We start from the raw sequence: 72,089 nt of genomic DNA, 5'->3' as shown, positions 1-72,089 counted from the left end.
GCTCTCGATAGTGCAGGAGTAGAAGTTCCGCAGTACCTTGGAGGGCAGTCTGAAGTCTCTTAGGCATCTGAGGTGGTAAAGATGCTGATGAGCCTTCTTTGCCAGGGAGTTGGTATGGCGGGACCAGGACATGTCCTGCGAGATGTGAACACCAAGGTACCTGAAACTATCTACTCTCTCCACCGTGGTTCCACTGATCCTCACAGGTTGGTAGTGCCGCTCCTGCTTCTTGCTGCAATCCACGATCAGCTCCTTTGTCTTACTGACGTTTAGGAGGAGATTATTTTCCTGGCACCAGTTTTCCAGGTGTTTAATCTCCTCCAGGTAGGCCCTCTCGTCGTTGTCCGAGATCAGACCCATGACAACGGTGTCGTCAGCAAACTTGACAATGATGGTGGAGCTGGAAGTGGCTGTGCAGTCGTAGGTGGACAGTGAGTAGAGCAGGGGACTATAATTCATTGGCATTTATTTTATTAGGCTTTTGTACAAGCAGCCCAGTGTGCTAAACAAGTAAGTACATATTAAATAGTGTAACGGGGGGTCGGCCTCTCCGCAGGGGAATCACACCCACTCGCCGTGGGTTCCACGGTAAACACCTACCTCGTTCCCAATCACCAGCCTACTAACCCGGTGCACCTGTTCCTTGTCTCTCCCGTCACCTATTTCAACCCGCAGGTCAGTAGGGAGGACGCTGCGCATTAACGGATTACTGCGTGAGGAGTTCCCATGCCAAACCAAGCCAAGCATTTGTAATTTTGTTGCCAAACATTTGGGCCTTTGCCATGTAGAATAAAGAGCACTTTCTGGCAACCTTGCCTCTTGCTCCTTCTGTGCCGCCACTGTCACAAATTGGTGTGTGTGTGTCCAACAGCAGGAAAGATCATGGTGACGCCATGGCTTGCTCCAGGGGTGTGGGAGGAAACATTTGACACAACTCTGACTGACATCATTTACAAAATGCAGAACATCACCGTGGCAACCACTGTGTTTGTTCTGGGGAATTATCACCAGCTGATGGTGTTTAAGAACCTTTTTTTGTGGGCAGTAATGTGTAACTAATTTTAATATTGCATTTTTTTAGAAAATCATCTTTTGAAACATGACAAAATAAGTTATTGGTTATTGTTACACCCGATATAAATACAATATGTCATTTTTAGTACAGTCTAGAGATATCATCAATTAAAAACAGCTCCTAAAAAAGCACAAAAATTGTCTGGCAGCGAAGCACTACCTACAGAGAAGCACTATATGCAGGGTTACCTGCATTATTATATCTTTATAGACCAGCCAGAGGTCATTCCTATGGTAACACTGGGTGCCAACCATAGTTTGACTGCACTGAAAATTCCAAGTTCAAACCACTGGCAGGAGTTCACACTACACAGGACGGAGAGGCTTGGGAAACCCAACTGACCAATGAGGTCGACTACATGTTCAGCCTTGAAGTGGATACCAAATTCTATGGTCACTGGGGGGCGGAGACTCTGGGTGATATTGTTGCCGTGATACACCCTGGTTATTACAGTAGATCATACGATGAGTTCCCATATGAGAGGAGGTCTGAGTCACAGGCCTACATTCCTCAGGGGATGGGAGATTATTACTGTGGTGTTGCGGTGATTGGTGGTCTAGTGTAAGAGGTGCACAAACCCACTAAAAACCTGCCGCATGCAGCTGGACATGGACAAGGCCAATTCTATTGAAGCAGCGTGGCAGGAGGAGTCTCACCTGAAAAAGTACTTCTGTACAACAAACCCAGCAAGGTCCTGTCACCTGAGACTTTTCACTCATTTATACACACCCTCACAAACATTTTGTCATGCAGTCCTTCACTGATTCTCCCAGTATTCACTGCTAGAAATTGGCAGTTATTCACATTTAATGCTTGGAAAATATAGATGGTCTTACAAATACAATTTTCCCAGTCAGTATGCAGCAGTTTGATTATTTGTTTCTCTTCAGAAGAAATGTCTTAATGCTTGTTATTAGCATGAGAAAAAGGTGCTTTCCATCTGAGGCACATTTGCACATTTGTGGCTGATTCAAAAGCAGACGTCAGGTATATGAAACAAGGATCTGATTCAGAAGGACTTTTATTTTACAATAAATACAACTTCTTATTTTTAATCCTGACATGATGTAAAGCTTAAGTCACTTAGTACAGACTACATACATTGTTTGGTGAAGATACATAGTGCTAGGTACATTTTTTTCTTTGCAAAGGTGGAGGTAGTACATTGATTGCCGTAGAAATACAAACAGAAAGAAGGCATGACACACCTGCAAGTTCATCGAGAGCTCCAGGTACAACTTATATAGGTTTACACACACACACCACTCACATTCTCCTAACTGCTAACTACCAGCACCTGTTCCTTGTTTGTTTTCTCCCGTTTTACAACCCACAGGACCGCTCCTCTGGCGCTGCGCATTGCTAGCCTGGGCCTCGCTATAAAGACGTCTACAACTTTGAGTCAGTCCTACGCTGTGGTCCTTTAGTTTGGTCCTGGAATGAAAAAGAAAGAGACTCCTTTTTTTTACTCACATATGGGTACATTTGCTTGAACATTGAATGATGTTTGTGTTTGTCAATTCTGACACACATGGAAAAAACTGTAAAATATTAAAGGTACAACATTTTCTTACACCACAGTCTGAAGATTGGTGCTGTTCTGATTGTAATTGTGTGTAGTGCACTCATTGAATACATTCTGAGCATCTGCTTTTTCAATGAGAAAAGTAGTTAAACGACTCATTGAATTCAAGAATAGGGTGAATCCCTAATTTTTTATTTGACCTAAAAATGTCCCATAAATCCAACTATCAAAAAAGGGAATGTTGATACCATGGCTTTCCAGAGCTTTAATTATTAGGGGCTCTAAAATAGGATGAAAACTATTTTTTCAGCTCTTGTGAATGAAAAAGTGCTAAAAATTTGAATATTCAACACAGCAGATGTAATCTTGCTGCTGGCCCGAGTGCCGATGGCCGTGGAGCAGGACGCAGACTCCCTCGATAGATACATTTATTAACACAGAACATATACTATGACAGTGGTACTCACACACAACATTAACAATGGACATGACTATAGATTTAACTGGACACAAACTACACAAACATTTAACAAACATCAGCAAACATTGACCAACACACACTAGGAGAGGTTTAAATAGACAGAGAAACACTCGATGTTAAACCCCATGCAGATGCGTGCAATCACGGAGGGTGTGGCTACAAAGGAGGGTGAACCCCTTGCATGCGGCAGGCCATACCATGTGACTCGTGGGGGCGAGCGCCCCGTGATAGCAGAGTTAATCTTTTGTGCTCTACTTTGTTCTCAGGAATTTGCCCCCTATCTTATGGACACATCTGTTTCAAAGTTCATTACTTTGATTAAATCTGAATGTGTCACAGTAGCCATACATTGTATTCAGTGATACACTCATCATCAATCCAGTAGTGTCAGTAAGAATTAACTCCACATCCAACCAGTAGCACTCCTACCAGTGTCAGTTGAGAATTCTGTAGTAATTGTAATGCTGATGTTTTTCCATTGTGCAAAACTGCAATGGTAAGCAATAAGGAGGCATACATGTGGAGAAGAGTGAGATTTATTATGGGTAAATCCAGAGTTCGTGTCATTGTAATAGTCCAGGGTCAAATTACCAACATAGAGAGTCTGAGAATAGAGGATAAACTAAAGAACAGCACAAAAAGACAAACAGGGGATGCAGGCTATAACAAAGAGCCTAGGAAACAAACAACTAGGAATAACAAACAAGGTTTGATTCACATACACAGAGGCTACTATTAACAAACAGAGGCTAGATTTACAGAACGATAACATGGAAGACACAAACAACAAACAAACAAACAAAGACACAAGACAAAACAAACCATGGAGACATGGATGCTAGGAGGGAGGCCAATCATGACCAAAACTGAAGAAACAATGAAGGTGATGAATAATCTAAACTCATCATAACAATCATAATAACATCAGGCTGAAGAACTCATCTTGGAAATTACCAATCTGTAATAGGCAAACAATACTCCAAAGAGCTTCACTTGTTACGAACCCCAGGAACAACCATCAGCCCCGCACAGCCATGCCCACTCACGCACACCCTCGATCTAACTCACCAGAATTCAAACACACCTGATTCACATTCCCCTCATTACCAACCCCTCTATAAGATTCCCTTCCCCGGGCACACGTTGCGAAGTATCGTTCCCATGTGGCGTACCAAGTGTTTCCTCATTCTGTGTGCCCTCCTGGTTATTGACTCCTGCTTGCCTTCTAGACTTCATCTCCTGCCTGACCCTCAGACACCTCCTGAACGCTACCCTGTGCATCGACCTCGGACCGACCTGACCACGCTTACCCGTTTCACAAAATATATAAGTTTGATTGCTAACATAAAACCTCAGGAACTGGATCCACTCCAACATGTGTGCATTCATTACACCACTATGCTACTTTATCTAATTATGGATCACCATCTGAAATACAGTGCATGGAATTACTAGATTCTGAACCATTTTCAAATTAATAATTTTTGAATGATAGTTGTCCACCCCCACATTTTGGTCCCATATTGAATAGGCTCTCACTCAACCATTAACAGTAGTGTAGTGTAGTATAGTGTAACGCGTGGTGGCCCGAGTGCCGCAGGGCCAGGGGCAGGACGCACAGACTTCCTCGACAGGGATGAACATTTATTAACATAAACGACAGCAGCACTCACACGTATTGCAAACGATGAACATGAAACGATTGATGTTAAACAAACACGATATACAAGAATACATCTAACATAAACACGTTACATTCCAACATTACGCCGACAATGACCAACCATGCCGCACACCCTGACGTGAGTTTAAATACATACAGACAAAACGAGGTGCAGGTGTGTGCAGGTGTGGTTACAAACGAAAGTCCTCTTACTACACGTGGCTGGCCGAACCACGTGACTCACGGGAGGCGAGCGTTCCATGACATATTGTAGTACCAGTAGTAGTACTACTAGTAGTAGTATAGTAGGTGTTTAAGGAGACAGTACCCAGATTAACTAGAGTAATTTCATTTATGACTATGATTATGATTATTGCTAAATTAAATTATTATTTGGCTAGATTAAATTATTATTTTATTTTAGTTTGCATATGACAATGTTCCAAATATAATCCCAAGTTTGAGGATATTCACATTCCCATGTAAATAATATTCTTTACAATGTGTTATGCTCCTGGACTGCTGCAGTGCACTCCTGGTCCAGTTCGGGATTTGGGTCTTAATGGCAACCTCCTTACTGTCTCCGCCCTGCTTTAAGTGCTTGCTGTGGCCTATATAAGGACCCTGCGGGGAGAAGATGTGAGTTTGCCCAAGTTAACACTAGAGTCAGTGGAACAGTGTATGAGGTGCCTTAGTTTTTTGGGGTCTTGGCTATACTTACCTTGTCTTTTGATATCCTTATTCAGTTTGTGTTTGTGGATATCTAGATCTGTATGTAAACATACACTGGGTTTTACATGTGTTGTCCTATTGTGTTCTATTCATAATTGTGATCCCTGTGTTAGAGTACATGATCTAGTGTATATTTATGTATATAGTTACTGATCGTAGGGAGTGGTGCCTGTTTGTTTGGGATTGGGGTTATTGTCTGTTTATTGTCAAGGAGTTAATGTAAGATTTTTTTTTTTTTTGTGAAGTGTAGTTAGATGTGGTGTTTCTTTTGCAATGTGGCTTTTGTTTATGTTGGCATTCAGCCACTCCTGAAGCTAATCAGTGTTTAAATATATGTGTGGTGTTGGTCTGTTTGTCAGGCTTGAAAACGTTTGCAGTAAAATTTCGTCACCAAACTAGGAGATGATTTGATCACAAACGTTTCGTCACCAAACTAGGAGATGTCTCCTATGTTTTTGTAACATTGGATGGTTAAACAGGATGCGGGGACAAGGCATGTTGAACAAAAACATATGTTTTAATTAAAATTTAACTTTCATTACTTAACACACACAAACACCCTACTTGGGTCAACCACCGACAACTTCACTGATATGACACGAGACTTATATACACGCATAACAATTACAAACAACAAGGATCAGGTGAACGACATGAGAGGGTGTGGCAATACAGACACACACATTTGAGGGGGAGGGGCCGTACCGTGACAGAGCCCCCCCCACAAGGGGCTGCGGCCCCGAGACCAACGCCAAAAGGCGAGGTTGGAGGACCGGACAACCCAACACGGGCCAGCGCGAGCAGGGCAGCAGGAGGAAGGACAGGGACCAGGACGATGACACAGGGATGCACACATTAACGGGCATGGGCGCAGACATAAAGGGGAACAAAGTGACCGGTACATTTAGTGTAATCAGGACAGGCATGGTGACGGGGACAGGCACATGAACAATGCCACACACATTAAATAGTCCGGGGAAGGGGGAAGGAACCCCAGCCAGTCCCCCGGTCGTCAGCTGGGTTGGAGACCAACCAGCCTGGCAGGGATTGTCCCTCGCCAGCTTCGGTAGCGGCGACTGTTCTGGTTTCAGCGCATGCACGTTGGGAAGCACACCAGCTGTGTTGCCTGGTTCTGGTGCTGGCACTGGTGCCGCTGCTCTTTTGCCTCCATGAGGCTTAGGCATAGGCACATGCTCTCTGGGGCTCTTCGCCTTAGGCGGAGTAGTGTCCTCTGACGACGATGTCTCCCTGCTACCCACCCGGGGCAGCCTGCTTGCTCCTGGGCGGTGTGCCCTGGCCAGTGACTTAGGTGCTGGAGGCTCATCATTCTCGGAGCTTTTGGCATCACTGTGGGAGGGAAGATCCCTATGAGGGTCCTCTTCCACCTCCATTGGAGTGTCCTCCTCATGATCGGAATCTATATCCGACCGCAGACAGATGTTGCTACACTCCCCTGTCTATCCATAATCCGTATAGCCCTGATAATTGCCCAGGCAAGGGTCGTAGGACCCAGCAGGGTCCATCTCTCAGTGCCGGTTCTCATGGTCCGGCTGGACTCCGTAGGACTCCGCAAAGTCTGATCCTGGAGCACACACAGGGCCCCCTCAAAATCGTTCAATGGGTTCCTCCTTCCTTGTGGCTCCTTGCAGCGAGGCCAGGATGAGGGAAGGTCTCTGGTGGATAGTAGGAGTCCACAGAGTCCGACTCCGAGGACTGGAAATCGTTATACCAGTCCCGGGTGCCAGACGTGGTTCCGTACGACTCCCCTGCTTCCGCACCTGGACCTGGAATCAGGAGGTGCCCAAGAACATGGGGGGCTTTGCTGCACAGGCTGTGGGACAACATTGACTTCCCTTCTTTCCCTTCTTTTTTCCTTTTCCAGGCATCCATTGTACGTCGGTGTTTCTGTAACGCTGGAGAGTTAAACAGGATGCAGGGACGACGCACGTTGAACAAAAACATATGTTTTAATTTAAATGTAACATTCATGACTCAACACACAAAAACACAATACTTGGGTCAAACACCGACAACCACCGACAAACACCGACAACAAGGATCAGGTGAACGACATGAAAGGCTGTGGCAATACAGACACACACACACAGTTGAGGGGGAGGGGCCGTACCATGACAGTTTTTAAATAAAACGTTTGCAATCAAATATCAAACTTCTCTCGCACATGAGTTCATATACCCCCACCATTCCCTGTTGTTCTCTCATGTGCTAATCTCTTGACTCCAGGTGCCAGGCATCTCAACCGTCCTTGAACATTCTTTCCTGCTAAAAAACAAGTTGTTACCCCCTGCTGCTGCACCCCTGCCCAGCAACAGCTAAGCGATAACTGTCATATTCCATCACTTCTCTATTGGCCTTTCTTGCAGACTGGTCAAGACAAGGGCAAAGGTCACATATTTCTTACTTCTTCTTTTAAGCAAGCATTAAGCATTTTCCCTCACAATATGCAAAAACACTTCTGTTTTATGGACTTCCGTTTGTCAAAATGCTTTTGACTCTGTGAAAAGTTTCCTGTGTAGTTCCCCTGTACTCCTTGCTCCAGATGTTACAAAGCCTTTTAAGCTTGACGTGGATGCTAGTGGTACTGGTGCAGGTGCGGTACTACTACAGGAGGATTCGGCTGGTACTGACCAACCTGTCTGTTACTTTTTATATATATATATATATATATATATATATATATATATATATATATATTAGGGGTGGGACTTTAACGCGTTAATTTCGATTAATTAATTACAGGGAAAATAACGAATCAAAACATTTAACGCATTTTAATCACACTTTTGCACCGTGGAACGTTTCTAAGTGCACGAGTTCCAGGCATACAGATTATATTGACGCACAATGTGATGAGCATGATGGAAATGACGGAAGAGGCTACGCTGGTGGGTGGTAAATTTAAATACAAGAAACTTCCAGATGGAAGTACAAACAAAAATGTTGTTATTTCCACTTTATGCATGAAGGAGTTTGCTTATCACAGGAGCACTTCCACCCTTCGTTATCACCTCAACGCAAAACATGTTGGGGCTAGCGCGCAGGTCAGTAATATTAACTTAGCTGCTAAATGTGATAGTATTCCTAGTACGAGCAAACAGTGTCGCCAGTCAACACTCGACCACATGTCGGGGTTCACATTCAGAAACAAAATGTCAAAGTCCACGTCAGACAAATTGACCAATTCACTGGCGAGATGAATTGCTGTGGACTGTAGACCGCTATCTGTGGTCGAAGATAAAGGGTTACAAGAGACGCTGTAAATTGCGTCAGCTGATGCAAGTTACGAACTGCCGTCCAGAAAGACGTCGAAAAAAATCCAGCAGCTGTATGATGAGGAAAGGGAAGTAAAACAGGTTATTGTGAAGATTAATTAATTACAAAGCTTCTAATTAATTAGATTCATTTTATAATCGAGTCCCACCCCTAATTATATATATAACAATTGTGCACACAGAATATATCTCTGTCTGTGTTCACAATTGTTTACTCAGTACATCCAAGTTTCACTTCATCTACTAGTCCATTGGTTAGTCATTTCACATACCATTCCACTATCAAATAAGTCTTATCACATTGCTGTTGCGACCTCACTGCCTAGACAGGGTCATAAAAAATGTAGTTAATATAATTTCCACCACCCCAAAAATATATTGATGTTTTATGTAAGAAATAAAGATTTTAGTCCCCAGTGTACAAATTTAATTAAACTTATTCTTTGTGTGGGTTCCCAGTGTGTTTGTGCGGCTGGATGTGTGACACCTCATTTACACCAGGTATTACAAGTGGTCAGTTGAAACACATCCATTTACACCTCATCTTTTCATCTGTGTTGTCTCACTTCAGATTTCATGCCAACATTTCTTCTGCTGGTAGGTAAGAGTGGTGCACATATAAATTATATCAGTACTAAAAGTGACTCTGCATTAGCCATGAAATGTTTTCAACAGGACACACTCACACTTATTGCCCCCACATGTATTAGTGTAATTTGGTTACCCACATTTGATGAATTACTCTACAGTCCTATAGGGTTACGAAATGCTATGTTCAACCCTGTAGCTGCTGGTTATGGGAAAACAGGTGTCCAGCAGATGGCGCCAAAGTAGCAATCTTCTCTTCCATCTTCTCCCTCTGACATCTAGACCCAAGAAGAACAAAATGTCTCCCTCTATGGCTGTGTACAGACTTCCTTAAAGTCAGATACACTGTTAAGGAAAACCATTCCTGAGTTAATTGGTCTGATGTGAGTCCTCCATGTTCGAGTTTCAGTCATTCTGCAACACTGATGAATATCTGCAAGGAATATAGTATATTGGCATAGGAGATTTTACATCTTATCCTGTGTGTAATTACAGTTAAGATGCTTAAACAAAATAGTGCACAAGGCTCAGGTGATTTTTGTAATGAAAGTTATTTCTGTGCACATTTTTGCATTTTGCATTGCAAATTAGGTTATATTAAGATGACTTAAAACATGAATCCATTAGGGTTCAAGCATTGTGTTCATAAGATAGTAAGCAAATTCCTGAGAACAAATTGGAAATCACCTAAGATTAAATCTGTTGTGTTGAATATTCAGTTGGTAGCACTTTTTCATTCACACATGTTACATTCTGCTGTATGTGTTGTGGACTTTATGTATGTTCTTCTTGTCCATGATTACAGCATCAGACCTGGAACTCTGTCCTCTGTCCAACCCGTGCAGTTCAGCGTTGGCATCATTGTCCTGCGTCAACATCCCACAAAATCTGGTGACTATGAAACACTAGAGCTCACTTGTGTTAACATTATTCACTTGCATTTTCACTGATTGTTACTTCGTAACAATTTGTATTTGTAACTGTTACTTTGGTGATTGTTACTTTCTGATTATCCCATTCAGTATTTTGACTGAGCTTTGCTTTGCCCTCTTGTACTTCTGCCAGAGTACATATGTACATAGATCCATGCAAATAGCTTTGTGTAGTTCCGAGCATAGCTTTTCTCTGTTATATGCATCACGCGAGGTGCAGGGTTGGAGGCTGTTTCTGTTGGGTTTTGATTGTATATGTTTTGAGGTTCGTTAGGGAGGGAGGGAGAGAGGTGACGGAGTCTTGTTGTGCCTTTTTGTGTTCCAGTTTAATGACATCTTCCCTTGTACAGTTAGTGTGGTTTTTCTTGTTTGTTTTTTATTTTTTCACCGTTGGCCATCCTGACATCTTCCTGGTTTGTGTGTTGTCCTCTGTGTTTCACACAATATAACTAACTAACTGTAAACAAGTAAAATCAATTCAGTGAGAAATCTCCATTGCCTCCATTGCAATGTGAAATGTACATTAGCACTACAATATACAGGTCTAACTGTAACGTGCAGTAATATAGTGGTGTGAGAACCACACTGGTGGTGTCAGGCATAAACACTGACAGCAGTGTAAAATACCATCAATTAATAAATGTAAAATTAACTCTGTACCTCTGTAGACACTGAGAGTTACATTAAACACTCACAGTGTTGATTCTACACTGCCAAATTTGCCAAAATTGTAATGGGATGTTACAAATTTTCTTAAATGTCTACCTGGTTCTGTATATATTCAACTGTAATATTACTGTAGGAATGTTGATATTTCTTTTAGATGTTTAGTTTCTGCATTGAAAGCAGGAGCATCTTTTGACAGCAACGCCGTTTCAAAAACGGGCTACCGTAATGAATGGTCTTTCCATGTTGGTAGCGCGCCCGAGTTTTTGGTAAGTGCATATGGTGCGACCGCGGTGGGTGAAACACTGCTCTTTAAGATCTGCTAATAAACAACAGACAGTAAGTAACGCTGCAGTTTCAAATATACTGTCAAAACATTGGACATTCCGGTTTGAATGTAGGCTAATGATTTATACCTGTTTGTGTTTTAAAGAGTATATATAGTGAAAGTTAATATAAGAATTATATAAGAATATGTTTATAAATAAAGTTTAGATAAGAATAGATTTCATATATATATATATATATATATGTATATATATATATATATATATATATATATATATATATATATATATATAGAACAGTAAAAACATTTAAATAATACAATTCATTTTAAATATTCCCTCAACAAATAGTCTTCATTCAGAACTTTAGTCCATCACCTTATAAGTATTTAGCAAATGTGACAATCCAAGCATGTTAATAAAACTCAAAGGCACAAGGGTGATTGCTTTAAAAAATCTAAAATCTAAGACAGTCAATATTTGCTTAATAAGCATAATTACATAAGTGTTATTTCATTGTTTTTGTTACATTTGCTGTTTTCCTAAAATGTAGAAAAGTAAAAATGAACAAAAAGAGTAAGTGTGTCCATAGTTTCAATTATCTTTTCAGTAATCAAAGTTTAAAAATTAGATCCACAGATGCTTGGATAATGAGAATCGTTTATGATTCAGAAAGAGCCACTGGGTGAATGTCGGTGCATAGATCAAAGTACCAACCCAGTCAATATGACATGAAGCCTCATATCATGTCTGAAACATGAACATGTGTCATTGCCATTCTGTTCACTGTGTACATCACAAAGACTAGGGTTTATTTATTTATGTCCAATTAGAATAAAATGTTATCTGTTAGTGTGCCATTACGCCCATTTGAAGACCAACGTAGGTTTTGAAAAACTCTTAAGGCGCAATACTGTCCCCCAGAATTAGGCTAATGGAAACCCAAAGGTGAAAATAATGACAAAAAGAAAAAGAATTTCTCTATTGATATGTAATGTTCCATGTAACTATTCTGGTGTGCATTTCCCAAAAGCTTCTGAAACCTAAGAACTGTTAGGGGTCCATCCCCAGAAAACAAAATCTGTTTTTGTACCTCCCACTTCATATTTATCTGTATCTTATTTGAAGATTTTCATGTCAATTGTTTGTGCTGTTATGGTTATTGAAAATGACACTTATTCACTCACTTCTACACTAGCATACCAATATTTTAAAAAATGCTATGCTATCTATCACAAGCCACGTGTAGCTAGCAGAATGATGTCATCACAGAGAACACACACACACACACACAAACACACACATACACACATACACATACACACACACACACACTGCTTTTTTTTAACCCCTTGTGGAATTGGTCCCACTCCTACAGCTTTTGGATATCTGTTCATTTATTTTTTCAGAAAATTCTCTCCTTTTTTTGAAAATGTGTTGTTTGGTTTCATAAAGATCTTCCCTTCTGAGACAAATACTTTATAATCTTATTTTATTGTTAGCCAAATTCCATATTCATAAATGCAAATATTCAAATCAAAAGCCCTCTTTGAATTTTTTGTTACCTGAAAACTGGTTCTGATAATAAACAAAACACTGAACTTATGTAAAGCCTTGGATATCTTTGTATAATAACTCTTCTTCTGTTTCAATCCTCTGGCTGGTTGGTAGTCACTCTTTTACTTCTTCTGGTTTATTTTATTTGTTGTTCCTACTCTGTTTCACTTTGCAATGCGCCCGATTTTCTTAGTGTTTTGTAAAGTGAATGCAGAGGAAAATGAAATCAAAAATTCTCTTTAGCGGTTCAGATGCAGGGAAACCCTCCATAGTAGAGTTTTGACAGGCTGGCACTTTCAAGAATTTAGCTCCCAGTCCCACCCTCATAATAAATTACAAGAGAAACATGAAAAATAACAATAATGTTTTTCACTTATGGAAGTTTGCAATTCTTTTTCTCTTTTTGCTTTTATACCACCACAGACATCCTTCAGGCATCAGACCACCACAAGAAGCATCAGACCACCACAGGCAGAATATCATCCCAGAAAACCAAATTCAAATGGGGAACTGGAAAGCTTTTCTTATGGCCTGTGTAAATGTCATTATTTTGTGGATTGTTATAAGAAGTTATTTTGGTCTGCAGCCAAACACTCATAATTACCACAATATATGCCCAGTGGATACATCTACTGAGACTCTAATTGTCATGAGGGAGGAAAAATGCTTCTTAGTTTCAGCCTACAGAGATCACAGAGAAGGAGAAGTGATACGTGTCATTAGCATCATAAACCACGATCTACAAAATCTACTCTACTGCATTTTCTGTTGTACTCAAGACACAGTGCAAGCTGTAGCAGCCAAGGTCATTTTTCATAGCATGGATTATGGGTTCCTGTACAGATCAGCTGACATCATTTGCCAAGAGCAACCATCATGCAGTGCAACCCATGTTAGTGTTATCCCATATGTGCAAGGTGGGAGTCCGGCTCTCCTCTTTTTGCCAATTCAGAACAAAGAGATTAGAGGCCTGGACTTTCCTTTTGACATTACTGTTTGTTTTTCCAATGTACTTGCTGGTGAAAATAACAATATTCTTCAGATAATCCAAAGCATAGAGATTTATAAACGTCTGGGTGTGCAGAAGATGGTCATCTACAACAATAGCTGTGGCCCTGAGATGGAGAAAGTCTTGCAGTACTACCAAAAAGAACATGCTCTAGATATTATATCATGGCCAATAGATGAGTACATTGAGAGTGACACTGAATGGTCTTTTAAGGGTCAGGTTCATAACTATGGGCAGCTAACGATCATGAACGACTGCATCTACAGAAACATGGATCTGTCCCGTTATGTTTTGCTGGCTGACATGGAGCAGATTATTGTGCCTTACAAACATGCCACCTTGCCATTGCTATTGAAAGAACTCCAGAATCAGAACTCTGATGTCACAGAATTTCTTTTTGAGACCCACATTCATCCCATATTGGTTTCAGATGATGAAGGGAGATTTGATCTTCCCAAATGGAAGTCTGTACCTGGAGTTAACATACTTAAGCATGTTTACAAAATACCTGTTGGGCCAGATGATTTCAAGTCTACCAAGATGATTGTAAACCCAAGAGCAATTAAGCAGAGTGCTGTGTTTTATACCTTACACAAGTATGGTGAAGTTTTGGATGTTCCTAATGACATGGCCAGAGTGTTGCAGTTCAGTGATGTGGAACTTGGAGGCTTAGTCAAGGAGAACCTTATGATTGATTACAAGGTTTGGGATTTTGGGAACCAGTTGGTGCCAAAAATCAATGACGTTCTGGGTAAATCAGGTGTGAATAATATATCTAACTAATATATCTGTTTGTGTGTTAGTGGATCTGTTAGTGGATTCTGATTGTTATACTTTGGCTGTTTTTTGTTTCTCATATGACTTTGCTTCCCAGCTGGACACTGAGCTTGCATTTCTCTTGCACCTCTGGCTGTTGTTGTACATTTGTATATAGTGTTGTTTTGTTTTGGTGTACTGGTAGGACGGAGTGGCTGCTGTTTTTGTTGGCTTTGGTGTGTTGTCACTGTTGTCCATTAGGGAGTTAGTGTAGTCCTGTTTTAATTCTTTCTCTGGAAAGTCTTAGTCAGTGTGTTTTTGTTTCTAGTGTCTGTCTGTTTTTTAATTTTTCCTGGGTCATAGCTGAACACAACTACACAAGTTGTGTATATATTTGTATATTTTGTGTATAATACACCAGCAGTATTTGAACTACTGTAACGGCCCGTGTACCGAAGGGTGATGGGCAGGACGCACAGGCTCCAGTGACGTGGATGAACATTTATTCCCATACAAGCACAACGGCACTCACACTTATTACAAACAAGGAACATGATACGGTTAACGTTAAACAGACACGATAAACAAGAATACATCTTACATTAACATGTTACATTCACACATTACACCAACAATAACCCACAACACTGCACACAATGACGAGTTTAAATACACATAAGAATAACACAATACAGGTGTGTGTAGGTGTGGCTACGAACATGACCCTTCCACTGCACACAGAGGGCCAAACCACGTGACTCGCGGGAGGCGAGCGTTCTGTGACAACTACCATGATCTCTCTCTGGGTTTTTCATTCTGATGCACATACATTTGTTAGCCATGTTACCTCACTACTCTTGTTACAGCCTAATTGTCTAGACAAGATCATAACAGTAAATATTCACTCTGTTACAGTGGGCCACTAAGAAATCTGGGATTTTGTAGTGGTCTAGTTGTATTAAGGAGGTTGTATATCCACACTTGAAACTCCTACTGATACTTAAACTTCTTTAAAAAAAAGAACAGACACCAACAAATGATTCCAGATATTTATTCTTGCATTTGTTGAGCATGAGGGCTTTTGTTTTATTTTTTATTTTTATTTAAACATTGTGTTGGGTTTTCAGTGTCATAATAGTGAAGTCAATTGAGTCTTGCAGTGTTTCAATATATAATGACTGTATATTTAAAATTTCAGTTTATGTATGCTTTTTTGCAGTAGTTTTGGCTCCAGTAGATATTGTTGTGTTGATTTTTTTATTCAAAAGTACATGTACATCCTTAACTTAGCACTTTGAATTGCCACTGTATATGAAGTGGCTTGCCTTGCCTATATATTGCACCATTATCTGTTAAGGTAAAGACACCTGCAGGAAACTTTGTAATCATTAAATAAATGACAACATCCTAGTTTTAGCATTTTTGACACTGGTTACATGGACATTTAGCCAGCACATAATCTAACAATCCTTTATTAGTCACAGGTTGATAAGGATAAAAGCAGAAACCCTTAAAATCGTAGCCGTGACATGGAAGAAGAGTCAAAAGATATCTTTTTTTTTGCAAAAGATGCTTTTAAAAAGGCTCACATGCATAAAATGGAACAGCATCTAAACAGGGAATAGGAGAAGCTAACTACAAAGACAGACATGAGGAGGCTGACAATAAACAAATGCTAATAACACTGAACTGAATATACAAATTCACACACAAATCAACAAATTCTAAACAACATTTAAACATTCACTGTAAGCTAAGTACAACGTTCACCATCTCTCTGTCTCTGGCAGTAGCCGTCATAATATAAACCTTGCATTCTTCCATTTACCTGACACTTATATACAAAATGACTTACAATTATTACCGAACACAACTTTAGGAATCAAGGGTTGAGGGTCCTGCTCAGGGGACCAACAGTGGCAAACTGGCAGTGGTGGACTTGAACTGGCAAACTTCAGATTACGAGTACCGTAACCAGCTAGCTTCCAATTACAAGTCGAGTATTAAGTCATCAGTGCCCCCACACTGCATTACATAAACACTGCACTAGAAGTACAACTCTGTTGAAAATACATACAAACAAACAAAGAAAATGTCCCACAGGGTCCTTCCAGAGCACATTTGGCTAAGAATGAAATATTTTCAGATATGATAAAAACACAAGCAAGTTTTGGACAGATTACGGCTGTTCAAGATGTACACGGATACAGTCAGCAGACTACTGTGTTTATGGTCCATACAAAGAGCTGTCTGTACACTTTACATCGGAATGGTCTCCTTCAGGCTGACAGCAGTCTAATGATGTGGGCCAGAAATGAGGGATTTGTGTGATGCGTCATCCTTTTTCATTTTTCCTTTCCTATTCTTATTCCTATCAAAATAAAAGTGGTATTGAAAAAAACATTTACCTCATAACTCTAAATTTTAAAAACAGTATTATTTAGGGGGTTTTTTGGCCAATTTTTTCCCCAATTATTTATTTTTTCCAATCAATATTAAACTCTATTTATTTTCTGCATTAGGAAAAAGGAAAAAGCATAATAAAAACAAACAGTGTTTGGGTTTGACTTTATATGCGTTATATGCAATTAATCATCACAAATACAGACTGCCACTATAAGACACTGACGGGAAGGCACAAATTATCTACGGTGATATTTCCACCAGAATTAACTTATGGGTATGTGGGGGGTGGAGTGGTATTATTTAATGTTGGACCTTACTTAATACAATTGTGCTGGAAAGGAATAGCTTTTATCTAATGTTTACTATATGTGCAACATTTTGTGACTCATATGATTATATGATGAGACATTTCATTAAAATGAAAGAAATATTAAAAGAAATATTTGACTCACATGATACAATATTTGCATGCTCATCTTTTCTTAGAAATGTAATTCGCTGGATCTAATGGTTCAGGACTAGTGGTTCAGGAGTAATGGTTCAGGACAGATCCAGAGCTTTAAAGGTTTGGTTAAAGCATAAGTAGCAGATAATACTGCAGTGTTAGAAGGATCAGTATTGTGAAATAGAAGTCCCCAGTTCATGACTATGAATAGAAAATAGAAAAACTAAACTCAAGCAGTGAAACTTAAATGATTGTTGTCTGCCACCATTCTACCCTGATTTTTGGAATTTGTCATACATTTTCACTCTGTGATGTAGATGGCAGATATGGCACACTTTGGAAAGCCACATGAGAAACAACTGTATTACTTGTCAGCAGTATATGTCAGTACTACTTAAGTTACATGGCTTCTTACTTCTGGAATGTAAATGTGTCATTTTTAAGCATATAATAATAAAGGTTCAACATAATTAGGCTTGAAGCCACCAGTATTGATTTATCCAGTTTATCCAGGACAACACCCAGCACTGAGTGCCATCCATGTAGGAATACAATCATTCACACACACTTTTGCAACAGGCCAATTTTTACCTAACCTTCATGTTTTTGGACTATGGGATGGAAAACTGCACAGATACAGGGAAACGTTGAAATTCCGCCCAGCTGGGGACAAAAACATATTAACCACTAAGCCCCATTTGTAGGACCCTAGAACCTGAAGCTCTAGATCATAGCTTTTCTCACACTTCTGTACTGCCTGAACCTGTTGACTCTCACATGTGCAATCTTGTCCAGAGCAACTTACAAGCCCAATCATATTACAGAGGTAGACAAACAGGGTTAGGGGCCTGACCAGTAACTGCTATTAATATACGGTGATACACTAAACACTCTTTTGTTAGTATGAATAAACAGAGAAGGAAATATAATTACATACCCGACTAGCAGAACTCCTAGCAATGACAGTAGAAACAGGTGACAGCTCTGTGTGGATCTCATGGTGATGATCATTCTGCAACCCGTGTTGAGGCATCTTGTAAATAATCCCAAACTTCAATCGTCAAAATAAAACCATTTGCGGGGGGGGGGGGTTTGCAGATCTCTCTTTTAAAATTATGTACGTTCAATGGGCAAACAAGATATTTGCTACAAACAGCTCCACTGTAAATCTTTATCTAAAGATATTAACATTTGAAATGCATCACGTGGAATTTTTAGATGCAGAATCATTTTAAATCAACAACTGTCCACCCCTACATATTGGACTTTCCCAGACTGTATCCCAGGCAGTAGAGGAGAAGGTGGGAAAAGAGTGGAAAAGAAGAAAAAAAGAGAAAGTCTTTAAAGAGACAGGAACCAAATTAATAAGTAAATCGAGGCTAGAGTTAACTGAGTTATGAGTATGATTAGAAATAAGCTCAATACTTTTATTATTTGTATTATTATTATTATTGTTATAATAATGAATAATAATAATAATAATAATAATAGTTATTATAGTTCTAATAATAATACTTATTATTATTAATGTTTTATATAATATCAAGGACAGAAGAACCACAGCATTCAGACATACCAAAGCAAAAACTTGAGAAAACTGACAATGTACAAACAAGACATAAATGCTGACAACAGCATGCAAAACGCAAAGTAAAAAAATATTACTAATCACAAAATTCAAAAGGTAATACACTAAAGTGGAAGTGGAAGGAACAGAAAGAGGAAACCAGTTTATGTTCAAAGCAATAGATATTTATATCATAATGTTTACACTCTTACAACTTTAAAACTCCATAAGACAAAATGTTTTCACAATTTTTGAAGCCCTTCTAAGAACTTCAAAACCTATATAGTGCTTTCACAACAGATGTAGCTGATCTCTGAATGTTTTCTTTCACTGGTAACATTGTGTATTAAACCTGACAACATAAAGAATGGTTATATCAGTGAAAAATGACTAAAACTAAAACCTGCGGTAAGGTCAGTACCAGTGACCTCCAGGCTTTCAGTTAAACTGTCGTCAGATACATAACAGGCTCCACAAACCCAACACATTTAAGCCTGACGCCTTTCTCCACCACACCTCAGAAGACTCACTTTGCAAGCTGTTCAACAGACTACTGTTTACCATTCACAGGTGCAAGCAATTTGGATAACCTGCTGGTATCTCCACCCCACAAACCATGGAACTAAGGAGAACACACTCAGGCTACAGAACCCCAGACCAGACATGTCCCCCTACAGGAACTGCTATGAGTGTGCTTCCAATCAATCTGTGGTATGGTTATGTATGCAGCCCAGTGACAGACAAAAATGAGTATGGGATCTAAATGCAAGTTTAATCCAAAATCAGGGTCAATGCACAGTGTATTGTTCAAAAGCTAGATGACATGACAGCGTTTGAGGGAACCAAAATAGGAATAACCTGTAAGACAAACCCATCAACAGCAATAGATGAGATAACACTATGATAGCAAACAGGTCTAATGAAAACAGCAGGTGATCTGAGTTCCAACAGCGAGGGACAAATACAGCTCTTCTGAGAACACATGCAACTGTGCTCAGTTGTGTCACACCCAACTCGTGACCTCTGTTTTGACCTTAACATTTTTATGACATCAATGAATGCCAATGTATTCCTTTTTTTCTTTTCTAAAGCTCTCATTTAATTTTTTTTTTGTCTGCTTTCATCCTTGCCAACATAAAGCACTCTTTTTTTGCGTGTGAAATGTATGCTGTAGGCCTACAAATAAATTTGCTTTGGCTTATGTATTGTCCACTAAGTTCCTCCGAGTACAACAGACATTATTGACAAGATTTTTAAAAGTTAATGATTCACTTCCACTATAGCCATACTGCTTTTATCTATCTGCTGACATACATTATGATACAGGTAAGAGTCAATAGGCAGGGCAATCCCTCTCACTGATAAACCAGAGCGACTGCGTGAAGTTCAGACATTTTCTGTCACCATCCATAACCCAGCAGCCACACTCATGACCTTTTTTGTGAAAACAAAAACAAACAAAAAACAATGTACACAAAAAAAAAAAAAGGTTTAATGAGTATGACTGTGTGGGAAGGTCATTATCAAAATGTTTTCTGAATAAGAACAATTACTGGCATCAAAATGGTAAATCCATACATATACTGTAGGAATCCATTTCAAACTACAATCTTAATGTGTGTAGCTTTCATTACTGTTAGTGCAAACTAGTATGTGAAGAATTATATATGCAGTTATTTAAAGTTTAGCATTTGTGCATATTTGTGATTTTTTTTTTCAGTTGGTAAATACCTACATTTGCTGATTTTCTGGTAACAGTGTTCATTGTATGAAAACAAAGAAGTTAATCTGTTAGAACATAAAGGTGTAATATAATCTGTTAGTGCATAAAGCGTAAATATGTAATATAAATGCGAGTATGCATGTTTATATATAGAAACCTGAGGAAGATCTAAAACATGACAAACATTTCTAGTTTGTTTGTTAAGGCCCCCTGTAAAAAATAGCAAAACAAAAAAAAACAGGATCCAACAGCATCCATCTTCCTCCTCCATCAGCCCAAGTCCCCACCATGCTGAGAAACAGAGACAGAGAAACAGGGAGAAAAAAAGGAGAAACAGAGAAGCATATACAGTGGTACTGGTGTGGTACTGGTGTAGCATATCTATGGTACTGGTGTCATGAGGTAATCACCTGAAGGCTCATAATAGTGGCAATCCACTCTATGAATTCATCTTCAGAATCACAGCAAAAGTACCTGGAGAGAAAGAAATGACTTTTATGTCTTAATGCTTACAGTGTATGGTTTACAGTGTATGGCACACACCCGAGCTTTGTAGTCTCTGTCATAAATAAATCTTATTAATGTGGATTGCCAGTGGAAACGGCAGCTTGACAAAGCCAAGCTATGTGTCAAATCTAACACAAACATTACACCTAAGGCAAATAGGTTTGATCACTCTCAGTCGTCACACTTCTTTCTCCATGGATGATTCAGGAGTGTAAATCCACACTAATATTCCAGGAGAGGGGCGGGGCCAGAGCCTTTTTTTGTTGCCTAGTGCTGTTATTTAACATATAAGCAACATACAACCCTCAATGTGGGTGCCAAAGTACTTTAGTCATGTACGAATTGTACTGTTAGCCTTGCTTGTATTTATTAAAAATGTATTTTGTAAGTTTAGCGTATTGTTGTAATGCCATAAATAGTATAAGTGCATAAATGATTGTAATTATTGTAATTAAATTATTGTAATTTATTATAATACTCATATAGATGGCACGAGTGTAATTTCTATTGTTTAAGTACAAGTTAAAGGCATAGGATGCTTTTCTTTATGTTTTGGATTATGTTCATAAACCTTTGCATATGGTCACTTTAATTAAGATACACGTTTTGATTCCTGGGACCAACACAGTTTTCGTACCTTGTTGCATTTCAAATTAGGAATAACTGTTTTAGAATGTCCCTTGAGATGTGATTTTGTTGCTAATCTGCAATAAACACCTTTATTGCTTGTACTTTTTACACTGACTCATGTGGACGTTTCTCTTTTCTTTTTACGAACACGTGTGACAAACACTGTGACTACTGCCGAATCCCGTATTTAACACAACCTAAACACGATTCCTACCCAAATGCAAACAGTTTAGACCCTCCGACCACATTAATGAAGAGAAATAGAGATTAAAAAACAAGAAGTGTAGAGATCAATAGGACGGACATATGCTGGATACAGCAATAGTTCAGGAGTCATCCTAGGTAAGGAACACAGAAACAGACAAGAGTTGTCACAATGCCCAGGCACCCAGAGAGAGGGACATGCCCACTGACACACACACACTTTAGTTCTGCCTTGCCTTTTGGCTTCTTAAAGAGTCTTCTCATCCACACTAACGTATCACTCTCTCACTGCCGCCATCACAGCAGTCTTGTAATCAAACCCATTTTTGCTGTAAGGCTTGGCAGACATACCTATAGCATCTCCTTTATTCCAACCAATGCTAAGTGCCCTGTGAGGGAATTATATTACGCTGTGATTATCTTCCCCAAATGAAGAGCATGTAAAATACATCAACATATGCAGAGAAAATGCATTTAACATAACTTAAAATCAACTACCTGGATGCTATGGGATCCCACACTACCAAATCATGCCTACTATATCTATTTATAGGATTATAGGTAGGGACATGGGTACCTGTCATCTGTCTTGACATGACAACTGGTCCAGGCACTACCTTTCCACACATATATGAGTGACTCACTCAAGAAATGAGTCTACAGTCTTTGTTTGAAGACAGCCAGTGACTCAGCTGTAGGAACAGCCAGTGGAAGTTAATTCCACCACCTGGGGGCCAAGACACAGAACAGTTGGTGTCTTGAGGGATATGGTGCTTTGAGTCGATCAGTACTAGAGGCTCTAAGGCAGTGTGGGGAACAATGGCATTTGAGTAGTGCCTTTAGGTAGATGGGATCTGACCCTGTTCTGGCTTTGTAGGAGATTGTCACTGTTTTAATCTGATGGAACTGCTACAGAGAGCCAGTGGAGGGAACACTGCAGGGGGGTAAGAGGTGAGAACTTTGGGAGATTAAAAACAAGCCAAGCGGCTGCATTCTGGATGAGCTGCAGGAGTCTGATGGCACAGAGGAGAAGACCTGCCAGGAGTGAGTTGCAGTAGGCCAGTCTGACAAGGGCCCGAACAAACACCTGAGGGCCTTCTGTGGAGAGAAATGGATGGATTTCCCTGATATTATAGAGGAGGAACCTGCATAACTGAGTCAATTTAGCAACATGAACAGAGAATGATTGTCCTGAAGTATCCCAAGATTGTGTGCCTTGTCAGCTGGAGTGATCCAAAAATTCTAACAACATCCTAGAATCTTACATCTCTCATGATAATCAAAACTATGTATGATTGTTCTGGATTATGTGGATTATGTGAATTATGTGAATTATGTGGATTATGTGGATTAAGTGGATTAAGGCATTATTGCCATGCCAATGGTGAATCAGTTCCAGGTTTTTTGTTGTCTTTGCTTAGTCTTAATCCAATAATTTGTACTGTTTCTCACCACTGCTGTTGGTCATGAAGCACTGTTAAGCCCCACCTGCAAGCAAACAAATAAATTACAGTGCATTAACAATAACTTTCAGAAATATTACTCTTAAAAATTGTGTGTGTTATTTACAGTATATGTGGCTGTACTTTGTGTGTGAGGTGAGTGTGTGTGTAATTTCAGAGTAGGTAGCAGTAGTTTGTGTGTGTATATAATTATGTTGTAGGTGTCTGTAATCTGTGTAAATGTATATGTGTAATTATGGCATACGTGGCTGTAATTACAGTGTAGTTGGCTGTAGTTTGTATGTGTGTATATGCATGTGTGTGTCTGTGTGTGTAATATATTTACAATGAAGGTGTTTGAAGTTTGTGTGTCTGTGTGTATATATATATATATGTGTGTGTCTACGTGTCTGTACTTTCTGTGTGTGTGTATTTACTGCGTAGATGGCTGTAGTTTGTGTGTGTGTGTGAGTGTGTGTGTGTGTGTGTGTGTGTGTGTGTGTGTGTGTGTGTGTGTGTGTGTGTGTGTGTGTGTGTGTGTGTGTGTGTACCTACGGTGTCGGTGGCTGGAGTTTACTCATATAGCCTTGGTAGACCTTTATTTCTTGTACTGGCCATTCCTTCTCACACTGAGAGCCCTGCAATAAAAGTACACACACACACACACACACACACACACACACACACACACACACACACACACACACACACACACACACACACACAGAGCTGTCTTTATAGGGGCCTTAGACTGAACAACTCCTGATCAAATTAAGTTTATTCAGAGTATTTCTCCACTATTATATCACATATATTATGTCATATATTCAGGTTTATACCCATGTATAGACACACCTGCAGTTCTTTGTACAGCCTGAAGGTGGAGCCAATCAGCTCACAATGGCGGTTGGAAAAGCTCTTGCATTTGCCCCCTTTAACTTCACTCATGCGTAGTGCTCCCAGCTTGCACACTTCCTCTTTACCACCTGATTGAAGAAACAGAGGTGGGCTTGTGTAAAGAGTCAAGAGACAAAGTGTAAAGAGAAAGTGAGGTCACCACTATAATAATAATAATAATAATAATAATAATAATAATAATAATAATTTCAATGTATATAGTGCCTTTCACAAGTGGGAAACTTGGAAGACCCAAGAGCAGTGAAGAGGAAAGTTTTTAGTTCATATTTAAAGGAACCTTGGTTACATGTAGCTCAGTGGTGAAGGTACTGGACTTGTAATTGGAAACTTGCTGGTCCAAGCCCCACCACTGCCAAGTTAACACTGTTGGACACTGGATAAAAGTGTCATAAAAGTGCTAAATGCCATAAATGTAAGTCAAGTTTGTGGGACAGTAAAAAGAACAGAGCTAGAGGATCTATGGGAGTATGAGGGACCGTATAAGTGAATGAACTCAGAGACGCAGGTAGTAGCACTCTGAACTGTAGAAGGATCTTATACTTAATCTGGGAGATAACAGGAAGCTGATGCAGAATTGCACATACTCAAATACATATTGATGTCACTGGTGTAATGGCTTCTCTTGACCAACAGGTGGCTCTGTGGGCTGAGGGAGTAACAGACTGGCAGCACTGCTTCCTTGTAGTGCAGCTCTCGCTCTGATAAACAGACATTTTTATGACTCTATTTTTAAATCTTTGAATCTGTATTTATACCTGTTTCATTAATGCTATTATCAGTTGGTTTTAAAGCAATGTGCAGGGTATAAAACAACAACCATATTCCAGTCACTGCAAATGTATCAAAATTTATCCATCTGTTTTCAGTCCTTCCACTTGTGTTACTGTGTGGACATGGTTTAAGCTTAGAGATATATATTAATAGTTTATATTCTTAGACTATTTACATGCACTTCAGTCGGACCTTCATTTAAAACAATATTTCATTTCAAAGAATATTTAAGAATATTGTTTTCTGCACTTAAATAAAGAAAAACAGCTTGACAACTCTGTTTGAGGAATGTTTTCTGACCAATCTCTTCCTTGGTCTCATAACACCTCCAAAACTCTCCATCTGCTGGCTGGATTCCACACATCTCTAAAACCTCCAGGACCAATTCCTCTACTGTTGTACTCATCCCGACCTCACACACACACACACACACACACACACACACACACACACACACACACACACACACACACACACACACACACAGAGAGAGAGAGAGAGAGAGAGAGAGAGAGAGAGAGAGAGAGAGCACTCTTTATTTCATCTGTGTATTCTACTTTAATTTTGCTTATGTATACTGAATCAGAATTAACTTAAATTCCAAGTCCCTTAGAGCTCCTGACCAGTGCTTTTGAGAAAAATGAAAATGAAAACATGCTTAAAGCTGAAGGCTTCTGTCAACATGGCTAAGTGGTATAATTTTTTGGAATATTAGCTAAGCTAACATGGGAATGTCTGGTTCAGTATGCGCAGCTCTGGTCAACAAATCCTTAAAACAGTGGACGTGCTTTGTTTCACAGGCTGGAGTGTACTGACAGTTGGTACAGGACTTGAAATACTGTCTGTGTAGTTACTAAATATTGCATTTTATATACAGATTACACTTTAAGGCCATGATGTAATTCTTGAATCCCTAGTAAAAAAAAAAAAAAAAAAAAAGCCCATTGTCATATAGGAGCAGGTGAAGCTTCAAGCTCGAGCTTGAGCTGAACACTGCTGAAAGGTGACTCACCTGCACAAGGAGTTCTGCATCCTCCTCCCTCTTCTCCAGGTAAATGGCACAGACGGTGTGGGAGGGGACAGGTGTCAGAGAGGCCTGGTACACAGTGACAACATCAGTCATCCGAAGAAGGCAGGAAGTTGCACATGTGAACATGTTCAGACTGTGCCATGGGTTTCACCAAGGTGTGCACTGTGTGGAGATGCAAGGTGTTGAGCGTCTAAATTACCCAGAGGCCCTTTGAAACCTTGAACTCTCACCTGGTCTTTGAGCTTGTTTAGAATGAGAAGGGTCATGTCCATCTGCTTCTGAAGCTCTGCATCTGAGATCTGGGGAAAAACATTTGTTTAGCTGTGTGTTTAGCTGTCTTTCAAATGTCAGTGCAATGTCACAGCATCTATGACTGAGGTGCTTTCCATTTCTTCTGAGTATACAAGTAATTCTAGAGACTATTAGACTTGTGTCAGATGTGTAAAAAAGAAATTCTATTACTGCCACCATTGTAAAGAAAGATTATCTCATTATTCAGTGTGACGTTAACAATGACGCATGTGAACCATAGCAATTTTAACAAGCACTCAGGTCCTCATGGACAGTCAAGGAGACAGGCATTACTTTAAAGGTTGTGACCTGCTGGTTTCAGGCTGGACTCACATTAAAGATGGCACAGTAACTTCCAATCAAGTCCTCCACCACTTTGAAGGTCCTGGGGTCGGCTTTATCCGTCTGAAAGAGAGTCGGCCCGAACACGAGTCCCAGATTCCGTGTCGTCATGTGGTTTATGTTGGAGAAGTTCTGCACGCTAACAGAAAGTGGTTAGCACTTAGACACACAGTTCCTCAAAGCAAAGGGGAATATATATACCAGAAAGACTTTTCCCAGTCCTGAAATCTGAAAAACTTCCTTTTTTGGAAGAGTCCCAAAAGGCAGCGCACGTATAAGATAACACTTCGCTAATCCCTAACGGGAAATTAGACACAAAGGTCTGTCTGTCTTGAAAAAGGCAATGAAACCTCAGATGTTGGTGTTTGGTTTGTGGAAGTGAAAACAACAATGAAAATAATAATATGAATTTTTGTCTCCTTCACGTGCTTTCTTCCTGAATTGTGAACCTAACAAACAAAGCTTTTGAAAACATCTACAGCAAAGTAATGACGGGTACCAGTAGAGGTGGTTAAAGAGAGCTTTGAAGGTCTCTCTGTTGACTTCAGGCAAGCTGGACAGGAGTGTCTGGTATCTGCTGGTTTTGTTACAGTTATCTGTTAACTCTGCAGAAAGTATGACACAATGACACCAGGATTAAAACACCAAAAAACAAAAAACAAAAACAAACAAAAAAGCAATATTGGATGGAAGCAGCTTTATCTATGGCCACCATATATGTGAGAAGAGGCTAAAAGTACTGACATTGCAAAGAAATGTAAATGTAAATGACACTGCAGTCCAGTGCAGGCAGCAGTGAGAAAGGTTTTACAGCACTGTTCTAATCTCACAGTAGTCTTCAATATTTCTACACTATTTCCCCACCACCAACACCATATCCCCCACAGTATCACAGAGGGCTGTACACACACACACACACACACACACACACACACACACACACACACACACACACACACACCCTTGTTCTCATTGTCAACCTCTCGAACACTACCTCTCAAAGATTGTAGTTTTTTTTGGAAGAGGGATGATAACAGGTGCTTGTGTATGTGTGCATGTCATTAACCTGCAGTACAAAGCCAGTTCTGTGAGTTTTGCTGTCCATTAAACAATCCTTCTCTGACCTCTCGGAGAAAACGCTTCAGTGTGTTCGTCACATTGTCTACTGCAATATCTTCGGGAACACAAACACTCCGTGCATCACGCAGGAATTCTTCCAGCAGAGCTGACACATGGGAATGAACACCACACTTCCTGTAGATGCCAGTGGACATGAGACCTGACAGTACACACACACATCACACATCATGGTACACACAAATACACACACGCGCATACACACACACACACACACACACACACACACACACACACACACACACACACACACATACACACACACACACAAACCCAATACACTTATGAACACTCTATTTATATGCAAGAAATACAGTATTTGAAAACAAGGTACTTGTTACAGTTTTGCTTATTTGGAAAATTGTGTGTGTGTGTGTGTGTGTGTGTGTGTGTGTGTGTGTGTGTGTGTGTGTGTGTGTGTGTGTACCATGACGTGTGATGTGGTCGAGACAGCGGTCAACAGCGATGGGGATGCCTGACTCGGTGAGCTGCTGCAGGGAGAGTGGCTGGTCTCCTGCCCCGCCACAGAGTCCGATGGACCGTACCCAGCCCGGAAAATGGGGCTTGTTCTCTGCTATGACATGTAGAGATCCACCTCTCCACGAAAACACCATATCCCCCACACTGTCACTGAGGGCTGTATACACACAGACATAAACACACATGCATGCACACCTGAATATCAGCAACCAGCAAAAAAATGATATGATTGTTTTTTAAAGCTGAATTATGTAGGCATATTGTGTGTGTGTGTGTGTGTGTGTGTGTGTGTGTGTGTGTGTGTGTGTGTGTGTGTGTGTGTGTGTGTGTGTGTGTGTGTGTGTGTGTGTGTGTGTACTGGTTTAATTATAATTGGTTGTAGAGTTACAGCTGCATCCTCTAGTAATGGCTGAAAGATGTTTTCCTCCAAAGAAGGAAAGTGGGTTTCTTTACTGTACACTTTGTTGATGCACAATAAAGAAAGCAGAGAAAAGAATGGCCCAATTAGACTACCAGTGCACCACGTCTGTCTGTATCCAGGCTGGCCTGCAATGCCAGTTGCTGATGGACAAATGGCAACCGTGTTTCAGACGTTGATGTGCAGAAGCCAAGATTCTCATTGGTGGGAAGTAGTGACCCGGCAAATAAACTGTCCAATCATGGAATAATAATGGGGCTGGACAACAGAGATTTTGAATGTGGTGCATAAATAAAGGTTCTTCATTACAGTGTACAAAATAAAAGCCCTTCATTACAGTGTGTGTGCTCTGTCACTCACTGAGTGTAAGTAGCTTGCGCAGGTCAACATTCTGTACTGAATCATGAAGAAGAACTTGCAGTCTAGAGCCACTAAGGCAGAACCAACCAATTCCAGAACTGCCTTCAGCACAGCGTAGGCGGCCCAGACGATCACAGAGTCCACAAACATCACTCAGAACAGCAGGAAGCAGTGCCTGGATGAACATACAGAGATACAGACAGACAGACAAAACTTTGGTTTGTCTCTCCAGAAGAAAATAATGGAATTTCCTTTCATCCTTTTAACCTCTCTTCAAGTAAAAATAATCCCTGGTTCCCTGAGAAAAGCATGTAGTGTCTGACTGGTTATCACTGGTTATCCATATTGTGATCATTGAATTCAGTCCAATTTAGAAGGGGGTAACTACATAGCCTCACAGTGCAGAGAGATAATCAACACTACAGTTTGAGTTTACCTTACACTTATATTGTAATAGTACAGTCATAATAGTACAGTCTCAGTTTGAGATGTTAAAAATGGCACAGTCTGAGTGTGAAAAAACAGTAATGGTACAGTCTGAGTTTGAGGTGATAGAAATGGTCCAGTATGAGTTTGAGATGGTAGTAAAGGTACAGTTTGTGTTTGAAGGAGCAGGGTGTGAGTAATATAAGTAATCTTGGTTACTATAGCAAATGCCCTGATCCACTCTTTGATAGTAACGATGTCATCAGCTCCAAAAAGATAGACCCGCCCACTATCAGTGTACAGCTCAAAGGTATGTTCATACCTGCCAACCAATCAAAAGAGACACCATAGCCATGTTGGACTAAACAACTGAAAGTACAGTCATTAAATAATGAAAAGTATCAGGCCAGAGCTGGAGAGTGTTACCCATGAATCCCTGGACTGTTGAAGGACAGGCAGATGATGTCACTCATTTTTATGCAGCCACACCTGTTAGTGCTCTGCTCAGTCTTATAGTAACTGAACAGTCCGTTGCCCAGGCAACACCACCTCTGAGAAAAATCTACAAAACACAGATAAGAACATTACTTCTGTTTTATGAAAGCCTTCAAACTCATGGCTCCCCACAAACTCAAACAACACACAAGACATTTGCTGAGTAAATTAAATTAACATAACAATGACTTTTATGTGTATCTGTATTCTATGAGTAAATGACAAAGCACTTTTGTAAGTCGCTCTGGAAAAGAGCGTCTTTTAAATGCCATGAATGTAATTGTAAATGCATCTGTTTCACTTTGCCATATCTAACATGTCAGGTCAAAGACATGATTCACACACATCATCTACAGTCAAATTTAATGTGCATCATTAAAGGGGTCTGGGTGCTGCCATCCACTCCTCCTTACTTAAAGGATTTACTGACAAGATTGATTCTACATCAATACTTAAAATAAGCTTAAAATATGATATGAAAACCAACATCTTTATTGGGAAGCATACCATTCAGCACAACACAAATCAGCACGTAATGAATTGTTTACAAGTTTAGAATGTCCAATATGGATAAGACATCAGTCTTTAGAGCTGAAGACTGTGAGTTTAATTCCCACCTGGATTGCTTTATATCCTGAATTTCTGTTCAGGGATCAGTCAAGTCCACCTTTTGATGGGTGTTTGTGGTTGGCAGTAGCACAGGGGTGGGGATGGTGTCTCTGTAGAGGGCCAGTGTGGTAGGTGCATGATGCAGCTAAGACTGAACAAGTGTAATCAGGAACCTGTCTCATAAAGCAGGATTTACTGCTGCTTGTAGAGTGCTAAGGGTTAGGGTTAACCCTGTATAGAGTGGTATGGGTTAGAGTTAACCCTGTATAGAGTGGTAAGGGTTAGAGTTAACCTCTATAGAGTGGTAAGGGTTAGAGTTAACTTCTATAGAGTGGTAAGGGTTAGAGTTAACCCTGTATAGAGTGGTAAGGGTTAGAGTTAACCTCTATAGAGTGGTAAGGGTTAGAGTTAACCCTCATGTAGAGTGGTAAGGGTTAGGGTTAACCCTTATGTAGAGAGGTAAGCGTTAGGGATAACCCTCATATAGAGTGGTAAGGGTTAGGGTTAACCCTCATGTAGACTGGTAAGGGTTAGGGTTAACCTTCATGTAGAGTGGTAAGGGTTAGGGTTAACCCTCATGTAGAGAGGTAAGGGTTAGGGTTAACTCTCATGTAGACTGGTAAGGGTTAGGATTAACCCTCATGTAGAGAGGTAAGGGTTAGGGTTAACCCTCATGTAGAGAGGTAAGGGTTAGGGATAACCCTCATGTAGAATGGTAAGGGTTAGGGTTAACCTTCATGTAGAGAGGTAAGGGTTAGGGTTAACCCTCATGTAGAATGGTAAGGGTTAGGGTTAACGCTCATGTAGAGAGGTAAGGGTTAGGGTTAACCCTCATGTAGAATGGTAAGGGTTAGGGTTAACCCTCATGTAGAGTGGTAAGGGTTAGGGTTAACCCTCATGTAGAGAGGTAAGGGTTAGGGTTAACTCTCATGTAGAGAGGTAAGGGTTAGGGTTAACTCTCATGTAGAGAGGTAAGGGTTAGGGTTAACTCTCATGTAGACTGGTAAGGGTTAGGATTAACCCTCATGTAGACTGGTAAGGGTTAGGGTTAACCTTCATGTAGAGTGATAAGGGTTAGGGTTAACCCTCATGTAGAGAGGTAAGGGTTAGGGTTAACCCTCATGTAGAGAGGTAAGGGTTAGGGATAACCCTCATATAGAATGGTAAGGGTTAGGGTTAACCCTCATGTAGAGAGGTAAGGGTTAGGGTTAACCCTCATGTAAAGAGGTAAGGGTTAGGGTTAACTCTCATGTAGCGAGGTAAGGGTTAGGGATAACCCTCATATAGAATGGTAAGGGTTAGGGTTAACCCTCATGTAGAGAGGTAAGGGTCAAGTCAGAGTCACCTACCTGCTTGCGGTTTGTAGTCAGTGATTGGCCTTGCAGAGGAAGCAACCTTGAATAGGTATCCATTATGACAGAGAACAGACGTGTGACCGACTGTGTGGAAAGAGGATATTGTGAGCATGCCTTAAAGGATAACCTAGTATTTAAACACCTTTATTATTATTATTATTATTATTATTATTATGTAGACTACAGACTGAAACATTTGTTATTTTTATCTTCAGCTTGTGTATTTTGCCCTTGAGCACCATGTCTGGAAAATAATACCAGACTCAGTGTTGACAGATCTTTAACTGAGCTTTGACCGATCTTTGAGCTTTGACCAAGGTTTGACTGATCTTTGACTGATCTTTGACTGATCTTTGAGCGTTGACTGATCTTTGAATGACCTTTGAACTTTGATCTTTGAATAATTGTTGAGCTTTGACTAATCTTTGACTGATCATTGACTAATATTTGAGATTTGACCAAGGTTTGACTGATCTTTGACTGATCTTTGACTGATCTTTGAGCGTTGACTGATCTTTGAATGACCTTTGAACTTTGATCTTTGAATAATTGTTGAGCTTTGACTAATCTTTGACTGATCATTGACTAATATTTGAGCGTTGACTGATTTTTGACTGAGCTTTGACTGAACTCAGCTTGTTTGACATTTTGAATATCGTGGCATTTGTGACACTTTCTTTGAATGAGCCACCAGTTTTTTTTTTCTATGTTCTATGTTATGTTTACCTATGTACCTGTCATAACGGCAGATCCCAATGCAGACTACAGAACCCAGCAGCCCATTCGTCACCCAGTCAATGACGCAACCAATCGGAGGCGTCCAATCAGATCTGTGTCTGGTAGTGTTCACTCCAACTATCCCTTTCCCAGTCCTGGATCGGAAGTCAGAGAAGAACCCATGGTGGAATCTATGCAATGTGACTCCTTTCGCTTATCTGGGGAGGAACGATGATGCTGGTTCCAAGGAGGTCTGTGTTTATACTGTGGATCAGCAGGCCATCTAGTCAGGGACTGTCGTCTCCTACCTAACCTAAATCATTCACATTGACAGTTTATATTGGGTCTCATACTCCGTCCTCTATGTTCACAGCCCTAGTTGATTGCGGGCCAGAGGGCAACTTCATTCATGCCCATCTGGTACACGACCTGATCATCCCATATCTCTCTGCACAACCCCTGTACAACTCACCACCAGTTCCCTCCACTCTGAACTCATATCCTTTCTAGTCTTGCAAGCTTCATCATTTCCAGTCATTCTGGGCCTGCTGTGGCTGGAGCAACATAACCCAAATATATTTCATGGCCCCAGAATGGAGATAACCCAGTGGTCGGCTTATTGTCAGGAGAACTGTTGGACTTTACCCACACTATGACTCTGCGCCACGATGATTGAGAGCCCTGCTGACGAACAAGTTTTCGTTCCCCCCCAGCAGGGCGAAGGCAACCCTGTTACTCCATCACCATTCATGTGATTGTTCTGTCAAACTCCTAGAGGGTACAACTTTACCAAAGGCATGCATCTATCCCCTCTCCCAAGAAGAGGAAAGAGCCATGGAACAATATATAGAGGAGGCACTAGGGCAGGGTTTCATTCAGCCATCCACTTCCCCCATGACATCAGGTTTTTTCTTCGTAAAGAAAAAGGACAGTGGCCTTCTTCTCTGCATTGATTACCGAAACCAAAACCTGATCTCAAGGAAGTATGCTTATCCGCTACCACTCAGCCCCTGAAACAGCTAAGAGACAAAGGTCTTCACAGAATTGGACCTCTGTAACATGTATAATCTTATATGGATCAAGAAGGGACATGAATGGAAAACCACCTTTGTCACCACAAGGGGCATTATGAGTACAAGGTGATGCTGTATGGTCTCAGCATCACACCCTCGATATTCCTAGCATTCATCAATGATGTTCTTCGAACGGTAATAGGATGATATGTCATCACGTATATTGACAACATTCTTATTTACTCACCTGATCTTCCGATGCACATCCGACATGTGCGTTCAGTACTAGAGATTCTCCTGGAGAATGTACTGTATGTAAAGGGGGAGAAATGTAAATTCCATATCATGACCATGACCTTCCTGGGGTATGTAGTAAGCCATGGGGGAGTTACTATGGATGACAAAAAAATAGAAGCCATCCTTCATTGGCCGGTATCCACCACCGTCAAAAGGCTACAGTTTCCTGGGCTTCGTGAACTTCTATCCACACTTCATAAGAAACTTCAGTAGCATAGTGGCCCCCCTCACATCTGTCCTTAAATGGTCTTCTACTAAATGGGATTGGACTCTGGCAGCTGAGGATGCATTCGTCAAGTTAAAGGAGGCTTTCACCATGGCCCCCATCCTTTGACACCTGGATCCTACAGTCTTGTTTATTGTAGAAGCAGATGCATCTAATATTGGAATCAGGGCCGTGCTCTCGCAGAGGCATCAAGGGGACAAACTTCGTCCAGTGGCCTATTTCTCCAAGAAACCTTCCCCTGCAGAGCAAAATTATGGGATCGGAGACTATTGGCCATTAAATTGGCCCTAGAGGAATGGAGACACTGGCTGGAGGATTCTAATCATCCCTTTCTAGTGATTACAGACAATAGGAACCTGGAGTATATGCGTATGGCCAGATAACCCAACCCCCGCCAAGCCCGTTGGTCATTGTTGTTCTCCAGATTCAATTTCAAGATTATGTCCAGGATTATATCGTCCAGGAACTCGGAATACTACAGCAGATACCCTTTCCCATGTCCATCTGGGGGAGTGAAAGGAGACACTGGAGGAAAAGGAAACCATTCTACCTGGGTCCACTTGGCCTCTATCCAGTGAGAGATTGAACAAGCCACACAAGGTGCTGTTACACCAATGGAATGCCCAACGCATAAGCGTTATGTACCTGCTTCTTGCCTGGACCGTTTGTTAGCATGGGCTCATTCCTCCCTCGCTACGGGTCATCCAGTGGAGAAATGTACATGTCAGCTCATAGCTCACCGGTATTGGTGGGAGACGATGACGAATGATGTCCACTGTTACGTTTTGTCCTGCTCTGTCTGTAGCCAAAGCAAGACACCTAAGACCCTCCCTGCCAGTAAACTCATGCCACTTCCTGTGCCTGAGAGACCTTGGTCGCACATTGCTTTGGACTTCGTCACTGATCTTCCCTGTTCAGAGGGTAACACTACCATCCTCATAGTTGTGGATCAGTTCTCTAGAGGGGTAAGATTCGTTGCATTCTCGAGACTGCTGAGATACTGTTCATGCAGGTGTTCCGAATATTCGGCATATTATCCGACAGAGGTCTGCAATTTGTGTCTCGATTCTGCTCTGCCTTTCTGGATAGGATAGGAGTTACTGTAAGCCTCACGTCTGGTTATCACCCACAGTCTAACGGGCAGTGTGAGCGAACTAATCAGGAACTGGACAAATTTCTTAGGTGTTTCTGCATGAACAATCCTTTAGACTGGTCCAAGTTCCTACTTTGGGTGGAGATGGCATAGAATTTGCTCACCAGTTCCTCTACCAGTTCAACCCCTTTTTAGTGCATTCTGGGCTATCAACCCCTTATGGCTCCATGGGCCCCTGTCACCGCTGACATCCCGGCAGTGGACAATTGGATGCAACTCAGTGAGAAGGTATGGGATGAGACTCATCAATGTATCGAAAGTGCCCTCCTTAGGTACAAGGAAATGGCAGACAGGCACAGGGGGGAGACCTCTGTCTACCTACCAGGTGACTGGGTTTGGCTGTCCATGAGGTATTTCCACAAGCTGGGTTCATGCAGCAAACTGGGCCCCAAGTATATCGGCCCTTTCAAAATCATCAAGCGTATCAAGGAGGTAACATATCAGCTAAACCTTCCTGCTCACTACCGTGTCTCGAGGTCATTTCATGTCTCTCCTTAAGCCTGTTATAGCTGGCCCATTGGACGAGGATTCTCCGAAAGAGACTCCTCCTCAGAGCCTAGATTATGATGGAAGTCCGGTTTACATGGTGTGTCGCATCCTGGATTCTAGGAGGAGGGGTGGCTCACTACAATACTTGGTGGACTGGGAGGGATTCGGCCCCAAGGGACAAAGCTGGGTCCCTTGAAGTGATGTACTGGATTGGACGTACACCCGAAATACCTGGACAGACCTGTGCCCCATCCACAGGGTCGCCCTTGCTGCATTCCTAAGGATAGAGCCTGCACTAGACCGGAGTCCACCATGATGGCAAGGGGACTTCGCTGTTGACCTTGTGCCTCTTTGGGGGAGGGTACTGTCATAATGCCAGATTCCAATTCAGACTACAGTACCCAGCAACCCGTTCGTCACCTGGTCAACGACGCAACCAATCGCCAGAGTCGCCAGAGTATTGAACCCGCCTGTATGTCTTGATTACAAGTGTATATAAGAATGTTTCAGACTCACAGTCTTTGCAAAGTATTGCTGACAGATTATCTTAAAGCATACCGAGCATTCTTTTTGGATAGCCTTTCTGTGTATTGTACCCTGTTCTTATATTTCTGGTTTTTGTCTTTTTGCCTACCCCTTTTGTATTTTCTGCCTGGTTCTTTTTGTCATTGCTCTTTTGGTTTCGGACTTGGACTGGTTATTTCTTTACGTTTTGGAGTTCCCCTTCATGTACCTTGGATTATTCCCCTATCCTTGTACAATTAATAAATCACCTCCTTTTTCATATCCACAAGCATCTGGTTTTGCCAGACCCCTCAGAGTACCTATGTTATGATGACCTACACACCCAAAATCTTCCAGAAATGTATTGCCTTTAAGATGCAGGTTGCAATAATTGCAATTATTCTATAATGCTTTTAAGTAGCACAGACATATATTTTGAAACATGTCTCCAGTAGTAAATCTCCCCAGCACCCTTTTATATAAAAAAGCAATACATAATTTTCCAATGATTCTTTCTCAAATTATTAATCATCTTTTATTCTGGATGTTTCAGAGATTCTGTTTTGAATCTATTTTAATTTTGGCTACCTCAATGTTGGGGGCCCTCTCTATGGAGCATAAACTGGTTCATTTGAGTGCTACAAAGAAATTTGACTCATGTGCTCTCATGTGCTCTGCACTTCATAGAAAAAATGTACACATAATAAATAATTACTTTCATAAATATAATTTGTTACTTCTCGGTTCTAAAATGACCTTTTGCTTCTTTAAAGAAGCATGTTATCAAAGCCTCAAAGCTTATCTTTGTTTTGATACTGTAGTGCTCCTACTTAAGTGTGTATTTCCTGTTTGAATATCAAGTTTCACTTCTAAAGGTGATTTCCTCATCTCACCTCTCACCACATAAGTTTCAATACATTATAATTTCCTCATCATGTCTTCAATAGTTAAGTTCCACATCACTATTTACATTTATTTAAAAATACAAATTGTCTTGCTTTACCAGGTATGTAAACATACGTGTGAGTGCATGTGTGTGGCAGTGTCTACCTGTGGTCAGGTGATGCCGCAGTAGCTCCACCTGTGCTGGCTGTCCTGTGTGCTTCGCCAGAGCTAGAGGAGAAGGGAATTCTGGGATGCCTGTGTAACATCTGATTTCTGCACCAGAGAACAGCAGAGAGAGAGTCTCCACCAAATTATCAGTCTGTACTGTAGTGCACAGTGCCTGAGGACAGAAAAGGAATTTGTTTAGGAATAAGCATGTTAAACCCCATAACAATATTTTAAATAATCCCTCATGTGTAACATTATACAATTAGGTAATTGGAGTGTGTACATACATTGTTGAGTTCCTTCTGCTGACCATAGAGGGTGTGGCGTTTACAGTACATGGCATCTTGGTATTTAGCAGTGATGTGTTTGACACGCTCGGAACTGCTGGCATTCTGACTCAGCCTCTCACAAGCAGGAACATCCACTGCCCAGAACTGGTTGGCTTTACTGTTGCCTATTAAAAGGAAAACCTACCAGCAAAGAACAACAACTGTGAATCACACCCTGAAGGAATTTTCCCAAGGATGAAGAAAACAGACAGATAACTTTAGGTTAGATGACTTAAATAAAATAATAAAAATCTCAAAGTGCATTACATAATATGGAATACATATTAAAGTTTCATTTAAACACAATACATAATAATGCTACAAATTGTAATGTTGCTGCTGGCCCGAGTGCCGCAGGGCATGGGGAGGGACGCACAGACTCCCTTGACAATGTGAAACATTTAATGACATTAAATATGTACAACAAGGGTGGCACTCACACAAACACCGATGGAAAACATGACTGTACACTTAACATTAAACATAGAACACCGATACATTAATATACGATTACACAAAACAATGTTACGGCTATACTAATCAGGATTGACACAGACGTAGAGACAATGACCAACAAAGGGAGCACACACGGACAGGGGTTTAAATAGACACACAAGACATTAACATTAAACCCTATACACGTGTGTGCAATCCCGTGGGGCGTGGTTACAACACAAACACAAGTGGGAAACTTGGAAGACCCAAGAGCAGTGAAGAGGAAAGTTTTTAGTTCATATTTAAAGGAACCTTGGTTACATGTAGCTCAGTGGTGAAGGTACTGGACTTGTAATTGGAAACTTGCTGGTCCAAGCCCCACCACTGCCAAGTTAACACTGTTGGACACTGGATAAAAGTGTCATAAAAGTGCTAAATGCCATAAATGTAAGTCAAGTTTGTGGGACAGTAAAAAGAACAGAGCTAGAGGATCTATGGGAGTATGAGGGACCGTATAAGTGAATGAACTCAGAGACGCAGGTAGTAGCACTCTGAACTGTAGAAGGATCTTATACTTAATCTGGGAGATAACAGGAAGCTGATGCAGAATTGCACATACTCAAATACATATTGATGTCACTGGTGTAATGGCTTCTCTTGACCAACAGGTGGCTCTGTGGGCTGAGGGAGTAACAGACTGGCAGCACTGCTTCCTTGTAGTGCAGCTCTCGCTCTGATAAACAGACATTTTTATGACTCTATTTTTAAATCTTTGAATCTGTATTTATACCTGTTTCATTAATGCTATTATCAGTTGGTTTTAAAGCAATGTGCAGGGTATAAAACAACAACCATATTCCAGTCACTGCAAATGTATCAAAATTTATCCATCTGTTTTCAGTCCTTCCACTTGTGTTACTGTGTGGACATGGTTTAAGCTTAGAGATATATATTAATAGTTTATATTCTTAGACTATTTACATGCACTTCAGTCGGACCTTCATTTAAAACAATATTTCATTTCAAAGAATATTTAAGAATATTGTTTTCTGCACTTAAATAAAGAAAAACAGCTTGACAACTCTGTTTGAGGAATGTTTTCTGACCAATCTCTTCCTTGGTCTCATAACACCTCCAAAACTCTCCATCTGCTGGCTGGATTCCACACATCTCTAAAACCTCCAGGACCAATTCCTCTACTGTTGTACTCATCCCGACCTCACACACACACACACACACACACACACACACACACACACACACACACACACACACACACACACACACACACAGAGAGAGAGAGAGAGAGAGAGAGAGAGAGAGAGAGAGAGAGAGAGCACTCTTTATTTCATCTGTGTATTCTACTTTAATTTTGCTTATGTATACTGAATCAGAATTAACTTAAATTCCAAGTCCCTTAGAGCTCCTGACCAGTGCTTTTGAGAAAAATGAAAATGAAAACATGCTTAAAGCTGAAGGCTTCTGTCAACATGGCTAAGTGGTATAATTTTTTGGAATATTAGCTAAGCTAACATGGGAATGTCTGGTTCAGTATGCGCAGCTCTGGTCAACAAATCCTTAAAACAGTGGACGTGCTTTGTTTCACAGGCTGGAGTGTACTGACAGTTGGTACAGGACTTGAAATACTGTCTGTGTAGTTACTAAATATTGCATTTTATATACAGATTACACTTTAAGGCCATGATGTAATTCTTGAATCCCTAGTAAAAAAAAAAAAAAAAAAAAAGCCCATTGTCATATAGGAGCAGGTGAAGCTTCAAGCTCGAGCTTGAGCTGAACACTGCTGAAAGGTGACTCACCTGCACAAGGAGTTCTGCATCCTCCTCCCTCTTCTCCAGGTAAATGGCACAGACGGTGTGGGAGGGGACAGGTGTCAGAGAGGCCTGGTACACAGTGACAACATCAGTCATCCGAAGAAGGCAGGAAGTTGCACATGTGAACATGTTCAGACTGTGCCATGGGTTTCACCAAGGTGTGCACTGTGTGGAGATGCAAGGTGTTGAGCGTCTAAATTACCCAGAGGCCCTTTGAAACCTTGAACTCTCACCTGGTCTTTGAGCTTGTTTAGAATGAGAAGGGTCATGTCCATCTGCTTCTGAAGCTCTGCATCTGAGATCTGGGGAAAAACATTTGTTTAGCTGTGTGTTTAGCTGTCTTTCAAATGTCAGTGCAATGTCACAGCATCTATGACTGAGGTGCTTTCCATTTCTTCTGAGTATACAAGTAATTCTAGAGACTATTAGACTTGTGTCAGATGTGTAAAAAAGAAATTCTATTACTGCCACCATTGTAAAGAAAGATTATCTCATTATTCAGTGTGACGTTAACAATGACGCATGTGAACCATAGCAATTTTAACAAGCACTCAGGTCCTCATGGACAGTCAAGGAGACAGGCATTACTTTAAAGGTTGTGACCTGCTGGTTTCAGGCTGGACTCACATTAAAGATGGCACAGTAACTTCCAATCAAGTCCTCCACCACTTTGAAGGTCCTGGGGTCGGCTTTATCCGTCTGAAAGAGAGTCGGCCCGAACACGAGTCCCAGATTCCGTGTCGTCATGTGGTTTATGTTGGAGAAGTTCTGCACGCTAACAGAAAGTGGTTAGCACTTAGACACACAGTTCCTCAAAGCAAAGGGGAATATATATACCAGAAAGACTTTTCCCAGTCCTGAAATCTGAAAAACTTCCTTTTTTGGAAGAGTCCCAAAAGGCAGCGCACGTATAAGATAACACTTCGCTAATCCCTAACGGGAAATTAGACACAAAGGTCTGTCTGTCTTGAAAAAGGCAATGAAACCTCAGATGTTGGTGTTTGGTTTGTGGAAGTGAAAACAACAATGAAAATAATAATATGAATTTTTGTCTCCTTCACGTGCTTTCTTCCTGAATTGTGAACCTAACAAACAAAGCTTTTGAAAACATCTACAGCAAAGTAATGACGGGTACCAGTAGAGGTGGTTAAAGAGAGCTTTGAAGGTCTCTCTGTTGACTTCAGGCAAGCTGGACAGGAGTGTCTGGTATCTGCTGGTTTTGTTACAGTTATCTGTTAACTCTGCAGAAAGTATGACACAATGACACCAGGATTAAAACACCAAAAAACAAAAAACAAAAACAAACAAAAAAGCAATATTGGATGGAAGCAGCTTTATCTATGGCCACCATATATGTGAGAAGAGGCTAAAAGTACTGACATTGCAAAGAAATGTAAATGTAAATGACACTGCAGTCCAGTGCAGGCAGCAGTGAGAAAGGTTTTACAGCACTGTTCTAATCTCACAGTAGTCTTCAATATTTCTACACTATTTCCCCACCACCAACACCATATCCCCCACAGTATCACAGAGGGCTGTACACACACACACACACACACACACACACACACACACACACACACACACACACACACACCCTTGTTCTCATTGTCAACCTCTCGAACACTACCTCTCAAAGATTGTAGTTTTTTTTGGAAGAGGGATGATAACAGGTGCTTGTGTATGTGTGCATGTCATTAACCTGCAGTACAAAGCCAGTTCTGTGAGTTTTGCTGTCCATTAAACAATCCTTCTCTGACCTCTCGGAGAAAACGCTTCAGTGTGTTCGTCACATTGTCTACTGCAATATCTTCGGGAACACAAACACTCCGTGCATCACGCAGGAATTCTTCCAGCAGAGCTGACACATGGGAATGAACACCACACTTCCTGTAGATGCCAGTGGACATGAGACCTGACAGTACACACACACATCACACATCATGGTACACACAAATACACACACGCGCATACACACACACACACACACACACACACACACACACACACACACACACACACACACATACACACACACACACAAACCCAATACACTTATGAACACTCTATTTATATGCAAGAAATACAGTATTTGAAAACAAGGTACTTGTTACAGTTTTGCTTATTTGGAAAATTGTGTGTGTGTGTGTGTGTGTGTGTGTGTGTGTGTGTGTGTGTGTGTGTGTGTGTGTGTACCATGACGTGTGATGTGGTCGAGACAGCGGTCAACAGCGATGGGGATGCCTGACTCGGTGAGCTGCTGCAGGGAGAGTGGCTGGTCTCCTGCCCCGCCACAGAGTCCGATGGACCGTACCCAGCCCGGAAAATGGGGCTTGTTCTCTGCTATGACATGTAGAGATCCACCTCTCCACGAAAACACCATATCCCCCACACTGTCACTGAGGGCTGTATACACACAGACATAAACACACATGCATGCACACCTGAATATCAGCAACCAGCAAAAAAATGATATGATTGTTTTTTAAAGCTGAATTATGTAGGCATATTGTGTGTGTGTGTGTGTGTGTGTGTGTGTGTGTGTGTGTGTGTGTGTGTGTGTGTGTGTGTGTGTGTGTGTGTGTGTGTGTGTGTGTGTGTGTACTGGTTTAATTATAATTGGTTGTAGAGTTACAGCTGCATCCTCTAGTAATGGCTGAAAGATGTTTTCCTCCAAAGAAGGAAAGTGGGTTTCTTTACTGTACACTTTGTTGATGCACAATAAAGAAAGCAGAGAAAAGAATGGCCCAATTAGACTACCAGTGCACCACGTCTGTCTGTATCCAGGCTGGCCTGCAATGCCAGTTGCTGATGGACAAATGGCAACCGTGTTTCAGACGTTGATGTGCAGAAGCCAAGATTCTCATTGGTGGGAAGTAGTGACCCGGCAAATAAACTGTCCAATCATGGAATAATAATGGGGCTGGACAACAGAGATTTTGAATGTGGTGCATAAATAAAGGTTCTTCATTACAGTGTACAAAATAAAAGCCCTTCATTACAGTGTGTGTGCTCTGTCACTCACTGAGTGTAAGTAGCTTGCGCAGGTCAACATTCTGTACTGAATCATGAAGAAGAACTTGCAGTCTAGAGCCACTAAGGCAGAACCAACCAATTCCAGAACTGCCTTCAGCACAGCGTAGGCGGCCCAGACGATCACAGAGTCCACAAACATCACTCAGAACAGCAGGAAGCAGTGCCTGGATGAACATACAGAGATACAGACAGACAGACAAAACTTTGGTTTGTCTCTCCAGAAGAAAATAATGGAATTTCCTTTCATCCTTTTAACCTCTCTTCAAGTAAAAATAATCCCTGGTTCCCTGAGAAAAGCATGTAGTGTCTGACTGGTTATCACTGGTTATCCATATTGTGATCATTGAATTCAGTCCAATTTAGAAGGGGGTAACTACATAGCCTCACAGTGCAGAGAGATAATCAACACTACAGTTTGAGTTTACCTTACACTTATATTGTAATAGTACAGTCATAATAGTACAGTCTCAGTTTGAGATGTTAAAAATGGCACAGTCTGAGTGTGAAAAAACAGTAATGGTACAGTCTGAGTTTGAGGTGATAGAAATGGTCCAGTATGAGTTTGAGATGGTAGTAAAGGTACAGTTTGTGTTTGAAGGAGCAGGGTGTGAGTAATATAAGTAATCTTGGTTACTATAGCAAATGCCCTGATCCACTCTTTGATAGTAACGATGTCATCAGCTCCAAAAAGATAGACCCGCCCACTATCAGTGTACAGCTCAAAGGTATGTTCATACCTGCCAACCAATCAAAAGAGACACCATAGCCATGTTGGACTAAACAACTGAAAGTACAGTCATTAAATAATGAAAAGTATCAGGCCAGAGCTGGAGAGTGTTACCCATGAATCCCTGGACTGTTGAAGGACAGGCAGATGATGTCACTCATTTTTATGCAGCCACACCTGTTAGTGCTCTGCTCAGTCTTATAGTAACTGAACAGTCCGTTGCCCAGGCAACACCACCTCTGAGAAAAATCTACAAAACACAGATAAGAACATTACTTCTGTTTTATGAAAGCCTTCAAACTCATGGCTCCCCACAAACTCAAACAACACACAAGACATTTGCTGAGTAAATTAAATTAACATAACAATGACTTTTATGTGTATCTGTATTCTATGAGTAAATGACAAAGCACTTTTGTAAGTCGCTCTGGAAAAGAGCGTCTTTTAAATGCCATGAATGTAATTGTAAATGCATCTGTTTCACTTTGCCATATCTAACATGTCAGGTCAAAGACATGATTCACACACATCATCTACAGTCAAATTTAATGTGCATCATTAAAGGGGTCTGGGTGCTGCCATCCACTCCTCCTTACTTAAAGGATTTACTGACAAGATTGATTCTACATCAATACTTAAAATAAGCTTAAAATATGATATGAAAACCAACATCTTTATTGGGAAGCATACCATTCAGCACAACACAAATCAGCACGTAATGAATTGTTTACAAGTTTAGAATGTCCAATATGGATAAGACATCAGTCTTTAGAGCTGAAGACTGTGAGTTTAATTCCCACCTGGATTGCTTTATATCCTGAATTTCTGTTCAGGGATCAGTCAAGTCCACCTTTTGATGGGTGTTTGTGGTTGGCAGTAGCACAGGGGTGGGGATGGTGTCTCTGTAGAGGGCCAGTGTGGTAGGTGCATGATGCAGCTAAGACTGAACAAGTGTAATCAGGAACCTGTCTCATAAAGCAGGATTTACTGCTGCTTGTAGAGTGCTAAGGGTTAGGGTTAACCCTGTATAGAGTGGTATGGGTTAGAGTTAACCCTGTATAGAGTGGTAAGGGTTAGAGTTAACCTCTATAGAGTGGTAAGGGTTAGAGTTAACTTCTATAGAGTGGTAAGGGTTAGAGTTAACCCTGTATAGAGTGGTAAGGGTTAGAGTTAACCTCTATAGAGTGGTAAGGGTTAGAGTTAACCCTCATGTAGAGTGGTAAGGGTTAGGGTTAACCCTTATGTAGAGAGGTAAGCGTTAGGGATAACCCTCATATAGAGTGGTAAGGGTTAGGGTTAACCCTCATGTAGACTGGTAAGGGTTAGGGTTAACCTTCATGTAGAGTGGTAAGGGTTAGGGTTAACCCTCATGTAGAGAGGTAAGGGTTAGGGTTAACTCTCATGTAGACTGGTAAGGGTTAGGATTAACCCTCATGTAGAGAGGTAAGGGTTAGGGTTAACCCTCATGTAGAGAGGTAAGGGTTAGGGATAACCCTCATGTAGAATGGTAAGGGTTAGGGTTAACCTTCATGTAGAGAGGTAAGGGTTAGGGTTAACCCTCATGTAGAATGGTAAGGGTTAGGGTTAACGCTCATGTAGAGAGGTAAGGGTTAGGGTTAACCCTCATGTAGAATGGTAAGGGTTAGGGTTAACCCTCATGTAGAGTGGTAAGGGTTAGGGTTAACCCTCATGTAGAGAGGTAAGGGTTAGGGTTAACTCTCATGTAGAGAGGTAAGGGTTAGGGTTAACTCTCATGTAGAGAGGTAAGGGTTAGGGTTAACTCTCATGTAGACTGGTAAGGGTTAGGATTAACCCTCATGTAGACTGGTAAGGGTTAGGGTTAACCTTCATGTAGAGTGATAAGGGTTAGGGTTAACCCTCATGTAGAGAGGTAAGGGTTAGGGTTAACCCTCATGTAGAGAGGTAAGGGTTAGGGATAACCCTCATATAGAATGGTAAGGGTTAGGGTTAACCCTCATGTAGAGAGGTAAGGGTTAGGGTTAACCCTCATGTAAAGAGGTAAGGGTTAGGGTTAACTCTCATGTAGCGAGGTAAGGGTTAGGGATAACCCTCATATAGAATGGTAAGGGTTAGGGTTAACCCTCATGTAGAGAGGTAAGGGTCAAGTCAGAGTCACCTACCTGCTTGCGGTTTGTAGTCAGTGATTGGCCTTGCAGAGGAAGCAACCTTGAATAGGTATCCATTATGACAGAGAACAGACGTGTGACCGACTGTGTGGAAAGAGGATATTGTGAGCATGCCTTAAAGGATAACCTAGTATTTAAACACCTTTATTATTATTATTATTATTATTATTATTATGTAGACTACAGACTGAAACATTTGTTATTTTTATCTTCAGCTTGTGTATTTTGCCCTTGAGCACCATGTCTGGAAAATAATACCAGACTCAGTGTTGACAGATCTTTAACTGAGCTTTGACCGATCTTTGAGCTTTGACCAAGGTTTGACTGATCTTTGACTGATCTTTGACTGATCTTTGAGCGTTGACTGATCTTTGAATGACCTTTGAACTTTGATCTTTGAATAATTGTTGAGCTTTGACTAATCTTTGACTGATCATTGACTAATATTTGAGCGTTGACTGATTTTTGACTGAGCTTTGACTGAACTCAGCTTGTTTGACATTTTGAATATCGTGGCATTTGTGACACTTTCTTTGAATGAGCCACCAGTTTTTTTTTTCTATGTTCTATGTTATGTTTACCTATGTACCTGTCATAACGGCAGATCCCAATGCAGACTACAGAACCCAGCAGCCCATTCGTCACCCAGTCAATGACGCAACCAATCGGAGGCGTCCAATCAGATCTGTGTCTGGTAGTGTTCACTCCAACTATCCCTTTCCCAGTCCTGGATCGGAAGTCAGAGAAGAACCCATGGTGGAATCTATGCAATGTGACTCCTTTCGCTTATCTGGGGAGGAACGATGATGCTGGTTCCAAGGAGGTCTGTGTTTATACTGTGGATCAGCAGGCCATCTAGTCAGGGACTGTCGTCTCCTACCTAACCTAAATCATTCACATTGACAGTTTATATTGGGTCTCATACTCCGTCCTCTATGTTCACAGCCCTAGTTGATTGCGGGCCAGAGGGCAACTTCATTCATGCCCATCTGGTACACGACCTGATCATCCCATATCTCTCTGCACAACCCCTGTACAACTCACCACCAGTTCCCTCCACTCTGAACTCATATCCTTTCTAGTCTTGCAAGCTTCATCATTTCCAGTCATTCTGGGCCTGCTGTGGCTGGAGCAACATAACCCAAATATATTTCATGGCCCCAGAATGGAGATAACCCAGTGGTCGGCTTATTGTCAGGAGAACTGTTGGACTTTACCCACACTATGACTCTGCGCCACGATGATTGAGAGCCCTGCTGACGAACAAGTTTTCGTTCCCCCCCAGCAGGGCGAAGGCAACCCTGTTACTCCATCACCATTCATGTGATTGTTCTGTCAAACTCCTAGAGGGTACAACTTTACCAAAGGCATGCATCTATCCCCTCTCCCAAGAAGAGGAAAGAGCCATGGAACAATATATAGAGGAGGCACTAGGGCAGGGTTTCATTCAGCCATCCACTTCCCCCATGACATCAGGTTTTTTCTTCGTAAAGAAAAAGGACAGTGGCCTTCTTCTCTGCATTGATTACCGAAACCAAAACCTGATCTCAAGGAAGTATGCTTATCCGCTACCACTCAGCCCCTGAAACAGCTAAGAGACAAAGGTCTTCACAGAATTGGACCTCTGTAACATGTATAATCTTATATGGATCAAGAAGGGACATGAATGGAAAACCACCTTTGTCACCACAAGGGGCATTATGAGTACAAGGTGATGCTGTATGGTCTCAGCATCACACCCTCGATATTCCTAGCATTCATCAATGATGTTCTTCGAACGGTAATAGGATGATATGTCATCACGTATATTGACAACATTCTTATTTACTCACCTGATCTTCCGATGCACATCCGACATGTGCGTTCAGTACTAGAGATTCTCCTGGAGAATGTACTGTATGTAAAGGGGGAGAAATGTAAATTCCATATCATGACCATGACCTTCCTGGGGTATGTAGTAAGCCATGGGGGAGTTACTATGGATGACAAAAAAATAGAAGCCATCCTTCATTGGCCGGTATCCACCACCGTCAAAAGGCTACAGTTTCCTGGGCTTCGTGAACTTCTATCCACACTTCATAAGAAACTTCAGTAGCATAGTGGCCCCCCTCACATCTGTCCTTAAATGGTCTTCTACTAAATGGGATTGGACTCTGGCAGCTGAGGATGCATTCGTCAAGTTAAAGGAGGCTTTCACCATGGCCCCCATCCTTTGACACCTGGATCCTACAGTCTTGTTTATTGTAGAAGCAGATGCATCTAATATTGGAATCAGGGCCGTGCTCTCGCAGAGGCATCAAGGGGACAAACTTCGTCCAGTGGCCTATTTCTCCAAGAAACCTTCCCCTGCAGAGCAAAATTATGGGATCGGAGACTATTGGCCATTAAATTGGCCCTAGAGGAATGGAGACACTGGCTGGAGGATTCTAATCATCCCTTTCTAGTGATTACAGACAATAGGAACCTGGAGTATATGCGTATGGCCAGATAACCCAACCCCCGCCAAGCCCGTTGGTCATTGTTGTTCTCCAGATTCAATTTCAAGATTATGTCCAGGATTATATCGTCCAGGAACTCGGAATACTACAGCAGATACCCTTTCCCATGTCCATCTGGGGGAGTGAAAGGAGACACTGGAGGAAAAGGAAACCATTCTACCTGGGTCCACTTGGCCTCTATCCAGTGAGAGATTGAACAAGCCACACAAGGTGCTGTTACACCAATGGAATGCCCAACGCATAAGCGTTATGTACCTGCTTCTTGCCTGGACCGTTTGTTAGCATGGGCTCATTCCTCCCTCGCTACGGGTCATCCAGTGGAGAAATGTACATGTCAGCTCATAGCTCACCGGTATTGGTGGGAGACGATGACGAATGATGTCCACTGTTACGTTTTGTCCTGCTCTGTCTGTAGCCAAAGCAAGACACCTAAGACCCTCCCTGCCAGTAAACTCATGCCACTTCCTGTGCCTGAGAGACCTTGGTCGCACATTGCTTTGGACTTCGTCACTGATCTTCCCTGTTCAGAGGGTAACACTACCATCCTCATAGTTGTGGATCAGTTCTCTAGAGGGGTAAGATTCGTTGCATTCTCGAGACTGCTGAGATACTGTTCATGCAGGTGTTCCGAATATTCGGCATATTATCCGACAGAGGTCTGCAATTTGTGTCTCGATTCTGCTCTGCCTTTCTGGATAGGATAGGAGTTACTGTAAGCCTCACGTCTGGTTATCACCCACAGTCTAACGGGCAGTGTGAGCGAACTAATCAGGAACTGGACAAATTTCTTAGGTGTTTCTGCATGAACAATCCTTTAGACTGGTCCAAGTTCCTACTTTGGGTGGAGATGGCATAGAATTTGCTCACCAGTTCCTCTACCAGTTCAACCCCTTTTTAGTGCATTCTGGGCTATCAACCCCTTATGGCTCCATGGGCCCCTGTCACCGCTGACATCCCGGCAGTGGACAATTGGATGCAACTCAGTGAGAAGGTATGGGATGAGACTCATCAATGTATCGAAAGTGCCCTCCTTAGGTACAAGGAAATGGCAGACAGGCACAGGGGGGAGACCTCTGTCTACCTACCAGGTGACTGGGTTTGGCTGTCCATGAGGTATTTCCACAAGCTGGGTTCATGCAGCAAACTGGGCCCCAAGTATATCGGCCCTTTCAAAATCATCAAGCGTATCAAGGAGGTAACATATCAGCTAAACCTTCCTGCTCACTACCGTGTCTCGAGGTCATTTCATGTCTCTCCTTAAGCCTGTTATAGCTGGCCCATTGGACGAGGATTCTCCGAAAGAGACTCCTCCTCAGAGCCTAGATTATGATGGAAGTCCGGTTTACATGGTGTGTCGCATCCTGGATTCTAGGAGGAGGGGTGGCTCACTACAATACTTGGTGGACTGGGAGGGATTCGGCCCCAAGGGACAAAGCTGGGTCCCTTGAAGTGATGTACTGGATTGGACGTACACCCGAAATACCTGGACAGACCTGTGCCCCATCCACAGGGTCGCCCTTGCTGCATTCCTAAGGATAGAGCCTGCACTAGACCGGAGTCCACCATGATGGCAAGGGGACTTCGCTGTTGACCTTGTGCCTCTTTGGGGGAGGGTACTGTCATAATGCCAGATTCCAATTCAGACTACAGTACCCAGCAACCCGTTCGTCACCTGGTCAACGACGCAACCAATCGCCAGAGTCGCCAGAGTATTGAACCCGCCTGTATGTCTTGATTACAAGTGTATATAAGAATGTTTCAGACTCACAGTCTTTGCAAAGTATTGCTGACAGATTATCTTAAAGCATACCGAGCATTCTTTTTGGATAGCCTTTCTGTGTATTGTACCCTGTTCTTATATTTCTGGTTTTTGTCTTTTTGCCTACCCCTTTTGTATTTTCTGCCTGGTTCTTTTTGTCATTGCTCTTTTGGTTTCGGACTTGGACTGGTTATTTCTTTACGTTTTGGAGTTCCCCTTCATGTACCTTGGATTATTCCCCTATCCTTGTACAATTAATAAATCACCTCCTTTTTCATATCCACAAGCATCTGGTTTTGCCAGACCCCTCAGAGTACCTATGTTATGATGACCTACACACCCAAAATCTTCCAGAAATGTATTGCCTTTAAGATGCAGGTTGCAATAATTGCAATTATTCTATAATGCTTTTAAGTAGCACAGACATATATTTTGAAACATGTCTCCAGTAGTAAATCTCCCCAGCACCCTTTTATATAAAAAAGCAATACATAATTTTCCAATGATTCTTTCTCAAATTATTAATCATCTTTTATTCTGGATGTTTCAGAGATTCTGTTTTGAATCTATTTTAATTTTGGCTACCTCAATGTTGGGGGCCCTCTCTATGGAGCATAAACTGGTTCATTTGAGTGCTACAAAGAAATTTGACTCATGTGCTCTCATGTGCTCTGCACTTCATAGAAAAAATGTACACATAATAAATAATTACTTTCATAAATATAATTTGTTACTTCTCGGTTCTAAAATGACCTTTTGCTTCTTTAAAGAAGCATGTTATCAAAGCCTCAAAGCTTATCTTTGTTTTGATACTGTAGTGCTCCTACTTAAGTGTGTATTTCCTGTTTGAATATCAAGTTTCACTTCTAAAGGTGATTTCCTCATCTCACCTCTCACCACATAAGTTTCAATACATTATAATTTCCTCATCATGTCTTCAATAGTTAAGTTCCACATCACTATTTACATTTATTTAAAAATACAAATTGTCTTGCTTTACCAGGTATGTAAACATACGTGTGAGTGCATGTGTGTGGCAGTGTCTACCTGTGGTCAGGTGATGCCGCAGTAGCTCCACCTGTGCTGGCTGTCCTGTGTGCTTCGCCAGAGCTAGAGGAGAAGGGAATTCTGGGATGCCTGTGTAACATCTGATTTCTGCACCAGAGAACAGCAGAGAGAGAGTCTCCACCAAATTATCAGTCTGTACTGTAGTGCACAGTGCCTGAGGACAGAAAAGGAATTTGTTTAGGAATAAGCATGTTAAACCCCATAACAATATTTTAAATAATCCCTCATGTGTAACATTATACAATTAGGTAATTGGAGTGTGTACATACATTGTTGAGTTCCTTCTGCTGACCATAGAGGGTGTGGCGTTTACAGTACATGGCATCTTGGTATTTAGCAGTGATGTGTTTGACACGCTCGGAACTGCTGGCATTCTGACTCAGCCTCTCACAAGCAGGAACATCCACTGCCCAGAACTGGTTGGCTTTACTGTTGCCTATTAAAAGGAAAACCTACCAGCAAAGAACAACAACTGTGAATCACACCCTGAAGGAATTTTCCCAAGGATGAAGAAAACAGACAGATAACTTTAGGTTAGATGACTTAAATAAAATAATAAAAATCTCAAAGTGCATTACATAATATGGAATACATATTAAAGTTTCATTTAAACACAATACATAATAATGCTACAAATTGTAATGTTGCTGCTGGCCCGAGTGCCGCAGGGCATGGGGAGGGACGCACAGACTCCCTTGACAATGTGAAACATTTAATGACATTAAATATGTACAACAAGGGTGGCACTCACACAAACACCGATGGAAAACATGACTGTACACTTAACATTAAACATAGAACACCGATACATTAATATACGATTACACAAAACAATGTTACGGCTATACTAATCAGGATTGACACAGACGTAGAGACAATGACCAACAAAGGGAGCACACACGGACAGGGGTTTAAATAGACACACAAGACATTAACATTAAACCCTATACACGTGTGTGCAATCCCGTGGGGCGTGGTTACAACACAAACACGGTACATGTGGATCCCCCTGCACACGGTGGGCCGTACCACGTGACTTATGGGGAGGAGCACTCCGTGACAAAAATGAAATATATCAAATAAAATCTATAATAAATGATAAAGGAATGACCTTAAAAATGAATTCTGGGCCAAACTAAACAAATATATTTTGATCTGGATTTTAAAAACCTCTCAAGCTGGTTGTCCATATAAGAGAGTTGTACAGAGAGAAAAAGTCTTTCTAGTTGCAGGTGGTTCCAAGAATTATCAGAGAGAAGAGGCTGGGATGGGTTATAACACTGATCAAAGCCATTAAAGGCTTTAATCACTGTAAGCAAGACATTGTTCAGTAAGACAGACATGACTAAAGTGCTTAAGGTACATGACTAGTAATCAGAAGGTTGCCCGTTCAAACACCACCACTGCCAATTAGCTACTGTTGGGCCCTTAATCCTCAATTGCTCAAGTTTTATTCAATCATAATTGTACCTGGATTTGCATAAAAGTGTCAGCTAAATGCTGTAAATGTAAGCGATTCACTCTGGTCCGGGGAATTACACAAGCTGCTACATTCAGAGCCAGCTGAAGACACAGCAGCTCACCACACACTGCATTAGTCTCATCTAGACATTATGAAAGCACCTACTGGTTTCGCAGCAATGTATAGGATTATGTAATGTGTCATTCTGCATGGCTGTTGACAGCAGTTAGATGACAGTTATATGGGCCTTAAATTATAAGATAACACCAAGGTACTAAGCAGTACATTCAGATTGCTCAGAAAAAAGCGTCAAAGCCTGCTTTAAAAGTAGAGCTCTTATACTTGGTAGACATAGTAACTAATATCAGTATTTCTGTTTTAGTTTTATCAGAAAAAAATTCTGATCACATAGACTTTTTAAACTTTACAGTTTTCCGTTTTGTACATCTGTGTAGCGGAAAAATTATACACAAAAAAATAACAACAAGTGGAGTGAATTTCTAACCATCTGAAAAACTGATTCAGACAGAATTAAGTTCATTCTAATGGAAACTGTATTATTATTATTATTACTATTAATATTATTATTATTAGTTACACATATATAGTATCTTTCTCATTCCCAATGATGCTTAGGAATTGCTTAGGCAATTCCTATAAATTATGTAAACTGAACACTAGAATGTTAAAAAAATACAGGTTTTAGTACACTTGAGCAGTGTAGAGTGTGGTTGTTAGATCAGAGCTCACTATACCTTAATGAGATCATCAGTCCACACACACTCATCTGACTTCAGATTGTAAACCTTGGATACAGATTGTCCTAAAGACTGGTGCACACCTGTCATCTCACACACACACACACACACACACACACATACACACACAAACACACACACACACACACACACACACACACAGGGGCACGTGTAACTGTATTTACACAGACATGACTCTATAAGCAGTGGTATACCGTGTGTGTGTGTGTGTGTGTGTGTGTGTGAGTGTGTGTGTGTGTGTTTGTTTTTACCTGCACATTGTTCACACAGCAGCACACACAGGTTGACTGAGGCCCACTCTGGCATTACAGCACCACAGTCTGCACACGCACGATTTGTCTCCAAACTCCAAACCCTCTCACACACACTGTCTGATGATGACTGGCTCACACATGCCATCAGACAAGCATACCAATGCTGCCACTCCACTTGTGAGTCCACCATGAAACTACATTATAAAAGACAAGGAGAAAGGGGTTTTTTTTGTGTGTGTTTGTGAAAGAAAGAAATAAAAGAAATGTAAAAATGACACTTATAAAGTTCATTATACATGTCATTGAGCTATTATTATTATTATTATTATTATTATTATTATTATTATTATTATTGTGGTCGTTGTTGTTAAGTTAAAGTGTACCTGAAGGTCCGGTAAGAGGTGGTAATTTTGACAAATTTGCTGGTCTGTTTCACACTTGCTCTAGACATGTCAATGTCAGTGATTCCTATACCCTGCAAATACTCCTGCACACACATATACACATACACATGCCATGCAACATTTTCAAAGGTGTACGTTTACAGAAATGTGAGCATCCCATAACACTTATGAACACACATATACTGTACACACACCTCACGATTTCTGAACAGGTACACCTTGTGGTTATTAACCACTGTATAGAGTTTGTTGCGTGGTGATGTCATTTCCAGGTAGCCCTCAGTACTGACAACAGCAGTTTTAAAAAAGCCATTCCCACACTTTTTCTCTTGTCGACTATCTAGAACCTTCCATAGACAGCTCAGCCAGTCATCTCTCTGTTCTAAAACACACACACACACACACACACACACACACACACACACACACATGCATGCACAAAGACACACATCAACACACACACAACCTTTGAGTATGTTCAGATTGCTTAATACATCATTTTTAAGAAGTATGTTAGTGCAATTTAGTGTAATGAGATTAGTGAGAAGTGAGATCAGAGTGTAGTGTTTAGTGAGTTTAGTGTATAATGGCATTGGTGTGTAGTCAAATTAGAGTGCAGGGAGTTAAGTGTGTAGTAGGCAGTTATAAGTGAGTTAAGCATGTAGTGAAAACTCAACTGCTATTTGGTGCACGGAAGAGAAAAGTTCGTCCCTGAGTTATGATCTCAAAACGCTTCTCACCCACACGCACTACCTCGCTCACACAAGCCAGGGCCACCATGCGCTTAGAGTACACCTCCTGCAGAGCATGATGAGGATAAGAGAGAGGGATGAGATGGAGGGATGTAGAGAGAGAGGGATGGAGAGAGAGAGAGAGAGAGAGAGAGAGAGAGAGAGAGAGAGAGGTAGTGAATGATCAAAGGGAATATAGAGAGACACCAAATGGGAAGTTACAGGAATAGAAGGACATATACTCTGATACTATGAACGTTTACTGAATGTTTGAACTGATGACTGGTTGAACCTTGTTGTTCTGAAAATATCTCAGATACTCCCAATCCAGCTGCACCCACCTCCTCTGAAACTGCCGGCCTCTGAAAAAAAAAAAAAATTGCCACTACACGTTCAACACTATTTGCAAATGAAGGTAAAAAGAATTATATTGCTATGTATAAATGAAGAATACACAATACACAGTATTTGGTCACATTACCAAAAATGTGTTGCTTAATTATGAAATGATTCCTAAGTATTTGTTCATTTTAGCTCTTCCAAAGAAAATTCTGATTTCCTGATTACAGACTGATGAGAGATGGGCTGAATCTCGAGTTCCTGAAATTACAAGTACAGCTGAAGCTTTGCAGATATGGTTGTGAAAATAAAATGCCAACATGTTTCTGAAACACACACACACCCACACACAAACACTATGGTTGTGAAAAGAAAATGCTAAAAATTAAATTCAATACACAGACACACAAACAAACACACAAACACACATACACCCTGTTTCCCAAACTCACACATACTTACCCATTAGGGGGAGTTTTATCAAGCCAACCTGATTTAATTATCAGTTGCAGATTCAGATCCTCTGGATGATCAGGAAAACCCACACAGTGTATATCAATACTCTCGTCACTACATACATCACACACACACACACACACACACACACACACACACACACACACACACACACACACACACACACAGACCAATAGATACACAAATATGCAGAGATAGTGTTAAATGTTCATACTCTTCAATACACAGGCCATGTTGCCCATCATTTATTACTATATGTAGACATCAGTTAATCCTTAAAACCACACACATCACACACACACAAACACACCGCTCTCTTTTAAAAAAATTGTGTGTCCCGCCTTCTTCTACAGAAAGACTTCGAATACTCTTTAGGCCCGCCACTGCAATGGACCCCTATTGGACAAACAAATAAATACATAACAATGTAAAGAGACAAAATGTCAGTAATGCAGTAGCTCGATTCTACTCAATATATGTGTATTGAATATACACAAGCACACAGAAAGAGACAAGAACTCACCTTTTTATCCACCATGTCAGTCTGTGTGTAAATCCTTAATGGAGATATAAGGAGATATATGCTAAGACTATGTCCTGACTACATTTACTGTAGTCTGCAGCCAAGCATAAATACCTGCTCTGTAACTTTGCTATTTATTTCTAATAATACTACTCTACACAGTACTCTGACATGAGGTCAAGAACCACCACACACTGGTCCCAGCTCAAAAGCTTCTGTCTGATGAATTTCCAACACACACTTCTTTATATGAACAATGAGGAAGCTATGCTGTTGTTTTGTATGTGTGGTTATGTGTGTGTGTGTGTGTGTGTGTGTGTTTGTTGTGTGTGTGTGTGTGTGTGTGTGTGTGTGTGTGTGTGTGTGTGTGTGTGTGTGTGTGTGTGTGTGTGTGTGTGTGCAAAACTCTGATGGAGTTTTAATTTTTACTGGCATGCAGAACATATGATGTGAATGATGTGCAGTATACTATCACAGGTTATAACACATTTACATACATCTGCATACACTTTAGCTTTCATATGCTGTTTAATTGACAAGAGAGAGATTTGTCTATATATGAGCTGTTTATGACAGGTTATAATCTGGCAGAGCTAGAAGAACATGAACCCAGAACCAGCCTAACCTGACACGAGTCTGTTCGGTCACACATACCATGCATGACTTTTTGCCAAGTACTAAAGCCTGCTTTAAATGTCACTAATTGTCTCTAGATGATGCCATGTGCTAATTAGCATATCTATGACATCATTGTCATATTTGCCTGCTGCCTAGTGTCAGATGGTGTCAGCCTTTCACATCTGGTTGCTTCTCTCCTACTCTGTGTTAACATACATTGTATTTTAATATAGCCAAATTCCCAGGAAAGCTGTTCTTATTTCCATATGTTATTTGGGAGAAATATGAAATAGTGACTAAAAGGTGTCCCATTTACGCTACACGTTAACCAGCACTCTAGTAACCTGACATCTAGTAACCTGGTTGTTTCAGAGATGTTTCACAGTCTTAAATTTATTTTAAACATGGTCACCTCCATGTGGAAGACCTGCTCTATGGAGAATAAACTGGTTCATTTAAGGACTACAAAGCAATCTGATTCTTAATGTGAACTGCACATTATATTTTTACAAAATGTAAAAATATTATATTTTACAAAATGTAAAAATATTACAATATTAAAAATAACTTTTTTGCTAATTTTTGGTGGTAAATTATTTTTTTTTCCCCTCTGTTCTCAACCTTCTTTTGGTGTAGAGTGCCAAGTCAACACAGTGTTTTGTTCTTTTTTCAGTTTAGTTGAGAGTCTATACAGATCTCCAAAACTGTCCATATACCGTGACCAAGACTGTGAATTTAAAAGGCTGTCTAACACTCAGTGGGCATGCAGAAATGATACACTGAGATCCCTGAAGGTTCTTTCTGCCATGATGAAGCTACTCCAGAACATGGCTGAGCATGACCCACCAGACCCTATATGAGGTGATGCCTGGATGCTCTTGTGTAGCATAGATTATAAATGTATTCTGTGCATGGACATTGCCACACCCATTGTCAATGAGACTGCCATTGCATCTGCTTCACTTCTGAGCAAAGACCTTTGATCTGATGGTGTATGATGATGGTGCATCCTACACCATTGTGGAGGGTGTCATGCAATGAATGAAAGCAATAAGGAAGGATGAAGAGTTCAAGGTAATTTTTTCAGAAGCAAAAGGACAAGCAGAGGCAATAGGCACTGAGGGTCCAGATGAAATACCTGGACAAGCATAACACAGGAAGGTACCTCAAAGGTACAAGTACAGCTCCCTGTTTGATACAGAGGATAGCCAAGCCCAAGGCTTAGAGGAGCACTACCAGGAAAAGGTGTTCTCTGCCTTTCTTGACATATTCTCCCAGGAGCCACACTGGAGATTCAAGGGGCAGGATGACACACCAACTAGATCAAGCCTATCACATCTTCACTGCCTTACCACCTCAGATAACGATATGAGCATGACAACTGACAGAGATGCCCTATCTGTCAGAGACATGTGCCAGTTTTATGATATGAAAGATGAAAATTATGTCACTGAATACCGAAGGTATTCCACTCATCATGTGCTCTCACATCCAGAAAGGTCAAAGCTGTGCTAAGGTGCCTTAAAGACAACAACATGGAATCTGACTATGCTCCTCGAAACATATGCTACAGTCCCAGTGACAGCTGCTTTAGGAGAGTGATAATTCTTTAAACGAAAGTTGATCAAACCTCATGTCAGAAACCAATGTGGGGAAAGAAGTTTCTTTGATCTTCTGCTACTGTCAATTGAGGGGGATATTGAGGTTGATCACAGTGAGGTCACTGACAGAAACACAATTCTGCTATTCCCACCAGCTCTCTTTCCTGAGTATAAGCTCCCTAATCATAGCTTTCTTTTTAACATCATCACATCTGTGTGTGTGTGTGTGTGTGTGTGTGTGTGTGTGTGTGTGTGTGTGTGTGTGTGTGTGTGTGTGTGAAACAAATGTTAATAGTTCCCCTCTGTGTTTTACTTTGGAGGTGTTTGTGAAATACATATTTTAAAGGTTTTAATTCCCCTCGTGTTTTTAACATAGAGAAACGATTATAATTTAATAGTATTACCTAATAACATAATGATAAACTAATGAAGAATGAAAACTATACATGATGCATCACGTGTGGCCACGTGTCGTGCAGTAGATGCCTTTTTTAATGCTTCCTTTTTGTTTTTTCACCTTTGCCCTTCAAACACTTCCCCTGCAGATTAATATTCTTTCTCCACCATGTTGAAGGCTCCGAAACTCTCGCGTCTCGATAGTGGGTAGTAGCGCGGTGTGAGTGTTCGCCGCCAGCGAATAAGAAAAAGAGCCGCTGGTCAGCCTTGTCACTGATTGGTCAGCATCATGGCGGGAAAAAAACCCCAAACTAGTTTAAGCGCTTTGCCCGTGTTTACCTCGGCTCGAGCGTTGCCTTTGGACGTTCGGTGTGTTTGACAGTAAATATGGACTTATTGTCGGAGAAGTTTGATCAGTAAGTGATTAATAAAGTTGTTTATTTGTAGGAGATGTAGTTAGAGATAAGTAGTTAGCTCGTTCTCCGTTTCTGATGTCGAGTCACGAGTATTTAGACTAGCTAAGCTGTCCTAGCCTGTCTTGGCTAACCTAGCATAGGCGTGTTGGGCAGAATGAAGGCAAATGCCGAGTTGCTGTTTAGTCAAGCTTGTTGAAAATGATCGCATTTGATGCGCTAACTTCGCTGCTTGCTTGTTATTTATGGTTTCAACAAAAAAGGTAGCTAGCTAGCTAGTGATTGTTGTCTCCAGAAGTTGGATATTGAAACTTGGGTAAGTTGATTTCTAGCTACGACTGCTGGCGTCGAGTGTACGTTTTACTCGACTGGCGTCGGACTGTAATGATGAACCTGGCTACCTAATTTTAATGCTGTGTGCCAGTATAGAAATGAATAACGCAAGACTACATTTTCATGATGAGTGCTGCTTCTGTGGTTTTCTGTTTTCGCCCCTCACCCGGCATCTCTGGTCTCAAAAGCAAAAGTGGTTTTGAAAAAAAAATACCTGATTAAAATGAAACCAACAACAGGACCTCAGAAATGAAAGGAACGGAGAGAGCGAAAGTGGGGTAGACAACTGAAACATTTATATTTACGGAATTTAGCAGACGCTCGTATCCAGAGGGACTTACAAAAGTGTTTTGCCGTTTGCTCATAGAACACGTCCTAGCCAGTAGATTAGGTTTAAGTCCAATATACCAATGAACTAGAATACTGTAGAAATACAGGGATCACTGCTGATGCCTAGAAGTACAAAATGCATAATCTCACACAACAATAAGTGCAATAAAGAGGTACTAGAGTTTGTTAGTCAACAAAGGAGCAGTCAACATCAGTGTAATAAACAATACTCCACAATAAGTACTAGTCTCAGTCAACATAGGATCAGTGGTCATTTAAATATTCTACAAATATATGGGTCTTTAGTCTGCATTTGAAGTGTTTGAAACATAAGTTGTTCGATTTGCTACAATGGATAGGTGAAATAGATAACGAGTAAAATTATTATTCTTGTTATTCACTGACTCAGAGTGGAAAAGTGGGCATGATGTAATGCTGTATTGCTTCTTGTGTAGGTCCCTCAACATTAATGCAGACAACCTGGAAAAATACTACAGGTATGTGTTTTGAAGTTAGGAGAACATCAGTTTACAGTCAAAGCACAACATGCATGGTAGTTGTCATTAGGGTTTTGTTTTTGAGGTGTTGGCCTAACACACTTTACAGTCAAAGCATTACATTCATTGCATGTCACTAGTGTTAGTTCCTTGTGTTATACAGATATTTGAATTCAGCAGCAGCATCACTAACAATGTGAAAGTTGTCTAATGTATGCTTGCATTTGTGTGTATGTATGTGCATTTGTGCATGCATGCGTGCGCTCAGGTACAGGCAGGAGGGGAAGGAGGCTGCCCAGCGGGGCGAGTTGGAGCGCTCTCTGGAACTCTTCCGCCTGGCCTTCGAGATCCAGCCCAGCGCCAAGCTGCAGAACCGAATACAGCGCCTACAGGAGGCCATCCAGGACCTTGCAGCGTCCCCAGAAGACGAAGCCTTTGTGAATGTAAACAACAGCGGCTTGATGCTATATAAAGGCCTGTACGATAAACTGTATGAGCATCAGAAGGAGGGCGTGGCCTTCCTCTACAGCCTGCATCGCGACAGGCGCAAAGGGGGGATCTTGGCTGATGACATGGGACTGGGTAAGACCATCCAGGTGATCTTCTTCTTGTCAGGCATGTATGACACTGGGCTGGCCATTCACACGCTGCTGGTCATGCCCACCTCCTTGATCAAGAACTGGGTGCAGGAGTTTAGCAAGTGGACGCCAGGCATGCGGGTTAAGGAGTTCCATGGTACCAGTATAGCAGAGCGCAACCGAAAACTGGAGCGGGTCCAGCGCAAAGGGGGCGTGGTCATCACCACCTACCAGATGCTCATCAACAACTGGCAACAGCTGGCATCATCTGCCAGACAGGAGTTCATTTGGGACTATGTCATCCTGGACGAAGGGCACAAGATCAAGACTTCGTCCACCAAGACGTCAAAGTGCGCCCACGCCATTCCGGCCCGGCACCGCCTGCTGCTCACCGGCACGCCTGTGCAGAACAACCTGCGTGAGATGTGGGCGCTCTTTGACTTCACCTGCAAGGGCTCACTGCTGGGCACTGCCAAGACGTTCAAGGCTGAGTACGAGAACCCGATCACGCGGGCCCGGGAGAAAGACGCCACACCTGGGGAGAAGGCGCTTGGCCTGAAGATCTCCCAGAACCTGATGGAGCTCATCAAACCCTACTTCCTGAGGAGGACCAAGGCTGAGGTGCAGAGCAGGAAACGGGTGATGAAGAGGAGGACAAATGCCTGAATGCAGGTGAGACCGCCAAGATGCCGTCCCTGACACGCAAGAACGATTTGATAGTGTGGACCTACCTGAGCCCAATCCAGGAGGACATCTACAACCAGTTCATCTCCCTGGATCACATTAAACAGCTGCTGACAACAACGCGCTCACCACTGGCTGAGCTCACAGTGCTGAAGAAGCTCTGTGACCACCCCAGGCTGCTCTCCACTCGAGCAGTCACTCAGCTGGGCCTGGAGAAGGGCTCTGCCGCTAACCCTGCCCTTGAAGAGGAGGAGCAGAGCGAGTCGGCAGCCAGCCGCATCGACCACGTGCCGGACGAGACTCTGGTGGAGGAGTCTGGGAAGCTGCGCTTCCTGGTGTCTCTGCTGGAGCGGTTGAGGGAGGACGGGCACCGCACGCTCGTCTTCTCGCAGTCCAGGAAGATGCTGGACATCATGGAGCGCGTGCTGCATAACAGGAGCTTCCAGCTGCTCCGCGTGGATGGTACGGTCACCCAGCTGTCCGAGAGGGAGAAGCGCATCACTCTGTTCCAGACAGACAGGCGCTACTCCATTTTTCTCCTCACCACGCAGGTCGGCGGGGTCGGCCTCACTCTGACGGCTGCTAATAGGGTCGTGATCTTTGACCCCAGCTGGAACCCGGCGACTGATGCCCAAGCGGTGGACCGCGCTTATCGAATCGGCCAAACGGACAATGTTGTCATCTATCGGCTCATCACCTGTGGAACTGTTGAGGAGAAAATTTACCGCCGGCAGGTAAATGGGGTGCAAATTGAATCTCAAATGGTTAAACAAGTCTCACATCCCATGATGATCAGTATAAAGAGGCAAATGTAATGTTGTGTTTATAAATATTTACACTGAGCAAAGCCCGCTTTGATTAATTGAATTCATATTGTGTGACAAAGTACTGGCTTGAAATTGTACTTTACTGGAAAATGCAGGCTATGGTGTGAACACTTATGTTTAGTGGTTGGATATTTTATAGCCACTGATTAATTCTGTAAAAATAATCATATTACAGCATAGTTTAGTCAAAAGTAGTCTGCACCATCTTTAATTGTAAAGATGTAATCCAGAGTGAGTGAGTGAGTGAGTGTGTGTGTGTGTGTGTGTGTAAATACTGCACAATCATTACCTCTGCATTGCCTCTGTAGTTACATAGAAGGTTTACTGTTCATCACTGTAACTTCTTCCATTAAGCATTTTTTTTTTTAGGTCTTTTAAGCTTTGTCTTTAAAATAAGTGTGATCCATTATGTCGCATCTTGTCACTCTTGCAGGTGTTTAAAGACTCTCTGATCTGCCAGAAAACAGGCGACAAGAAGAACCCTTTCCGTTATTTCAGCAAACAGGAGCTGAAGGAGCTGTTCATCCTGGAGGACACACGCAGCTCCTCCACACAGCAGCAGCTGCAGTCTATGCATGGGCAGCACCGCCACTCGGACCCCGCTTTGGACCGCCACATCGCCTGCCTGCACACCATGGAGATGTTCGGCATCTCCGACCACGACTTGCTGTTCTCCAGGGAGGCCGGGGTGGATGCACCGCAGGATGCAGAGTTGCATCGCTACATCGAGACGCGCGTGCAGAAGGCCCAGGAGCTGGTGCGGGCCGAGTCAGAGCTACATGGGCAGCTACTGGAGAGCATTGCACATGACACAGAGCCTGCATGGCTTGCCCGGAACCGTGATGGAGATGAGGCTGACGTGAGAGCGCGTAGGGCACCATCCACTCCCCAAAGTCCCCCACCCACGGTGGATCTGACGCAGTCCAGGTCTGACGACCCCACTCAGAGCGAGAGTGAGCAGGACGTGGAGGTGCTGCATCGTGACGGTAGTGTGGAGATTGTTGCCGAGGGCGGGGGAATGGAAACCAGGAATGAGTCTGTTCTGTCTGCTGGAGTAATAGAGCTGTCCTCCCAGCCGGTGGAGGAGAATGCAGCTGCAGAGAGCTCAAGAATCAGTGGGTGTAGATATCACGATGGTGAGTCTGAGATGGTCCCCGAGGATGGGGGAACGGAAGGCAGGGATGAGTCTATGCTGTCTGCTGGGACAATAGAGCTGTCTTCCCGGCCGGTGGAAGAGAATGCAGCTGCAGAGAGCTCAAGAATCGGTGGGTGTAGATATCACGATGGTGAGTCTGAGATGGCCTCCGAGGATGGGGGAACGGAAGGCAGGGATGAGTCTGTGCTGTCTGCTGGGGCAATAGAGCTGTCCTCCCAGCTGGTGGAGGAGAATGCAGCTGCAGAGAGCTCAAGAATCGACGGGTGTAGATATCACGATGGTGAGTCTGAGATGGCCCCTGAGGACTGGGGAACGGAAGGCAGGGACGAGTCTGTGCTGTCTGCTGGGGCAATAGAGCTGTCCTCCCGGCTGGTGGAGGAGAATGCAGCTGCAGAGAGCTCAAGAATCAGCGGGCGCGTGCTAGCGGTGGGAGACAATGTGGCCCTGCTGGCAGAATCCTGCAGCCAGGACCTGAAGGAGCAGCACCCTGATCCGAAGAACCTCTATCCAGAGAGTGGAGAAAGCTCCATGGTGCTGACCACTAGCATAAAAGCTCAGCTCCTCCCCCAGCACTTCTCCCTCCTTGGCCAGTTAGATTCATCCAAAGCCCTGCTTGGGGCGGAGCTAGATGCATCAGTAGCATCTGTGGAGGCAGAGCCTTTCCAGGGCAACTTTAACCTGCAGTTAGACGACAGTGCAGACATGTTTGAGGAGGGCGAGGAGAGGTCGTCTATGGACGAGGAAGGCTTCCTGCTGCAGATGGAAGTAAGTGGCAGTGAGCTGAACGAGGCTGCTAAGCTGGAGAACACCAGCCCCTGTGGCTCTCCTGTGATGACGCATTCCGTCGTGTCCATGTCAGCAGACGACTCTCTCCTGTGCTTGGGCAGCAGGAAGAAAAGGGCCCAAGTCATCTATGACAGCGAGGAGGATGAGCTGAAGGAAGAGGAGGCAGAGAAGCCGTGTTTAGCGAGCAGCCCGTTGGCTAGTAGCTTTAGGAGTTCCTCCACACCCAAATCCATTTTGACCAGCAGCGCCCCCCGAAGGCACGGTATGAATACTTCGGTAGCAGCACGTCGCTCGTTTGTGGAGTCTCTGCTGGAGGACTTGGAAGAAGAAGAGATAGAAGAGGAAGAGGACTGCAGTTCTGATGGGGCAGAGCTTAGCCAGACATCAGAGGCCAATGGAACATCTGTTGATGAATCAGTTGAAGAGGAGAAGGAAGAAGGGTGCTGTAGCTCTGGAGGGATGTGTCTTAGCCAGGCATCAAATGCCAATGGAACATCTGTTGATGAATCGGTTGAAGAGGAAGAGGTCAATGGAGAGATGCTGAGTTCAGAGAACACGGGTGAGGAAGTGACTTGTGAGGAGCATGAAAGTGAAGAAGGAGAGGAAGAGCAGAGTGCTTTTGAGGAATCGACAGGCAATGTGGAACTAGACTCCAGTGAAGCCATGGAACAGTTTGCACCAGTACCCACTCCAGAAACCTGTTTGCAATTGGTCAGCCCATCTGAGAGCACTGTAGAAGTCCCTCAGGAGCCAGAGGAAACATACGAGGCACTGGTGCATTCTGGGAAACGCTGTCTGGCAGAGGGCAAGAAGAAACAAGCCTTGGATCTATTCCTGAAGGCAATAGACATTAATAGTGGAGATGGTGAAGTCCAATTGCTCATCATTCAGCTTTACAGAATACTTAGCCAACCAAGATCGTAGCAGCATGTAACCCAGTGTTACATGCTGGAAGCACCTGCTCATCTAAAGATCGGGACCCAGATTAATCCCCCACATACCCCCACTCACAGATCTTCACCATGTCATAGTGTCTCAAAGCTATTAGTGTTGGCCCTGCTTTCCACAAAGCCCCGATGAAGCATCGGGCATTGATGTTCATTCATGGAACCTGATTACTACTTTCATATCCCATGGTTTATCGGTACAGTTTAACAGACACTACCAATACAGAATGCACAGAAAAGAGAGTACCTTTTGATGTTTCCTGTTTGACAGACAGGCCAAGCCTGACTAACCGAGCACACTTTTAGTTTTTCTGAGGGTGAGCGTCACTCGTAGTGAAGGCAAAGTACCAAAGGGGAATTGGGCCAGTCTCGCTCTCTCTCTTGCTCTCTCTCTCGCTCATACACACAATGCAAATCTGTCAATTTCTTCTGTTTTTTATATTCAATTCAAGCTCTGTCAATCAAGTGCACTTTTGTAAATTCTTCATTTTTTGAAAATGTACAAAAAATACAATAAAAACATTCTAAAGTAAGCCACAGAAGATTAGTGTTGAGGCTTATTTACAGTCTGAAATGTCAGTTTGAAATGAAAAGGAAAATTGTTGCTTTCATTTGTATAATTTTTTATTAAACCTTTGCAGACTCTTCTGTATGTTTGTCAGTTCTAACTTATACAAGTAACAAAGGATTTGATATAGACAGTCAAATAAAATTAGAAGAAATTATTTTTGATCTTTATTTCATGTATGAATCATCCTTTTCAATTTGTCATTTGTCTAAATGGATCAGACTGCCCCCTGCAGTCTGAGCTGTGTACACGTTTTATTACAAACTCCAATTGCCTTTTATTGACATTAACATAAATACATGCTCAGCAAAGAGTTTAACCACAATGTGAATGGGATAACAACACTCCAAAATGGCTTAAGGGGAGAGGAGAAAAACAAAGCAAGATCAGATTAGCGATGGCCACTTTAGGCCTCTGACCATACTGCTTTGGTAAGGGTCTTCATTAAAACATTTACTGTTCTTTTAGATATCTGAGGGAGTCAGACTGACCTGGACTTTAGCTCTTTAGGTAAGGCACTGCTGCACATCACAAAATCTTTCCCATGTTTTTGGTAGTACTGCAGCAGGATTATAAAATTGTTCAAATGCTGAATTTTTTTTAAATTAATTACTTTTCTTTTTTTTTTCAGCAAATGTAGCCTGAATTGTTTACACTTTTGGGGGTTTGGCAGCCACTCTAATCCAGTGCTTTACCTATTTACGAGTATGATGGTACATGAGCTCCCTAAGAATCAGACCCATAACCAGCTGCTACTTAACTCCTTTACCTGGTGAGCTTCATGGCCACATTTTGAAAGGACTAGTTTTTGTTAGGGAATATGCCACTTTGAACAGTGAATGGGTCTCCTTTAATAAAGCTGACTGCATGCAGACTATTTCTCAGATCACTCCTGGTGCCACAACTGTACTCTGACATCAGCTGACTATCAGAGGCCTGTATCTTTTAAGTGTCAACTTTTATTTGGCCTTTTTTGTCCAAAGGGCAGATGTCCAGTGGATGCGTTTAATATAATTTTACACTGTATGGACTCGTAAACGCATGCAAACGTTTATGCAAAAGTAGAGGTTTGATGAATGTATGAGTGTATACAACACTATAAAACCAGTATCCCCAACCCCGATTTAGGCTACAGGGATGCTACATAAAACCAATTTCCAAGACACAGACTAATCCTAAATCGGATTTAAAAGTATTTCTAAAATTAGAACAGATCTAATAGGTGTCACGGAAACCACCGTACGTCCGAAAAAGCCCCAAAAGTCCCGAATGAGAACAGTCGCTAATGTAACAGGCCGCTTCTCCACGCCCTCGCCCACGTGATGCCGCTTACGCTTACCGCGGGTTTTGCTGCTTGTTAGCGTGTCACCACGTACCTTGTGTTTACATTCCCCCCACATGTTGCCCTGCCTCGGGTTAGTAGTGTTAACCGCTTCACCTGCGTCTTGTTTCGTCCCTTAATCATCGTGTATATATGCTTTCCTGTTCTCTCCCTTTGTTCGTGCGTATGGACGAATGCCATTGGGGATGAGTTGTCTTGTACCTGTTATTAAATAAATTTTTAGGTTACAGGTTACAACTGTAGGTTACAGTTTGGTGTCCTCCTGGCCACACTACATTAGTAAGAACCTAATACTTAAGCTTTACTATCAGGTTCACTACAGTTAGTTAAAACTTCCACAAATGTATATAAACAATGTTGCTATAAGTATTGGACATGCATTTTGCACCTTGTCAGTGGAAAGTATAAACACTAACGCCATGGTCCATGATAGAATAGTGTACAATGATCACATTCCCTATTGAGCAACGAACAAGTTAAGGTGGGTTGACGCGGCTCTGCGCACAGCACTTGTTTCCCCTTCGCTTCTGTTTTTAACAGATACAGGACTTGCTAATTTACGACCAGGTTGATTTAGGCATGTCGAGATTAAGAGAGGTATAGAAATGTGCATTGCATGGGGTCACCAAGGCCAGGATTTGGGAAACGCCAACTTAAATGCTCACATATTATATTTTTAGTCTGTCTATGACGCCCTCTAGTGGTATGACCATATTTATTTACAGTATTACCACAATGGTATTACAGCTAAATATTGAGTGGAACTTTGCAATATTAAGGAAATGAAGAACACTATGTTTTAAAAATGTCATGTAAAAAGAACTGTAATTACCATGAAAGAATCCTTGAAGTCAAGAAGTAAAAATAAATAATAATGAGAAGAGCTAGGTTTGGCAAAACCCATCTTTTTGGTTAAACCTCTGTGTGTCTGAGTACAATTTTCAAAATTTCAAATTGAAAATGGCTACTGTAAATCAGAATTTTCTCAGGAGGTTTGGCTCGGACAGTCCAATTTTTTCCAAATAAACAGTCAATTTCTCTCTGATTTCAGATCCTTTTGAAATGGAGGCTCACATTTTCTCCTTTTACAACTTTGCAACCAAATAAATTTGGGTTGCTAAATACGAAACATAGTTTGGCTTCTCCAATACCCCTTGTTATACTGTAGTATTATACTAACAATAGCATAAGTACCACACCACAAGTACCACACCACAAGTACCACACCACAAGTTGATGGTATTGGTTGGTTTGTGACTTATGAATAGCTGGCTCTTTGAATCCATGTTTTTGGTACAGTGCAGTTCCAAATATATATATATATATATATATATATATATATATATATATATATATATATATATATATAAATGAAATGTTAGTTTGACAAATTAATGATTGCACCATGATGTGTGCTTGTCGATTCATGCAAATTGAGTATTAAGAGTTATGAATCATGTAAACTCACTTAAAGTTTAATTGCATTGCAGCATTCTATACTGTTGATAATATGTAGTATGAAGTATACAGTATGTTGATAGCTACAATACTCAATGTTTCTCATATTTAGAACTTATTTACACAGTAGATGGTAATTGACTGTGCTATGTTGGCTTGTCTTCCTATTACTATTCTTTTATTATGGGATAATGTTACTTTAAAAATTGTTCACAGTAATATGGATGTCTTGAACTGAAGCTGTGTTTTTAAAATTATCTGGTTGGATTTAAGTATGAGAGTTTTTCTCTCAGCTAAGTGTTCTTAAGACTTTAAAAAATTGTCTCTTCCATGTGTCCAGTTTTACAGTTCTGTAACAGCGTGACATGTTCACATTTGCAATAAATTGAAAAGGTTGAGTTACATGACTAACTAACTTAATGTTGTAAATAAAGTTTGAGTTTGTTTACAAAACAGTTGTTGCTTATGCAGACTTGAGTAGCCTCAGTCTCAAAAGTCACACTAGTGCCTTTGTAGGTTATATGTTGTAAGTATTACATTCATCCAAACCATTATAAGACATATGCTTGATCACAGAACAAAATCTAAAATATTTGATACATTTTATTGCTTGATGACAAAAGCATATATGCTTTGAGTTCATTGTTTGCCCTTTTGTGGCTGGATTGTGCTCATTAACACAGGATCTGCTCACTTCTGTGTGTTTTGTGGTTCATGTCTGTGCTCATAAACCATGTGAGATCTTATTAACACTCATTAGGTCATATCTTTTTAAGGATAAAAAGCAAGGTATATATTTCCATAACATAAAAGTAAAAACACTGATTTGAACTTGGATACATCTCCAACATGTTTAAATCATTTTTTGGGAATTACATGCACATCACTGTCATAAATGGAAAGCTACTGAATCAGGTTACCCAGGCACTATGCTTGTGTGGCTGTGATTACTGGAAGAGAAAAATAGAAACTGGAATTTAAATAGGGTGTGGGCAACAAGACAACCAGTTTAATTTCTGGCCTTACTTAAAAGTTAAATTTGTCAAAGATGTCTTCATTTTGATTTACAAACTCGAATATTTACAGTATAAACTGAAAGTTGCTTACAGATTTAGCTTTTCTGTTGATCACTGAAATAATATTTAGTTTATAACCTTTATTTCTGATAACTGCTTTACATCTGTGTGGCATGGAGTCAACTAACATCTGACACCTGAAAACATGTTCCTGCCCAAGCTGACTGGACTACATTCCCCAGTTCTTCTGCATTCTTGGGTTTTGCAACAAAAACAGAATTTTTGATGTCACTCCACAAATTCTCAATCAGATTGAGCCCTGGGGATTGGGCTGGCCACTTCATAACATCAATCTTGTTGGTCTGGAACCAGGATGTTGCCCGCTTGCTGGTGTGTTTGGGGTTGTTGCACTGCTTAAACACCCATTTCAAGGGCATTTCTTCTTCAGCATAAGGCAACATGACGTCTTCCAGTATTTGATATATTCAAACTGGTCCATGGTGCCGGGTATGTGATAAATGGGTCCGACTCCAAAGTATGAGAAACATCCCCAAACCATTATACTTGCACCTCCATGTTTTACAGTCTTCAAAGTGTACTGTGGCTTGAATTAATTGTTTATGGGTCGTCTGTGACGACCCTGAGCTTGATGTCTGTCTATAACACAGTAGTAGTTCCAATTCCTGTGCTACCCAGTGCCAGCTCTAACCAGTTCACCTTTAGTCCTGATGGGAAAGTCTTCTGATGGGAAACCAAAGTCTTAACTGTGTTACATCTGGAGTTACTCTAGTTAATTTGTGTACACTCTCTTTAAACATGTTACTACCTTCCGCTAATCTGCTTGGATGAGAGCCTAGTATGGAAAAGTCCAAAATGGAGGTTGGGGTGTGTGTGTGTGTGTGTGTGTGTGTGTGACTATAACTGTAAAATTATCCTCTCGTCAGCAGATCTGTCACAATCTGTTCTTAGTAGGTTCTTGCATACGGCCCAATATAAAATGAATAGGCTCATCATTTTTTTTTCCAAATGTTGCTATATCTTAATGACAGTATATCTTATTCTCATCATCTCCTTGTAGATTTATATATTAGTTTAATATTGGCATATATCGGTAAGTTGGTCTAATGTGCATTGGTGGTTATATAATACTTCCAACAGCTGATGTAATATTTTCATCTTAGCTTTGCGTTTATGTATAAGATTAAAAAAAAATCAACCCTTTAGTTTAAAATCTCAAGAAATGGAATGTGCCATATCAATCTCTTTCAGTAACTTATTTATTTTTGCTGTTATTCTGTTCAGCTCTTACAGTGAATTCAGGAACCTCAAGGCATTAAAATTTCATGACTCGTCTGTTTATAACATCAGTATCACTTAAATGGGGTTACAACACCTTTCTCTTACTGTACAGTTATTTATTTTTAATAAATTTACTTTATACAGCATTGATAAGCCATTATTAGATGATGTGTAATCCATTTTTTAATGCTTAAAACCTGGTTGTAATTAATTTATATGCTAAATATATATCCACATCTACATGGCTCTTCTGAACTTTTCACTTGCTTTTTTTTTGCAGTTTCTGAAGATGGACTTCTTGCCTTAGCTGCCTAGTAACTTCAAAACAGTGTTGCTGCATGTAGGGCTGGGTATCCACATTAAAGCTTCTCCAGTTCTTTAGTCTCAACACCCGACTAAAGTAAAGGGGAATATGTCTCAAAGGTCGGGCTGCCAATGTTATGCTCTCATTGATGTGCAAGCTGATCTGCTTTGTCTGAGGCTTTTGTGCTTTTTCCATCAAGCGTGTCACTTTACATGAAGTTGCAGGTGTGGCGGATTGGGAGCAATACAAAGAGCAAGCTTGTGCCAATGGAAGAAAGGGCGTGTGTTCAATAGCACATGGATATAAGGTGTAAATACCTTGATCAACAGACTTTTGTTCTCTCTCTGAATAATACATTGAGACTGATCTAATTAATAATAGCAATTAATAATAACTGATTAATAATTGAGGCATAGTAAATCATATGTAGTCTAAATAGGTAAAACCCCTACAAAGGCTTTTTTATTCTCACTCACCCAGTCTGTTTATTTCTCTCAGAGGAACAGTATGGAAGCACGCTGAATTATAAATCTCTTAGATCCGAATCTTAGCGATGCATAA

At 41.5% G+C, this 72,089-nt stretch overlaps 2 protein-coding genes and 2 pseudogenes across 6 annotated transcripts; 2 read left to right on the top strand and 2 right to left on the bottom strand.

The window, feature by feature from the left end:
- The first annotated feature begins 882 nt into the window (after window positions 1–882).
- LOC113568480 (globoside alpha-1,3-N-acetylgalactosaminyltransferase 1 pseudogene) lies at window positions 883–4,381 on the top strand (annotated as a pseudogene).
- An 11,217-nt stretch (window positions 4,382–15,598) lies between these two features.
- On the bottom strand, window positions 15,599–38,038 carry LOC118240918 (arf-GAP with Rho-GAP domain, ANK repeat and PH domain-containing protein 1-like). The gene is made up of 19 exons (XM_081719599.1): window positions 37,860–38,038; window positions 37,570–37,744; window positions 32,115–32,204; window positions 30,088–30,223; window positions 29,881–29,983; window positions 29,236–29,410; window positions 28,405–28,614; window positions 27,907–28,119; window positions 27,340–27,445; window positions 26,832–26,979; window positions 26,438–26,506; window positions 26,190–26,273; window positions 25,478–25,589; window positions 24,991–25,104; window positions 24,344–24,474; window positions 24,044–24,126; window positions 23,499–23,534; window positions 21,116–21,179; window positions 15,599–20,996 (listed from the first exon to the last, which is right to left on the bottom strand). Exons 1-19 carry the CDS (start codon window positions 37,908–37,910, stop codon window positions 20,976–20,978), a joined length of 2,121 nt encoding a protein of 706 aa, XP_081575725.1. The 5' UTR covers window positions 37,911–38,038; the 3' UTR covers window positions 15,599–20,975.
- Window positions 37,917–56,590, bottom strand: LOC145659009 (arf-GAP with Rho-GAP domain, ANK repeat and PH domain-containing protein 1-like). 5 transcript variants are annotated; one of them, XM_081719595.1, is made up of 24 exons: window positions 56,376–56,590; window positions 56,163–56,248; window positions 55,838–55,945; window positions 55,329–55,398; window positions 54,983–55,103; window positions 54,500–54,687; window positions 54,285–54,388; window positions 53,899–54,095; window positions 53,624–53,709; window positions 51,676–51,858; window positions 51,386–51,560; window positions 46,076–46,165; window positions 44,049–44,184; window positions 43,842–43,944; window positions 43,197–43,371; window positions 42,368–42,577; window positions 41,874–42,086; window positions 41,307–41,412; window positions 40,799–40,946; window positions 40,405–40,473; window positions 40,157–40,240; window positions 39,443–39,554; window positions 38,956–39,069; window positions 37,917–38,042 (listed from the first exon to the last, which is right to left on the bottom strand). In XM_081719595.1, the coding sequence occupies exons 1-24, from the start codon at window positions 56,388–56,390 to the stop codon at window positions 38,017–38,019; spliced, it is 2,919 nt and encodes a 972-aa protein (XP_081575721.1). In that variant the 5' UTR covers window positions 56,391–56,590; the 3' UTR covers window positions 37,917–38,016. The 5 variants fall into 5 exon arrangements, with proteins under 5 accessions (XP_081575721.1, XP_081575720.1, XP_081575722.1 ...); XM_081719594.1 differs by lacking the exon at window positions 37,917–38,042 and having other exon boundaries at window positions 38,346–39,069; XM_081719596.1 differs by lacking the exons at window positions 37,917–38,042; window positions 56,376–56,590 and adding an exon at window positions 55,518–55,636 and having other exon boundaries at window positions 38,347–39,069; window positions 56,163–56,191.
- A 2,589-nt stretch (window positions 56,591–59,179) lies between these two features.
- Window positions 59,180–66,279, top strand: LOC145659097 (DNA excision repair protein ERCC-6-like; annotated as a pseudogene).
- The last annotated feature ends 5,810 nt before the right edge of the window (window positions 66,280–72,089 follow it).

The sequence above is a fragment of the Electrophorus electricus genome, chromosome 8 (genome assembly GCF_041902795.1).
Source record: "Electrophorus electricus isolate QZ-2024a chromosome 8, ASM4190279v1, whole genome shotgun sequence".
NCBI classification, from domain to species: domain Eukaryota; kingdom Metazoa; phylum Chordata; class Actinopteri; order Gymnotiformes; family Gymnotidae; genus Electrophorus; species Electrophorus electricus.
Note: the sequence above shows the minus strand (reverse complement) of the source record. Positions and strands in the feature narration are given on the sequence as shown.

Bases quoted from the DNA above. Each gene is read 5' to 3' on its own strand.
- LOC118240918 (XM_081719599.1), bottom strand. From the start codon at position 37,910: ATGTACTGTAAACGCCACACCCTCTATGGTCAGCAGAAGGAACTCAAC. The intron at 29,411-29,880 runs GTAACCAAGATT...ATGTTCATCCAG, and splicing joins GGATCAGGGCATTTGCTATA to GCACTGCTTCCTGCTGTTCT. The intron at 24,475-24,990 runs GTATGTGCAATT...TTCTTCAATCAG, and splicing joins TGACATCAATATGTATTTGA to GTGGTAAAGAGGAAGTGTGC.
- LOC145659009 (XM_081719594.1), bottom strand. The intron at 44,185-46,075 runs GTAGGTGACTCT...TGTGTTTTGTAG, and splicing joins TGACTACAAACCGCAAGCAG to ATTTTTCTCAGAGGTGGTGT. The intron at 43,945-44,048 runs GTAACACTCTCC...ATTGGTTGGCAG, and splicing joins AACAGTCCAGGGATTCATGG to GTATGAACATACCTTTGAGC.